The 60541-nt window shown below is 36.4% G+C and overlaps 2 protein-coding genes, 2 long non-coding RNA genes, 2 other non-coding genes and 1 pseudogene across 6 annotated transcripts; 4 read left to right on the top strand and 3 right to left on the bottom strand.

Moving 5' to 3' along the window:
- Positions 1-5010: 5010 nt before the first annotated feature.
- LOC146888270 (protein LATE ELONGATED HYPOCOTYL-like) lies at positions 5011-5499 on the top strand. The gene has a single exon (XM_085670027.1). It carries the CDS (start codon positions 5011-5013, stop codon positions 5497-5499), a length of 489 nt encoding a protein of 162 aa, XP_085526153.1.
- Positions 5500-7775: 2276 nt separating this feature from the next.
- Positions 7776-9151, top strand: LOC114174398 (putative clathrin assembly protein At1g25240 pseudogene; annotated as a pseudogene).
- A 5399-nt stretch (positions 9152-14550) lies between these two features.
- TRNAR-UCU (transfer RNA arginine (anticodon UCU)) lies at positions 14551-14623 on the bottom strand. Its single transcript has one exon. It is a non-coding gene; the product is annotated as a tRNA-Arg (tRNA).
- Positions 14624-17887: 3264 nt separating this feature from the next.
- TRNAR-UCU (transfer RNA arginine (anticodon UCU)) lies at positions 17888-17960 on the bottom strand. The gene has a single exon. It is a non-coding gene; the product is annotated as a tRNA-Arg (tRNA).
- Positions 17961-22185: 4225 nt separating this feature from the next.
- Positions 22186-24125, bottom strand: LOC146888269 (uncharacterized). Its single transcript, XR_014986625.1, has 2 exons — positions 23026-24125; positions 22186-22843 (listed from the first exon to the last, which is right to left on the bottom strand). It is a non-coding gene; the product is annotated as an uncharacterized LOC146888269 (long non-coding RNA).
- LOC146888268 (uncharacterized) lies at positions 22825-27408 on the top strand. The gene is made up of 2 exons (XR_014986627.1): positions 22825-23017; positions 27104-27408. It is a non-coding gene; the product is annotated as an uncharacterized LOC146888268 (long non-coding RNA).
- Positions 27409-34109: 6701 nt separating this feature from the next.
- Positions 34110-35270, top strand: LOC114171182 (uncharacterized). The gene has a single exon (XM_028056385.2). It carries the CDS (start codon positions 34209-34211, stop codon positions 35145-35147), a length of 939 nt encoding a protein of 312 aa, XP_027912186.1. The 5' UTR covers positions 34110-34208; the 3' UTR covers positions 35148-35270.
- Positions 35271-60541: the final 25271 nt, after the last annotated feature.

Below are 60541 nucleotides of genomic sequence, written 5' to 3'. Positions count from 1 at the left end.
ATGACAGTGAGATTAACCAAGACTGCTTTGCTACCTTGGAGAGATTAGGGAAAATGTGGGATAATCTGAAAGAGAGGTGAAATCATTGACTGGTACTGTACTGTCACAGCGCCTGGCGGCTGTACTGGGTGCGCCAGGCGGTAGAAGACCCAGAAAGGGGGTCTGTAGTGATTGGTGCCAGGCGGTGAGGTGGGATCCGCTAGGCGGACGCGATGCAGCGAGCTTCTGTTCGAGAACCTAGCGCCTGGCGGTGGGACGTAAACCGCCAGGCGATCTGGACCTGTATCGCTTAGCGATGCTGGGGGTTGCGCCAGGCGATTGAGTAGTAGGTTATGAGTTGTGTGTGTTACGTTTAACTGACAATGACACTATGCTTGGGTCGGGAGATGTTGTGCCATGAGCGGGTAGGTTTATGGATGGTGGTTAACACGTGATGATATGAGCGGGGAGGTTCATATCTAGTTACTCTCATGTGGGGATACGAGCGAGGTAGGTTCGTATGCTCTGTGCTCACATTCGAGAGATGCTGCGTACGGGGAGGTACGTAGCTGGTGGATCATGTGTGTCGGACGGGCGGGTCCATAGAGTAAGACTACGAACAAGGAGGTTTGTAAAGGCAGGACCACGAGCGGGCAGGTTCGTGTGAGCATCATAAAACCTGAGTCCATGGCTAACTATGTGATGTGATGTGAAGGTTGAAAAGCCTTGGAGTATTAAGGACTTGGCCAATGTGTAATTTTAATAATATAACTGGTAGTAAATATATTATTGAACTGATGTCTTTTTTTTATTTATTAAGCTCACCCTTTCTGTTTGTGCTTGGCGATGATCGTGTAATTCTTTACACGAGAGCAATTGATGACACAGGTGATGCTCTTGATGTTTGAGACGGAGAGAGGGGCTAGCTTGGGGACGGAGCTAGGAATTTTATTATGTTTTTATTATTTTATCAGAAGTTTGGAAATTGTAATAAGACTATTACTTAGCTTTAATTAAATTTTGACACATTAAACGATGTTTTAAATTCCCCGCGGTTGGGAATAATGAAACTATGAGGTTATTTTATAAATTATTTATTCATTTATTTTAATTAAGTAATTTCCAGTAGGGATGTTACATTGGGCGATTTAGTTTGCTATTGGATTCAGAGCTAAGGGTGGAGTTGAGGATACCGATATCGAAGAAGCTAATTCTGACATATAGGTCGTTTCTTGCGATGTTCCAGAGCCACGTGGAGAGTGGGAGGTATCTAGAGAATTACATCAAGTGCTTTATTGAGGACGTGAAAAATGTTGTTTCAGAGTTTGTTTTAATGGGTTTTTGTTTCCCAACACTTGAGAATGACATATGAATGATGGAATGGATGAATGGTGAAATGGAGTTTTGCAACATACAAGATAGGATAGATTCTTTTAATTTTTTTCCTATAGTTTTCAGGTAATTGAGTGAAGGCCAATTTGAGGTTGCTCAAGCTCTCGGGTGGGTCGTCCAACAAGATTTGCAATCATGATCCACTCTTATCAGGAAAGAGAGATTAATATTCCTTAATCTTATGTTGAAGATTAGTGTGGCTTGTGAAAAACCATGTAGCTACCTCAACTTGGATGTTGCTACCTGTAACGACGCTATGTGATTTCTCACCACATTCTAGATTTTGTTTCATTTGTTTATATTGGAATTTTTTGTACGTGTGTTTTTTATTTATTTTCTTTAATATAAAAAATTGGTGGTTTTGGACTATATGCTCTGTCTTAAATTTTAGTCCTATATACATTTTGTCTCTGGCACTATCTTTTATTTTTTATTATATCTAAGTGATTCATATGGAAAACATAAGAGTATTAACAAATAACACACAATAATATGAGAATTGTTTGTATGTTGTTAGTATGATGAAAGACCTTGGTAAAAAACCTCTTCCATGTATAAGTTGTATGATATGATCACAATAAACTTAAATTCATTGTTTTTTTTTATGTAGAAATCTATGTGGATTTAAGTCTATTGGTCAACAGATAAATGATTTTAAAGATTTTATCAACAAAAAAGATAAAGTTCACATCCATTCAAGTTCTATATGAAGAGACTTAGGGGAAGCACATAAAGAAATTAGCAACTCTGGTTTTGGCAACTACCATCCACCACATCTTTCATTTTATTCTTTCCATCCTTTGTACTTTTTCTTTCATTCATCATTTGTCATGTATTATATCCAATCCATGGAGGGCTAAGCTTCTAAGGTTGGTTCCACTATAATTTCATTATGGATTCTGAGGTTAAATTAAAATAACATCTTTGTTCTTTTGATTATTGTTTTGATTTTCATTCATATATGTATTTTATCTCTGAGTCACATAAAAAGTAGTGTTTTTTATGTAATAGCTAATTAGTGAGATGTTTTAATCTATATGCATGTTGATCATATGAGTCTAAGGGTTTTTAATTTTAATTGAGAATGTACTTTGATTAAATTTAGGAACTTTCATATGATTGAATGTGTTTTGCCAATAATTGAGAACATATTTTGATTAAATTTAGGAAATTTCATGTGATTAAATGAGCTTTTGCTAATAATTGAGAATGTACTTTGATTAAAGGTGAAAACTTTAACAAGAATTAACCAAGAATATACTTCGGTTAATTAGCTTTTTACTTTATATAAGAGGTAAAAGAATAAACATGATTTGGCATAATAATGTTAATTGAAAATGTACTTTTGTTAAATTTATTATGATTAATCTAAAAAACTACATATAGACTTAAAAGGAAGAGAAAAATGCCACCTCACACTTTTTAAGTTTGTTCCTTTATGAACAGACTTAAATTAACAAGCTTAAAAGCCTGTTTTTGTGTTAGTGCAAGGAGTTAACACACCTTCAAACCCAAGCATATAGTTTTTCTGTAGCAGATATGAATCAAAAAACAGTCAATGCAATCAAAATTCCCTTGGAGAAAATCCTCAATAAAAATGAGGAAAGTATCTAACAAGTAGACGCAACTATGTAAGAGATGAAGTAGTAGTGCAGACAAGAGTTGGAAACTTAATTGGAACATATGCACGCCTAACACCAATAGGAGCTACAAGCCCATCAACAACAATTGCAAGTTTTAAATAAAAAACTAGATAACTTGGGTCAAGAACGCTTTGTCACACTAATTTGTTGGCGTTCTCACTATTGAGCAAAGTAGATTCTCAATCAAAAGTAATAATTTTTTAGATTAATCATAATAAATTTAACAAAAGTACATTTTCAATTAACATTACTATGCCAAATCATGTTTATTCTTTTACCTCTTATATCAAGTAAAAAGCTAATTAACCAAAGTATATTCTTGGTTAGTTGTAGCAGATATGAATCAAAAAATAGTCAATGCAATCAAAATTCCCTTGGAGAAAATCCTCAATAAAAATGGGGAAAGTATCTAACAAGTAGACGCAACGATGCAGGAGATGAAGTAGTAGTGCAGACAAGACTTGGAAATTTAATTGGAACATATGCACGCCTAACACCAACAAGAGCTACAAGCCCATCAACAACAATTGCAAGTTTTAAATAAAAAACTAGATAACTTGGGTCAAGAACGCTTTGTCACACTAATTTGTCACACCTTTTTCTCCACCTCTAGTGATTTGCGAGCCTCTTCTCCCCACCTGTCAGTGACATCAACTTTCTATGGTGGACTAGCGGCCACTATAGCGATCCTTCTTTGGTTTGATTACATTATCTTCTGTAGGTACCAAAGTCTCTTCCTTTTCTCCTTCTACATTCAGTTTTGATCTTTCTTTATGATATATTCGTTTTTTAATCTATTTTCCACTTTCAATTTTGTGACTTTCCTTCCGTTTTAAGGCTTTTAATCCTATGTTTGAGGAGATTCATAAAACTAAGGCAGTTTTTTTTATATTGGATTTGCAACTAAGGGATGCGTTTAGTATATTGATATCAGAGAAGATTAAGACGTGGAAGATGTTGCTTTGGAGTTTTTTTTTTTTGAACAAGTTCTTGTTTCCCAACACTTGAGGAGGAGATCTGAATGGTGGAATGAAGTAATGGAGTGTAGTGAAGTGAAGAAGTTTTGCAACATAGAAGCTAGGACTTATTCTTTTAACTTTTTTCCCTAGAGTGTTCAGGTAATTGAGTGCTAACCAATCTGAGGTTTCTTAATCTTGTGCTGAAGATTGGTGTGGCTTGTGAAAAGCCATATAGCTACCTCACCCTTCATGTTGTTGTTGGTAAGCACATTATGTGATTTTTCACCATATTCTAGATCTTGTTTCATTTGTTTATATTGGAATTTGTTGTACTTTTGTTTTGTTTTTGTTTATTTCCGTTAAGGTCGAAAATTGACGACTTCTTTTGTAGCACTTCTATACAATGTGATAGTTTGCACTATATGCTTTGTCTTAAATCTTAGTCCTAGATATATTTTGTCTTTGGGCACCTGTATCTTCTGTTTTTTCAAATATCTAAGTGATTCATTTGGAAAACAGAAGAGTATTAAACATATAACACACACCATAATATAGGAATGGCTAATATGTTGTGAGTATGCTAAAAGACATTGCTGAAAAACCTCATCCATGTATAAGTTGTATGATAATGGTCACAAGAGACTTAAATGCACTATTTATTTTTTATTATTTTGTAGAAATCTATATCGATTTAGGCTTGTTGGTTTACAAAAGACTTCAATTTTAAGTCTGTTAGCCAACAACATACTTATAATTTAAGTTTGTTAGTCAACAACAAACCTAAAATTTACGTCTATCGTACCTAAGTCTGTTCAAAAATAGACTTACACTAGTGCACTAAGGGTTTTTTGTCCCGGTTATTTTCCTCATTTTACCTCGAGTCTGGAATCGAGAAATATTGGGGTGAGGCCAAAAGGTATCCCTTTTTAGGCTCGGTTATTACCCAAGACCATAGAGTCCCTTTTATGCTTCGGTTCTAAATGAACTGGAGCCATAGGGTTCCTTTTCTGCCTCGGGTCCACGAGAACCGAAGCCATATGGTAAATGCAGAAACTTCCGCAGATTCTCCCGTGTGCACTCCTCCGAGTGTGACAGCTATTACAATAGCCACCATTGCCGCCGCAACTATATGGTGGGCTGCCCATGGACTGCTTTCTCTGTGTACTCCACTTCACACACCTTTTGCGTGTCCTCCTGCACCACCCAGTGCACCTCCATCCATGGCTCCCACTGAAACACAACACAAAATCCAACAAGGAGAGGTTAAGCCAAAAAACCCTCTTCTACAAGATCAGATACTGGATCTAGAACAATTAGAAGTTCTGCAAGCTCAACACTCGGTTTCAAATTCACCAGGTGTTTCTTCATCGGAATCTGAGGAGAAGGGTGATACCAATGTAAATACCGCATTAAAGGCTACTAATGATGAGATGAACCAAGTAGTTTCGAACTCACCCGCGGCGGGAGGTGATTTGCAATCGGTGAACTTGGACAGCACGACGGAGGCAACGACGCATGACTATTGACGGAGGATATTGGTCGGTGACGGAGGCAGAGCATGGTGGTGGTGACAAAGCGGAGAAATTCGCGCAGAGAGAAGAGTTTTGGGGGAGACGATGAATAGTAGCTAAGGCTCGCGAATTGGGAATTTTAACCGCCCTTATGGCCTAGTTCAATTAATAACCGAGGCCAAAAGCCCATTTATTGCCTCAGTCCTTAAAGACCCGAGGCCAAAACCCTGATGCTGATGGCATTTTTGAAAATTTGAAAACTAACGCTGCCTTATATGCTTCGGTTCTGTTGCAACCGAGGCCAAAAGTCCCATTTATTGCTTCGGTCCTTAAAGACCCGAGGCCAAAAGCCTAATGTTGATGGCATTTTTGAAAATTTGAATACTGACGCTACCTTATATGCTTCGGTTCTGTTGCAACCGGGGCCAAAAGTTGGACGAAAATTGCAAAAATGCCACCGCCTTCTTATAGGCTTTGGTTCAGCGGCAATTGAGGCCTATAAGGCGAAGTAAAATGTCAAATTTGCACTAGTGTTAAAAAACATATTTTGCATTAGTGAGAAAGGGGTATTTAAACTGCCCTCGGTCTTAACTCCTAAACGATATGAGACTATTTAGTGTGTATCAGAACATGCCCCTCAATTGATGGCTAAGGAAGTTTTCATCCCCACAAATGGTGAATGTTTAAAACCCAAGTCCATTGATGGGCTTCTAGCTTTGTTGGTGTTGGGTGCACAACTACTCAAAGTGAGCTTTCAACTCTTGTCTAAAGAGCTACTTCATATCCTACATCTCTTCGACTACTTGTTGGATACTTTCCTTATTTTTACTGAGGATTGTCTCCATGTGAGTTTTTATTGTATTAATTGCTTGTTGATCAATATTTGGTACATAAAAACTAGATGTCTGGTTTTAGCGAGGCATCAACATAATACACTTGTGTGTTGTGGAGAAGTATTTCTACTCGACCTACGATGGACACCAAATGTTCTTATCGAATTTGGCCATGCAGTTTATGTCCAAATTATTAACGTGTATCTAGGCTCCGAATCACTAGTGGAAGTTCGCCTACAAGGACTAACGCTTAAGTGAGTATGATATTTAAGTGAGTATATGAGTAAAAATTGATTATGAGATGATATGTACTCCTTGTAATATTATGTATTTATAGCCTTTTTAGGGTCAGGAATAACGTTTATGGGTTCTATTAGTGTTAATGGATTCATTTATAATAAATGAGTTATGTTTATATCATATAATATTAAATATCTACTCAAATATTATCTTTTCCTTATTTTAAGAAAGTTGATATTTCATATGGATCTCATAATGGGATCTAATGTTTATCGAGAGTTTTAGGTCTAATAATAATATAATTTGGACCAAATAGTTACAATATTGAAAAAAAAAATCTCTAATTTTTTCAAGTCTCAAAGATATTTTTGTTTTTGTATGTTTATTTCTTATTAAAAAAATTCAGTGTCATATTAATTGTGTTAAACAGAAAAAAAAAATGGATAAAATAGAAAACTACACAACTATTTATCAGAATAAAAAAAATATTATATATATATATATATATATATATTTTTTTTTCCGAAATAGCCTTAAAGGAGATATAAAAGGGATGTAGGAAATTCTCTTTTACTTTAAAAACCATGTTTTATTTCATTTTTAAACATTCATCGAAAAAAAAAAAAACCGTGTTCCTTTTATATAAAAAATTTAAAAATAAAATACCGTAATTTTTAATTACAAAATGAAAATCCGAATATGGAAACAAAATATAACTTCTGAAAGAGTATAAAAATATGAAAATAACGAGTTCATATTGATAACAAATAGAATTCCATGCATTATTCTCGAAATTATTATTATTATTATTATTATTATTATTATTATTATTATTATTATTAATTTAAAATCGAGACTTGGATCCTTTTGAAGAGAAAACGTGGCAAGTGGTGAGAGCTGGAATGTGACAATTTGTGGATAAGCTGAAGACGATTCACAAGATTCCATTTTTGACAGTTGACAACAGTGCTGGACGGTAACAATAGCAACAACATTATTAATCGTTAATAATTTAATGAATAAATGAAGAAAAGGGAAATTACATATGCATGGTATAAAGAAACTTGGAAATTAAGGTGGATTTAAGGATAAGCCACCTTTGTAGTAGGCGGCATAACAAGCGTTGACGAATTCCACCACATGAATGCCCCAAAATACAAGGCGAGACAAACAATATAAGCAATTATGTGAAGTTTACAGCACAACATGGTGGTTGGACAAATGGGTTGTGAAGACCTTCAACATGCTTCCAAAACTATAACCAATCTTCACACATTCCAAACGAGGTGAAGAACACAAGGAAAAGCAACAGACTCTCCAACATTCTCTCCACAACACATTCTTGTTCTTCTTCTTCTTGTTGTTGTTCTTGCATATTGCGTTGCAAGATCACAACACAGAGAGGATGACGCTGTGGATCAAAGCCACGGGAGCGTTGAAGGATAGGTACAGCATTTGGGTGGCGAGGCTCTTACCCAGTGGACCATGCAGGAACCCTGATCTTGAAATGGTAGTCATAAAGGCCACAAGCCACGACGAACAATGCATGGATTACAAGAACGTTCAGCGGGTTTTCAAATGGCTACGCACCTCACCCTTCTACCTTCAACCTCTTCTCTACACTCTTTCAATAAGGATGGAAAAGACTCGTTCGTGGGTGGTGGCACTCAAGGGCTTGATGCTCATTCATGGGGTCTTCTGTTTTGATCTTCCCGGAGTGCAGAAGATGGGAAGGTTGCCGTTTGATTTGTCGCTCTTCAGCGACGCACACATAAACCCTAACAGGGCCTGGGTTTACAACGCCTTTGTTAGGGCTTATTTCTTGTATTTGGACCAAAAATCAGCGTTTGTGAGGATGGAAGTAATGAGAGAGGCCAAACGTGGAGGCAAGGAGAAGGAAGAGAGCGTGATGGAGGAGCTGCAGAGCTTGGAGAAGCTCCTTGGTTTGATCGACTTGCTTCTGCAGGTGAAGCCCAGGAGCCCCCACATGAACGTCGTGCTTGTTCTTGAGGCCATGGATTGTGTCATGGACGAGGTTTTGGAAGTGTACCAGAAGTTCTGCGCTGGGGTTCATCGAGTTGTGGAGAGAATACTCGACATGGGTGGGGAAGAGGAAGCTAGGGTTGGTCTGGAAGTTGCGAGAAAAGCTGAATTGCAAGGGAACAAGATGACTACGTACTTCAACTTCTGTAAGGACATTGGTATCCTTAATGTTTCTGACTGCCCTGAAATTGTGAGGGTGGATGAGAAAGACATTGAAGAACTGGTAAGAATCAGAGACGGAAAAACTATGGAGAGTGATGAAAGTGATGAGGAAAATGGTGTTGTGGCGCATGAGGATAATAATTGCAGAGCTATTGTGAGCTTCTTGGAGACGAAGCAAACGGATTTGAAGACCGTCATCACTAACCAATGGGAAGTGTTCGAGGATGATTTAGTAGTTGATGTTTTGAATGGTGCAAGTGTCACAACAAATAACCCTTTTTTGGACTATTCTTTGAGCCTCGTACCCTATGTTCCTGTTTCCAACAATTGTGTTCTTCCCGATTTAATTGTTTTGTAGCAAGTATACATAAATGCAGGTTTTATTTTCAGCTTCTCATAAGGTTGACATGCATTGAATGTATTCTTTGAGAAGAAAAATAAAATCAAATGATGAGGATAGAGTCTTTCTTTGTCGTGACTGCAAAATTGTATTCAAGTAAGTTGAGAAATATGAAAATTAAATTTCATCGGAAGTTAGGATAATGTGAAATGAGGTTATTGCGACCAGTGATTTACGTCCAATTAGTAGATATCAGACATAAAAAAAATTCAAAATTTATGTGTGACCATAGGGTTTAAACATAAATTTATCTCTGACCATAGGGATTAGATGTAAAATCCTTCGTATGTAACCGTGACGCCACTTTCATTTTCACTTTCTTCTTCACAGAAACGTGAACGAATAATGCGAACAACCCCATACGAGCAGCGCGAACTCCATTGGTGAATTTTCTTTGATTTTCTTCCTTTAATATAAAACTCTCCCCCACTCCTCTCTGTTTGGATGGAACATTTCAACAATGTTCTGAAATTAAAATGCATTTTATTTGAATTTCTTACGATTAAATTTCCTTCACTTTCTAAATAACTTGTTTGGATAAAGAAATTAAAATACCTTACATTTCAATTTCTTATTTGGATAACATAATTGAATTTCTTGTGAGATAAAATTTTATTTTAATCATATTTATTTTAAGCTTAATTATGTTTTGAGTTCAAGATAAATTTGGAAACAAACTCGACAACCCAAATGGGTCGGTCCGACTCGACGACTCAGTCGGGCCGGGAAACCCAAACGGGCTAGGTAGTAGAGACAACCATAAGTGCAAACACCTCCAAGAATCATACGTCAATGACTATATCCAAATAATTGAGTCTAGCTAGTCTTTATGTGTGATGAGTTACTTGATAATGCCTGGTTTGTTGTATTAAGGCAACTTGATTTGAAATTCTATTGAGTGATAAATGTATATGTGTGTATGTGTGTGTGTGTGTATATATATATGTGTGTGTGTGTGTGTTTGTGTCTATGTGTATGTGTGTCTGTGTGTCTATGTATGTGTGTGTCTGTTTGTCCGTGTGTCTGTGTGTGTTTGTGTGTATGTGTGTCTTTTTATGAAATTAGGTTACCCTTTTATGTGTTTGTATGCTTGGATTATTTTTCTTCTTTGCTACGATCACCATAATTAGGTGTGAGCAGATGAAGAAGTAGGTATTGGTTTAATAAGAGATGGTGCTGATGAAGCAACTATTTAAATCTTAGTTTAGCATTTCACTAGTTATCTTTTGGAAAACTTTGTAGTTGTTGTTTCTTTTTATTTTGTCCTTAGGGTTGTTTATAATTATATTTTTGGTTACAGTATTACATTTATGGATGACTGTAAATGAAGCAATTTATATACTTTTGGTATGCATGTTGGGTAACAAATTATCTATAACAACTTCAGTATTATTTAGAAAGTAGTCAACAAATTAGAAAGGGTAAAGTAACCCAAAGTCGTCTCCCAACAAACACGAAATTGATTTCTAACAAATTAGTTCTTATACAAAAGAGTTAGTCAAATAAAATAATAAAAATATAAGGGACTGAGATAAACAAAGAAAGAAATAGAATTGAAAAGATAAAAAGAGATAAAAACAATATAGTAAAGAGAATAGGTTGATTCCACTGCTTTTAAAAAATATGATTCATCATTAGTTTCCCAAAGATTATTGTTATTGATTTCTTGTTTAAGATTTCAAATTAATCAATGTAACTTCTCAATTGATTTGTTGGCATCCTCATTTTTAATCAAAGTAACTTCTCAATCAAAAGCAGGAACTTTATAGATTAATTATAGTAAATTTTACCAAATTAACTTCTCAATTAAATTTTACTAATCATAATCATGTTTATTCTTTTACCTCTTATATTTAGTAAAAAGCTAATTAACCAAAGTAAGTTCTTGATTAATTCTAATCAAAGTTTTCACCTTTAATCAAAGTAACTTCTCAATTATTAGCAAAAAACTCATTCAATCATATGAAAGTTTATAAATTTAACCAAAGTAATTTCTCAATTAAAATTTAAAAACCTTGGACTCATATGATTGTTATGTTTTGTATATTTACCATTGTGCTAACTTGCTACAATGTAAAGATCATTACTTTCACTAGAGTAAGAACCAAAAGACATAGATCAAAATAAATCACAACAAGAATCAAAAGAACAAACCAATTGATTCATCTAACCTCATAATCCAATTAAGAAATTATAGTGAAACTAACCCTTGAAGCTTAGCCCTCCATAGAATGCAAGATAAAAAAAAAGGGAGAGAGAGGACGAAATTAGGCCCCCCTAAGGGTTCCTAAACTCTGAAGTTTCGAGCTTCCATTTTCTACTTTCCTTTGATCTCTTTATATAGGACTTGGACTGGGTTTTTTGTTGCTAAAATCTCTCAAAAATCTTTTAAAATAAAGATAAATATAAACATTATTTATCTTTATAGTGATTATGAATATTTAAAAATATTTGGAGAGATATAGACTATTTAACAAATATAGTTGGTTAAAAATTTATTATATAATTAAATAAATAAACTATTTAAAGATATCTAATAAATTATTACCAAATAATATTTGCATTAATTTTCTAAATCAGTCCTTTGCAATCCAATAGTCCAAATTTGTAGATAAATCCCAATATATCAATATTTGCACTTAAAACCCTCTTGTTTGACCAAACTTTGTCCATATTTGAATATTTGACCATGCTTTAACATTATTTGACCATTTGAGTGTCCATTGAAAGGCTGCCATGTGGCAATGCGCTCTTTCTCTCTTCCTACTAGGGTTTCTATCGCAAGGGTGTCTAACAATGGAGGTGCTTGTGTTTGACAGTAGTGTTCATGGTTGCTTCATTTTTACACTCTTCCGGCAAGAAGATGGTTCACGTGTTATAGTTCATTGGTTGCACGAAGTCTGCTGACGTTTAGGGTTTTCTATTGCACGAGAAGCTGCTGCAATTTGCGTCTTAGTTCGTTTATGGTGGCTTCGCGTGGTGAACTGTCGAAGAGGTGATGGAGTTACTAGTTCGTGTTTCTTCTCCGATCTGCATCTTGTGGTGAAGATGGTGGAACTCATGGAATTGATGAAGCGACGCAGCAATGGTGGCTCACGTTTTCATCTCCGTTGAATGCGTGGTGGTTGTGATGATGAACTTGGGTGACTGGTCTAGCGTTTTTGCATGTGAATGATGTCTTACGATTCTGCTGCATTTTCGCTATGTGGAGTGCGTTAATGGTGGTGGTTGATGATGATGTGTCACACAGTGATTGGTCAGCTAGTGCATACAAGTATTATGCCATGTGTCATATTTTAGTTGGTTAGTTTTAAAAGTTAAGGATTGCCACATGGCAATTTATGAGTGGACCTGAATTTTGAATGGAAGGAGGGGTGTAACTTAGTAAAAAATAGTGGTGCATAATAGGTTTTTTGGGTGGTCCACTTGAAAAAGGAGTGCCTAAAATAGAAATTTGGGGTGCATTTAGCTCCTAAGTTATTTCTTTTCATAATTTACTAATTTTGGCCTTATTTGGTAACTTGAAACAATTCAATTTCCCACTTTTAATGAACCAAATTTAACTTCAGTTATATCAACAACTGTCAGAATATCCAAACATAATTTATGCAACTAAAATTGTTTTTAAAGCCAAATTTATCTCATAAATTCAATAAGCCAAATTATCACAAATCTTAATTAAATCATTCTTTAAGCACAAAGATTAAATTAAATACCCAAAATTAAACATTAAATGAGGGCAAAAATACGAATTCATCTTGAACCTTTATTTTTCTTTTCTTTTCTTTTTTGCCAACCTATTATAACCTAAGTTTCAATATGACTAGGAAAATTTGTAAACCAACTTTTGAGATTATGCATATTTATACTTACTCTTTGTTAGTTTTTATATTAATGTGGCTAGATTGTAGCCTCATTCCATTTTACTTTTGCTTAGGCTTTTGTATAAAAAGGATTAAGATGAATGATGTTTTCATGTTCTCTTCAACAATGAGTATAGTTAGATAACAAATAAGTTATATGATTTTCATCTTGTTGGGAAGTGTGTTGAAATCTAACTTATCAGCACAACATCAGCTTGCAAGTTAGGATACTACTCTAAATAGGTCTTATCTCTAGTCAATGTTGAATCTTCACCCTTTTATGTTATGACAAGAATATCTCATGCATATGACTAGATATTTGTGAGTTATCCGACAACCGATCAATAGCAAGTGACGTAATAGGTCAAACAAAATTCACTAGAATAACACTAACACAAAAATACCTTTAAGTTTGTTACTTTAGGCATTTTACGACTAGTATAGGTTAGATTGCGGGAGATGTAAATTTATGTTTGTTTATATTCTCTACGTAAATTTATGTCTGTTGGTGGAACAACGAACGTAAATATTTGAGTTTTTTTTTTCTTAAAACTATACCAAATATATGTTTATTACTCTACTAATAGACATAAGTATATGTATGATAATGTAGTAACAGACATAAATTTAGATTTGTTAGTGTACTATTAATAGGCGTAAATTTACAATTATTAGTGTAAGAGGCATAAATTTACATTTGTTAGTGTACTAAAAGACATAAAATTTTAATCAACATATAATTGTTGGGGTTAGTATTCATGGATTCATACAAAGGTACAAATGTATTTTTAATCACATCAACCATTGTCATTTGGATGTTGGGGATTTGGAATTTTCAATATATCAATGTTCTTTTATACAGTTGCACATGCATCATTCATTCAGGTGAATGTATCTTGTGATTGTATGGTCCATTAGTAACTTATAAATATGTGTAAATTATTAACACCAAAGGAATCTATAGCTATATTAGTCACTGGTTAATTAGAACTAATTTAAATATTAGTTTCTTTGGTAGCCAAAATTTTAGTAGCTAATATTAGAGACCAATTTAAAGTATAATTCAAAAACCAATTATAATTTTTTATTCATAGTAGAAACTATTTTACATACCAATAATCTTTAGTTTATAAATTCATATCTAAGCTAGTCATTATAATGACTAATTACTTTTTTCTCTAAAATTTGTTGCTATTTAAAAAATTTCTTGTAGTATGTGGATGTGACACGAATGAGATTTTCGAAGTATGGGATAAGAGTACTCTCCCAAAAGTATCTTTTGTAATGTGAAAGTGTTCAAAAATAGATTACCAATTATATAGATTTATGAGAGCAATACCATTAAATCATCTATTGTTATCATGTTGTAGTCTTGCTTTATTTGGAAATTGTTGTAGTTGGGTTGGTATGACAAAAGACATCCTAGGCACTTGTGGAATACCTTTATGTGTGGGTTATAAAGGTAGAGAAATTTATGTATTTAAAAACAAATCAATACCCGAAAAGGATGAATAAAAAATAATAACACGCCCAGTGGGACTCGAACCCACAATCGCTTGATTAGAAGTCAAACGCCTTATCCATTAGGCCATGGGCGCCTTAATAAAGGATTTTACTCATGATTTGGAATTGGTAATGTTTGCTTTAAAGATATGGAGGCATTATCTCTATGGTGCACCATTTCAAGTATTCAGCGACCATAAGAGTTTGAAGTATTTGTTTAGTCATAAAGAGTTAAATATAAGGCAAAGATGGTGTATAAAATTCCTAAGGATTATGACTTCAAATTACTATACTACCTAGGAAAGGAAAATTTCATGGCAGATGTTTTAAGTAGGAAAATCGTGCATGTCTCTCATATGATGATCAGAGAGTTTGAGTTAGTACAAAAGTTCAGAGATATGAAGTTGTAGATGGTTTTGGGGGCAGATTTCAATAGATGTAGTAGTTTGACTATATCTAGTGAAATTCTAATCTTGATCAAAGAGAAGCATTTAACGGATCCTAGTCTCCAAAGGACAGTAGGGTTGCTTGGCTCCGAGTAAGCTAAGGATTTTGTGTTGGGATCCGATGGTGTGTTGAGGTTTAGAGGCGTAGTTTGTGTGTCATAGGATACAGAGTTGAAGTGGTTAATCCATGAGGAAGGACACAAGATTCGTTTTAGCATGCCTCCTAGCATGAATAACATATACCAAAAGCTTAAGGAATCTTTCTGGTGGTCAGGCATGAAGCATGATGTAGCACAAGTTGTTATAGCTTGTTTGACCTGTCAAAAGGCAAAAGTGGAGCATTAGAGGCCAGGAGGAATGTTGGACTAGTCAGAGATACCAAAGTGGAAACAGGATAGCATCACTATGGATTTTGTTACCCATTTGCCACGGTCTATAAAAGGGCATGATGCAATCTGGATGGGATGAAGTTTTACCTTTGGGTGGAGTTCACCTACAATAACAACGACCATGCAAGTTTTGGAATAGTCTCGTACGATGCTTTGTATGGCAGAAGCTGCAAAACCCCTCTGTTGGTATCAGGATAAAGAGGCAGTGTTAGTAGGACACGAGTTGTTGAAGCTAACCATAGAAAAGGTGAAGAAGATCCAAAAGAGGATCAAGGCTTTGTAGAATCGACAAAAGTCTTATGTTGATCAAAGAAAGAGACCTTTAGAGTTTGCAGTTGGGGATCATGTTTTCTTGATGGTGACCCCAACCACTGGTGTGGGAAGGGCTATCCAGTCAAGAAAGTTTTCTTTTAAGTTCATTTACTCGTATCAGATCTTGAGAAGAATTGGATCTTTATTTGGTGTGAGCAGATGAAGAAATATGTATTGGTCCAGTAGGAGATGGTGGTGATGATACAACCGTTTAAATATTAGTTTAGCATTTCACTTCTTGTTATCTTTTGAAAAAATTTATAGTTATTATTTCTTTTTATTTTGTCCTTAGGGTTGTATATGATTATATTTTTAGTTATAGTATTACCTTTATGGCTGACTATAAATGAAGCAATTTATATACTTTTGGTATACATGTTGAGTAACAAATATTATAATATCTTATCTAGTAGTTTTACATTGTTGTTTTTAGGATGTTACAAGATAAATATTTTTAAAGTATAAATACAATACTTAATTATGGGTAATAATCTTTATAATGAACGTTGTAGGGTCTAACACTTTTCTATATGTAATTGAACCCGAGTTCAAATATCTAGTTCTATAAACCCATATCTAAATAGATTTTTGCTAATACATATTCATAAATATCAGTAGTGAGTCTTTGTTTTTCTTTTCTTTTCTTTTTTGCCAACCCATTTGGTCCAAGTTTCAATATAGCCTAGGAAAATTTGTAAACCAATATTTGAGATTATGCATATTTATACTTACTCTTTTGTTAGTTTTATATTAATGTGGTTAGATTGTAGCTTCATTCCATTTTACTTTTGCTTAGGCTTTTGTATAAAAAGGATTAAGATGAATGATGTTTTCATGTTCTCTTCAACAATGAGTATAGTTAGATAACAAATAAGTTATACAATTTTCATTTTATTGGGAAATGAGTTTAAGTCTAACTTATTATCACAAAATTGGCTAGCAAGGAGAGGATATTATTCTAAATATGTCTTATATATAATTGATGTTGAATCTTCAACACCCCCTTTACGTTGCGGTAAGAATATCTCGTGCATAGGACTAGATATTTGTGATTGATTTGACTATATATCAATACCAAGTGACATAATAGGCTAAAAAAATTTCACTACAATAACACTAACACAAAAAAGACTTTTTATGTTTGTTACTTTAGGTATTTTACAACTGGTATAGGTTAGATGTAAATTTATGTTTGTTTATATTCTCAACGTAAATTTACGTTTGTTTATATTCTTGACGTAAATTTATGTCTGTTGGTGGAACAACAAACGTAAATGTTTGAGTTTTTTTTCTTAAAACTATACCAAATTTATGTCTATTACTCTACTAATATATGTTAATTTACGTTCGGTAATGTAGTAATAGACATAAATTTACATTTGTTAGTGTACTAATAGGCATAAATTTACAATTGTTAATGTAGTAACAAACATAAATTTATATTTGTTAGTGCACTAAAAGACATACAATTTTAATCAACATATAGTTGTTGAGATGAGCATTTATGGATTTGTAGAAAGGTACAAATGTCTTTTTAATCATATCAACCATTGTCATTTGGATGTGGGGGAGGGAAATTTTCAATATATCAACGTCCATTTTTAAACATACATATGCATCATTCATTTATGTGAGTGTATCTTGTGATTGTATGGTCCCTTAGTAACTTATAAATATGTGTAAATTATTAACATCAAAGGAATTTGTGTCTAAATTGATCACTAGTTAATTAGAGACCAATTTAAACAATAATTTCTTTAGTAACAAAAGTCTTAATAGCTCATGTTAAAGATTAATTTTAAGTATAATTAACAAACTAACTATAATTTTTTATTTATAATGAAAATTATTTTAAATAACAATAGTTTTTAGTTTATAAATGTAGTATATTGATGTGATACGAATGAGATTTTTGAAGTAAAGGATAAGAGTATTCTACCAAAAAGTCTTTTCTAATATAAAAGTAATATAAAAGTGTTCAAAAATAGATTACAATTATAGATATTTAATTACACTTTTGCTATCCCAGAACAAAAACATGATGTTATCATGATAGATTTTAGCCCAACTTAATTTTGAAATTGTTATAGTTGGGTTGGCGTGGCAAAATCTTTTGGCACCATAGGTATTGTACAGCAAGCATGTATACACATTAGCAAAATATGGATTATGAAGGGTGAGAAAAAGTTGCACTTTAAAAAAATAAAATTTGCACGCCCAGTGGGACTCGAACCCACAATCGCTTGATTAGAAGTCAAGCGCCTTATCCATTAGGCCATGGGCGCCTTGATAAAATTTCAATGATATTGTTCTACTTAATAACAACTTTTATAAACATAGCTTAAACTTCAATTTATTTGCTTATATTTCTATTTTACCCATTAGACCATCATATATTTTCTGTGTTATTAATAAAAAAAATTATTCATTTGATTTAATATAAAACAATACGCATAGAATTATTTCGTTTTCAGAAATACAAACTTGAAGTTATTGTAACAACATGAAGAAATTTAAAATTTAAAATTTCAAAACACTTAAGGATAAAAAAAAAAGGAAAAAGATAAAGAATTAAATTAAACTATACATATACCATCATAAACGAATTAGAAGAACACAAATTATGTTGACTCAGTTATAGTCATCATCCACTAATTTGTTCTTTAATTTTAAGTCAAAAAGTCCGAGAAAAGGGTGAATTCCATGTCAATTTGTAAATATATATTAAATGATGCAACTAACAAAGCAACCATAACCATGAACATGTGAAAGTTAGAACTCATAATTTCCTCTGATTTTAGAAACTGACTTTATTGGTCTAACAACTCTAATGAAAAAGTGAAAGTTTGTAGAACAACTAAGTAAATCATAAAATACTTATTTAGATTAAGCACCTTGCTTTAACTTATCTTTAATTCTTCCTTTTAGGTACCACTTCACTAACTTTTTGGGCGATTAAGTTTTTCTTTCTTTTTTCTTAATTTCATGAATCAGTGATTAGTATGTATTATTTGTAAGGCCCCATTTTTATATTCTGCCCTAAAGTTGATGGGTTGCCTTTGTGAGTGGGCCTAAGGCCGGCCCAATGTATAAAATTCTTAGGTCTGCCCTAAACCTAGAGTTCCTTGCCATTTTCAGAAAAAGCTTTGTCCTTGCCTTGAGCCACAACCGCCTTTACCTCTGCTAGGGTTTGGAGAAGTCGCAGTCTAGCAAGTTCAGCCGCATTTGTTCCGTTCCGCGTAAGTCTCCCCAACTCAAGCTCTATGTTCGTTCCGTCTCTTCTTTACGTTTTCAGTTTGAGCCTTCTAGTGAGCTCGTTTTAAACCTTGTCATGCTAGTTTCAGTTCGCTAAGCCGTTCCTTGGGCTACTGTCCTTCGCCGCTCGAGTATCGGAAGCTCTAGCTCGCATCTCCCAGGTACGGGAAGTTAGGGTTCTAGTTTCGAGTCTTTTTGGAACTGTTTATGCGTTGTTTGTTGATTGTATGGTTGGATCTGTCGTTTGAGGTGTGAAAGTACGTTGCATGTGTTGTTTGGTCGGAAAACATGGCTGTTGCAGTGGGGAACAGTGGCGAGACCTGTTAATCTCGCCCAAGCGAGTCAATCTCGCCTAGGCGAGATGAAACAGGGAGCTAGCCTAGGGCCTCTGCACGAAAAGTCGCCCAGGCGACTCGCTCAACTTTTGAGCCAGCAAGCAACTCGCCCAGGTGAGAGGGATCTCGCTTAAGCGAGATCCCGCGTTGCTCATGCTCCTGCTTTTGTGCTCTCGCCTAGGCGAGGGGGAGGCTCGCCTGAGCGAGCATGTCTCGCCTGAGCGAGACCCCTCAGCCTGAGCGAGATGCTGGGCGAGACAGTGCTGTGATTTGGATGTTTGATGTTTCCCGAGTGATCTATTTTGGTTGAGTATGATTGTGTAATGATGGACATGTATATAATAGAATATTTTGCATGTTTGACATGAGTTATGAACGACGTATGATGGGTTGGGTATGATATTGACATGTGAAATGAATGAATGGGTTGGAACTAAAGGGATACGTGATTAATATGAGATGAGACCCTAGATTCATGGGGTGGTGATGATCAGAGGTATGGATTCAAAATCTGACGCGTATGAGGGATTATCTTAGGGGTTGGTATGGAAATGTAAATATGATTTTAATATTCTCTTATTGCTGAATTATGAATGTTGGTTCGTGTCAGCGTATAAATTCCTTGGGGTCTCTAGGTGAGACCTCCGGGGTTGCGCTTCAGTGGTCGGGACGTAATCCCATGGCCCCTGTTAGTGGGTGTCCATGGTGGTGCCCCATCTGTATAACTAAGTAAGGATTCAAGGTAAGGACTGTATCCTGACACTCTAAGGGGCCAGTTAGTCTCACTTAGAGCGGACTGACTCCTGTGGTGAGAGTAACAGGAGGCCTGAAATTCATTAAGGGCTAACCTTGTGGTGAGGGAGAATTGATTCATCGTAACATTTGTAACACATAGCTCGAGGATGAGCAGCTCAGGTTCGAGCAGAGGTATCCACCACAAGTGCAAGCATCTGCTGAATCCAACTAAGTTATACGTATCCGGATGAGTCGAGTCGAGTCGTAGTGTATTGAATGAAGAGTCATGACATGTTTGGTTGTTATATGGATGTGAGATGATGAAAATATATTTGACTGTATGATGAGTATGTGTTGGCTCTAGCTTACCCGTTTTGTTGCATGGTTGTGTTGTATGTGGCTGTTCTTCCTTGTGATGATCATCAACTTGGTTGATGGGAGCAGATGGGCGAGGTTCTCGTGGTCAGCAAGGGAGTGGTGATTCAGTAGCTTAGCCATCTGGACTGGAGTCATTTTATTTACGATTTCTTTAGGGCTACGGCCCCTATATCGTCTTATGATTTCTTACTCTACACACCTTATTAGTATTGTATCTGTTTTATGTTCGCATCGTGGTGTGCCAGGTTGTAGGGGTTGCGTTAAGGACCCCAAGACTACGCTGCTATACTTTATCGCGTGACGTTTCCTTTAATTTCATTTAATAATTAAATGGGACGTTACATCATTTTTGGCAAGACTATTAACTAACTTTTGTTTCTTGACGTACTTTTCTTTTGGAACGGAAATATTAAGCTAAACATATATTTAAACTTAATTTTCAAAATAATTGTGTTTTAAAATAAAGAAATATAAATATATTCCATAAATATAACCTAAAACAACTATCATGAAAAGTACCAGCTCCTTTCTTTTCTTTCTCTTCCCTTCATAAACCAGCTTCTTTTCATATCTTTTGATGTTTAGCTTTTTTCTTTTATCCCCAAATAATTAATGTTCTTATATCTTTTCAATATTTCTTATTTTTTTTCTCTTATATCTTTTGTCGCTATTACTTATTTTATTCTTATAAATACAATTTTATCGTTGGTGTTATATGTCAATACACTATAAGAAAACTTTTAAATAAGGGTTAAATATATTTTTGTCTCTTAAATTTCAGTAAATTTTGTAATTAGTTCATTTCGAAATTTTAGACCAATTTAGCCTTTCATTTTTTGAAATATGTGAATTTATTTTTTTTAATCAAATTTTGTTAAGTTTATTTGACATTTCAAGTGTGTTTCATAATAGTATTTGACTTAACATTAAAATAAAAATGTGTCAAACAGTATAAACTGTAAGGCCCATTAATTTTGGCTTGCTAATTTTCTGCCCTAGAGCAAAGGGCTGCCCCTTGTGCTTGGGCCTAGAGTTGGCCCAACTGATAAAACCTGTTCCAGTTGCCCTAACGCTCCACTTCTCCTTGCATTCACAGAAACCATAGCCGTTTTCTCTAACTGGTACGCTAGAGCTCTGCTAGGGTTTGTCCTTGTCTCGAACCAGTCCGTCCCAATAACTCAACTAGCGATTTCTACTCCACGTAAGTGTCAACACTCAATTTTGTCCGATTAATAAAAATAATTAACTAAGAATTTTTATTTTTTTATTTTTTATTTTTTAAAAAAAAAAAGAGAAGAAAAAGACATATCACAAAAAATCAACATTAATTTGAATGTACATATATACTCCTTTTCTTTTATTTAATTATTTGTTTTTGTTTTTAATTTTAATTTTAATTTTGTCTTGCTTTTTATTTATCTATTTTATTTATTTATCTTGTTTTATTTTATTTTATGTTATTTTATTTTAATTTTTACTTCACTTTATCTTATTTTATTTTATCTTTTTTAATTTCAATTTTCATTTTATTTTTATTTTCACACCATTTTGTTTTTCTGCTCTTAAAAATATATATAAAATATAAAAAAATAATAATAATAATAAAAAAAGTCATGTGACTTGACTCTGCCATGCCAAAATATGGCAAGAGTTGTTGGGGGGGGGGGGGGGGGGGGGGGGGGTTTGGACAGCAGAGGAAGAAAGGTTGGGGATTGGTGGTCACTGTGGCAGCAACCAGGGGAGGCAGTCTGAGCATAACAGTGCAGCCATGACTAAAGGGCAACTCCACACATAAGCAAGGGAGGAATAGAAAAAAATAATACAGTTTCACAATGGATATCAATTCCAATTCAGAGCAACAAAGTGAAAGAAAAAGGGAGGGGAGAGGTAAGCTTTATACGTTAATGACATGGTAGGTTGGATTTGTGGTGTCTTATTCTGTTCTTAGATGTGGTATGAGTGGGATATGTATTGCTCTGCTCTATTGCTTTCCTAATGACCCAATCTCTATTGCTTGCTCGGTTGCTCTGCTCATGACCCAATCTATATTGCTTGCTGTTTGAGTGACGAAGAGGGAACATGTTTAAACATCAACTCATCCCACACGATTCCTGTTCTTTTCTCTTCCCCTTCCCGGTCTCCTTCACCTGTGCTCGCAAGACCAAACCTGTGTATGCATAACCCAAACCAGTTCGACCCAAAGCCCCAACCATTATCTCATTTCATTCTCCTTTAACATCAAGACTCCGTTTCAACCTGCATCTAGAGGTCCACATACACACACATCACCATTATTTTCTTTGCTTCACCATTGTTCACAGACTCATCACCCATCCATAGCCATAAATCATGAGCTTCACATTCAACTTTGATCTCTCCCATTCGTAAAACCACCGTCCCTCCAAAATCACCGCCATCACCATTAGGCTTCCATCTCCACTCCTTCTAAAAACATTGGTCACCACCTACACACAAGAAAAGGGGGCATCAGAAAAGAACAGAAAAATACAGTTTCACAATTGATATCAATGCCAATTCAGAGCAACAAAGAAAAAAAAAGGGAGACGAATGGAAGAAAAAAAAATTTTCACAAGTTTACACAGAGAAGAAAGCAAAATTGGGATAAGCAGCTGCAAGAGGTAAGCACCCAATCTGGAACAAATGACGTTTGTGTGAGCATAATGTGTTCGTGTGTTGGACTTGATATATTGGTATGTTTCGTCCTCAATGTTTCTATGTGAATATGCATGATCTGAGTATGTTGGGTTTTATCTCTATGAGTCAAATATGTTGTGCTCTTTGTTGTTGTTTGAGTCTGGAAAACGAAATATGCTTCATCATAGCCATCATAATCTTCCTTATCTTCTATTCATCCAACCTGTGCACCAAATAATTAAAACAGAGAACCACCACCATTAGGCTTCCATCCCCACCCGTTTCTCCTTTCATTCGGAACCTCCATCGTACTCACATTTCCGCAGGGAAACCTTCACGCAAAAAAAAGTCATATACTCTTCGTATCCTATACGCCTTTGGGTGCAAAAATCGTCATCTCCGACACGCAATCTTCCACCATCTGTTATTTTTTTTTTCACATCCTCATCTCGCCGCACTCAACACAAACAACAATCCTTCCCAAAATCACCATCACCGTCACGCACTCTTCCACCCCGCACTCTTCCATTTGTTATCATCTTTATCATTCAATCAAAGAACAAAAAAGGTCTCCATTCAAACCATTCCAGAACCCCCATTCCAGTGCCAAATATTCCTGGAGAGGAGAGAAACCCGCGCCGGCGGCCTCGCCGCCGGCGAGTCGAACTTCGAACGGACTAAGCAGCGGCGGTTTCAGTCGCGGTTGGGGGGTACGACAGCGAGGCTCGCGGTGTGGGTTCCAGACTTGGCGTGGTTCATGCGAGAAGAAGAACGAGAGACGTTTAGGATGCAGCGGAGGCCGGCGACGCTTCTGGTAGCGATTGGCGCCGTCGCCGGTGGCTCCGACGGACCGGAAGCTTGCGAGGTCGAGACGTTGGAGCTGGAAGAAGTGGTCTGTCTCGCGAGAAGAAACAGCGAGTTCGTCGTCCGCGTCGGTGGCGGTCTCGGTCAAGAGCATCGCAGTGGCGCCGGCAATGGCCTCTGGTTGAGCGGCGGCGAGCTCCAGAGGTGCGGCTAGGCGGAGGTTCGACGGGTGCGGCGGCTGCTCGCGAGAAGGGGAGGAGGGGCCCTGGGTGTCGAGAGAGAGAGAGAGGAGGCTTGCCTCTTGTTTCAGGAGCTACTAGGTTTAGGTTAATCACATTCGTCTCACGTGTCCCAGCCCCACTTTTGCTCCGTGCACCTCCCACCTTAATATCTGCACCCCCTCTTTGTGTTGTTTTACCGTTTGTACCCTTTCAGCATCTTTACTCTATTTCAGTTTTTACTCTGCACACCTCCATCCGTATTCTTCGCACCCCCTCCATTACCATATGCACTCCCTTTTTTTATCTCATACACCTCCACGTTCTTTTTTATTATTCTTCGTGCACCCCCCTTTTTTGCGACCTTGCACTCCCGCCTTTTTTTTTTGCTTATTGGGCCTCGCTGCATATTCACTTTCTCGCGCACCTCCACAATTACTAATCCCACACCCCTGCATACACTTTTTACTCTTATTTTGGGCTTGTTTTATTTTTTACTCGCCGCACCACCACCCTTAATAAACACACCTCACTTACTTCATGTACCTCTCCCTAATTACTCATGCACTCTCATAATTTGGCTTTCCACTTTCATCCTTCTTAATTAAATTGTTTCTTTTTTATTATTTTATTTTGTTGTACTATTTTTTTATTTTGTTTATTATTATTATTATTATCTTTTATTTATTTTTTTTTATTCTTCTTCTTTTTTTTATTTTGTAAAAAAATATATTTGAAAAATTACGAAAATTGCAAAAAATAGAAAAAAAATAAAAATAAAAAATAAAAATAAAATAAAAATAAAATAAAAATGTTCTCTTTCACTTCAATGTGTCTGTCCGGTCGCTCGCACCGCGTGACACTTATTTTCCAAAAATAGTTTTTCTTTCTCTTTTCGTGTCTGTCCGACCGCTCGCGTCGTGTGACACATACTTTCAAGCAATTCAAAAAAATACCAAAAAATACAATTTTCAAAATATAAAAAACATCAACATTTTCAAACAAAAGTCTTTTTAAGAACTACGTGATCCTTGATTCTCCACCGTGAGATACGTAGGAGCAAGGTCAGTCCTTGTCAGGTTCACCTCTAAAAAAATCAAATCATTTTCTCAATTGTTTTTTTGAATATCTTTAAAGAACTACGTAACCCTGATTTCTCATTTTGAATGAGAATACGTAGGACCAAGGTCAATCCTTGTCGGGCCCAAAAAATTAAAAAAATATTTTTGTTTCTTTTTAACATCTTTGTCTTGTTATTTTCGGGGAATATTAATATTTTGAAAATCACATCAACTTTGCGTTTTTAATTAAAGGTACCGCCCTTGGGCTGGCGCTGTAGGGTGTTAACACCTTCCTTACGCGTAACCGACTCCCGGATCCAAAATCAGGTTTTTCGCAGACTTGTCTTATTCTTTATGGTTTTCCATAGTTTTCCAGAATAACTATGGTGGCGACTCCTAAATCTTTTTTAAACCCATTTTTTTCTTTTTTCGGTTCGTCGTCCCGTCGCGATTTCGGTTGCGACAGTAAGTAACTCTAAACCTACTGTACTTACCTTATAAAGCTTTACATTCGTTTTCCACCGATTAAAGTCCGAAAATAATCGTGTCCTCCGCTGTTTCGCCAGTTGTGCAAGTCCGTCTTTCAAGTTGTTGTGCTCCGAGGTCCCGTGTCGAAGTTCTGTTAACCTTTTTTCCAGGTACGGGAAGTTAGGGTTTCGAGTTTGAGTTGTTCTTAATCTGTTTTTGGGTTGCCTTTGATCTGTTTGAGCATACTGGATGTTTGTATGGATAAATCGTTGTTTGTGGTGCGTGGGGTATCTTGTATGATGAAAAGGGGTTGGAAATCGTATCTGTTGCAGGTGAATCCAGGGCGAGACCTGGTAATTTCGCTCAGGCGAGTCGAACTCGCCTAAGCGAGTCTGGCGGAGGCTCACCCAAGCCTTTATCGCCCAAGGTCGCCCAGGCGACCAGCTCTTTTATTTTTGAGCGAGCAGATAACTCGCCCAAACGAGAGGGGTCTCACCTAAGCGAGATCCCACGTTGTTCATGCTCCTGTTTGGTGCCCTCGCCTAGGCGGAGGGGGAACTCGCCTGAGCGAGACCCTCCAGCCTAAGCGAGGTACTGGGCGAGACAGTGTAATGTGGGATGTTTTTCTTGGTTTTGTATGGATAATGCTGGCTTGGTTTTGAGTATTTGTACTAAAGGCTTGGTATGTGTGAGTATGATATAGTAATGCAAGTTGTGAATTATGTATAAAGGGTTGACATGAGTTTTGCATGAGATTGTAATGAAAGGGTTGGTATGAAAGAGGCATGATAACGATATGAATTGGAAGTCCTTGGTACATGAATGGTACATGACGAGATGAAATGTGTTGGGCCTGGAACATGAAAGGCGTTGCCTTAAAGGGTGGTACAATTAACATATACATGCGTAGTGAATATCATTTTGGTTGTGCGGTTGTGTTCTGTATGCGTCAGTGCATAATTCCTTGGGGTCTCTAGGTGAGACTTTCGGGGTTGCGCTTCAGTGGTCGGGACATAATTCCATGGCCCCTGTTAGTAGGTGTCCATGGTGGTGCTCCATCTGTATAACCAGGTAAGGATTCAAGGTAAGGACTGCATCCTGACACTCTAAGGGGCTAGTTAGTCTCACTTAGAGCGGACTGACTCCTGTGGTGAGAGTAGCAGGAGGCCTGAAATTCATTAAGGGCTAACCTTGTGGTGAGGGAGATTTGATTCATCGTAACACTTGTAACACATAGCTCGGAGATGAGCAGCTCAGGGTCGAGCAGGGGTATCCACCACAAGTGCAAGCATCCGCTGAATCCGACTAAGTTATACGTATCCGGATGAGTCGAGTCGAGTCGTAGTGTATTGAATGAGGAGTCATAACATGCTTGGTTGTATATGGATATGGAATGATGTTAATGTATTTGACTGTATGATGAATATGTGTTGGCTCTAGCTTACCCGTTTTGTTGCATGGTTGTATTGTATGTGGTTGTTCTTCTTGCGATGATCATCAATTTGATTGATGGGAGCAGATGGGCGAAGTTCTCGTGGTCAACAAGGGAATGGTGATTTCGTTGCTTAGCCATCTGGGCTGGAGTTTTCTTCATGTTTTCTTTAGGGCCATGGCCCTTGTATAGTTTTATGCTTTCTTACTCTACACTCCTTGTTAGAATTGTATATGGTTTATGTTGGCATCGTGGTGTGCCCAAGTTGTAGGGGTTGTGTTGAGGACCCCAAGACTACGCTACTATACTTTTATCGCGTGACGTTTCCTTTAATTTCGCTTAATAATTAAATGGAACGTTACAGTATAAACAACTCAAATACAATCTTGAAATTTGTACGAAACATCAAATAAACCGAACAAAATTTGATTAAAAGGACTAAATCCATGTATTTCGAAAGATAAAAGGACTAAATTGGTCCAAAGTTTCAAAATGGACTAATTCTAAACTTCACTGAGAGTAAAGGAGCCAAAAACATATTTAACCATTTAAATAATGATCATGACCAATAATGATTTGTGATTATAGTAATTAACTTAAATGCTAATATATAAAAATAAAAATTTGGATATTAAAATAGTCATTATTACGAATAAAAAATTATAATTGGTTACTAAATTAGTCTTTGAAATTAACTACCCTGGTTTTGACTACCAAAATGGCTTAGTTTCTGAATTGGTTTCTAATTAATTAGTGCCCAATTTAGTGACCAATTATAATTTTTTATTTATAATAGTGACTATTTTAGTAATCAATAATTTTTAATTTTATAAATTAAAATCTAAATTGGTCACTATAGTAACTAACTATTTTTTGCTTCTAAAATTAATTTCTAACTAAAGATTTTCTTGTAGTGGTAGTTTCTTTTATAATTATAAACGGCAAGAATTGAAATAATATTGAGAAAAAAAATACAAAAATTATGTTTAGAAACAACTAGTTTTTAAAAACTAAATTTAGAAAGCCCGAACAAAAAAATTGTAATAATATCTACAATACGTGTTAATTTGTTATTTAAAATATGTCCTTGTGTAGTATTCAATGCTACTGATATATGGAGCATAAATTAAGGTGTAAAATCAACACATTTTAGTTCAAATATAACAATATTTTATTTTTATTACTTAAAATTTTCTAATTTAGACTTAAATTAATTTGGGTTTGATAAAATTCCATTTAACCCCAATTTTCACTTGAGGCATACTCAAACCATCTTTGCATGACTTGGACCAAACCAATTTGATATTACCTCATTAGGATTCCATCTGACCTTGATCAAACTTGACTTGATCTAACCTGGGTCCATGCCACCTTGGCTTAATCTTGGTCTGGCTAAACTTTTCTTGAACTAGGCTTAACCCAAACCAACCTATGTCTAGCCTTACTTGACCATACTTGAGCCTTATCCAACATTTCTTGACTTGTGTCAAAGTCTTATCAGCATAATCTTACATGGCTTGATCTAAATTTGGCCAGACCCAAACATGACTGAACTTAACCTGATATGGGCTTGACTTAACTCAAGATGATGTGAGCTCGATCTAACTTACATGACCTAAATCAAGCCCAACTCAGCTTGATACAAAGCCAACCCAATTTGTTCAAACACATTCAACCCAATTTGAGTAGAGCTTGTCTCAACTCAATCTAACTTGGCCCTACCTACCTCGACTTAACTTGGCCTGAGTTAAACTTAAGTTGTCTCAAATCTGACAGGTCCAACCTACCTCTACCAACCCAACTTGACATGGTCCTGACCTGACCTTACTTGACTTGTACCTAACTCAATCCTACCTATAATGACTTGTGTTTGGTTCAACATAAACTAGACCTGACACAATTCAACTTAACATATGTCTTGACTGACTTGAATCAAGCTCATATCAACTTGACCTAAATTGGCCCAAATTAGATTTCGTTTGGCTCAACTCTATCGACTTAATACAAATTCGACTCAACCTAACTCGGTATGACCTAAACCTAACTTGTCTTAGACTTACGAAGTCAATGAGAATCAATCTAATCTTGACTCAACCTAACTTGGAACCATCTTAACATGGTTTCAACCTCTCCTAACTTGACATGAGCCTAGTTGGGTACTAGGTTGGACTCAACTTGACCTAACTTTGCCCAAGTTAAGTCTAGCTCAACTTGGCCAATGTCGGTCTAACTAGGCTTAAGTTGGGCCCTTCTTAACTTGACCTAACTTGGTACAAATTAAACTTGATTTAACTTGATTTGACACAACTCCAATATTATTCAAACGTGTCTGACTTGTACCTTATCCATGTTATCCTAGTATGGATCCAACTGGACTCACTCTTATTTGACAGCCTTGGTTCAACTTGACTTAAACCTAACTTGACATGGTCTTGGTCTTGTCTGACTTAATCTAATCCTAACCCAACTTTGCACATACTGACCTAGGTTTGGATTTGGATTGGGTAAAATTTTTCATGCGTATAAATAAAATTTAAATGATATTTTTTCTTTCATTTTCGTTTTCAAAGAATATATTTTACTTTAAAAACTGGTTCCCAAATTGCTCTTAAACTAACCCATGAGAGGAATTTTGGTTATATGAACTTCCGTTTATGAGTCTCTTGGTGTTATGAACTCTTTATATTGTAACCCGCTAGTTAAAACCAAAAACGCATCATCTATATATCAAGTTATTTTTGTTATCTTATAGTTATACATCTTCATATGATAAAACAATGTATCAATTATTGTAATGGAAAAATTAAGTTGAGAGACCATAAATTAAAAATAAAAATCAATTAAAAACAACCGTACTATTAAAAAGAAAATATATATAAATATTTTTTAAGAAATCTAAAACTTATTTAATTCAAATAAATATAAGAATGCTCGTTCAAATAATTTTTTTTACAAGATGAATGTAATGTTAAGGGTTCAGTTAAGCGTCCTTATATATTTTACGAATAAAAAACTAAGATGAACATGATTAAGCATTAGAGTTTGCACAGTACACTGTAAGTACGTAATGGTTGAACAGAATTAATCCTGCAATCATGAGCGACATGGTTAAACAGCAGAAGTACTTTTATGTCTGTAGAAAGAACACATATAAACAGACATCATCATCTTCCAGCTTTTCCCACAATCTAGAATTCTGTCCTGTGGGTTGGTGAATCATCATGGAAAATGGTCAACATCTTATGAACCTGTTTAATTATGTTTTTGTTTTCTAGTGCTTTGACTGTGATTAATCATACTATTTCAACAACATCAATGGCTTCCAAACACAATACCATAATTAGGATACAAAATGCTTGATGAAGTTTAATTATTAAATTAAAATACGCATTGCTCCCATTATTAAAAATTGATAAAATAAATATTATTGAAAAATATATATATCTAATGATGAAACGTAAAATTAAAGCATACTTACAATGGGAAAATAATTTATCCACAAATAAATGGAAATTAAACTTAAGGAAAAGTATATTGGAGTATTAGTATATATATATATAATACAATTGACCAAATAACTTATTATCATTGATTTTGAAATGAATATTTTACGTGATGTTTACTATGGAAAAATTATAAAGTAAAATATTTAAATTTCAGTTGTAAATGAAACTGAAGTTATTCCGTCTAGTATCGGTCCCTTTTATATTTAAATTGAGTTAATTTGATCAATGATAATCTTCAATTTTGGAACATACTTTCAAACATATTGTATTGATTCGTTACCTAAAATTTGGGTCATTATTAACCTCTATATAAAAATTATGGAGATGAATTGATGTTGAAAGGACTACACTGAAAATTTGTGAGTCTAACGAACAACTGGAAAAAAGAAATCAATTTTTTTTAATTTTTCATAATATTGATTTAATGTAAAATACCAAAGAGAATATATTGTGTAGTAATAGAAGTTTTGCTATTATATATACCAGTATGCGCACATGTGGTCTTTTAAGAAAAATTAAACTATAAAATATTTTTTATTAAAAATAATTATAAAAATAAATAATTTGTTTAATTTTTATTGTTAAATATTTTTTAATATAAATAATTATTTAATTTTAAAATGTAGTTATTAAAAGGATAAAATGGTAAAATAAAAAATTTATTTTATAAAATAATTAAATTTATATTAATGGTAATAAAAGTGAAAATATAATTATTTTAGTTTGAAATAATGATTAAAGGATAAGATTGGAAAAATTTGTGTACGAACAAATAAATTTTTTGTATAAATAATATAGACTATAAAATTGAATATAAATAATTTTTATAATTTTACCGTAAATAGCTTTTAATATAAATTCAACTTCAAGGTCTTACTTAATAAATAATTTGAAAAGCAAATGATAAATATCATGACATTTCTGCACCGTCTTCAAGATCCGATACGCTTCTCTCTACAGTGAATGTACAGTAAAAGCTTTTACAAATCTTTTTTTCTACGTAGAGACGGTTTTAATGGTTACTATATTAATAAGTTTATTTCAATAATAGTGAAAATTTTAGATGTAATATTTTATTATACTTTTTATAATATTTTTATAAATAAATATATATATTTTTATTTTATATAAAAATATTTATTACATAAAAATAAAATATTCAAATACATAATATTTTTTAATATATTAAAAATTTATAAATTTTAAATACTTAAAGTTGTATTTTATTTAAAAATATGAACACTTGTTTCTTTTTTTTTGTAAATATATGAACAATGTTTTTACTCTTTTTGTAGTTTCTTTTCATTTTGGGTTTTTACTATATATTCATACCAATACTTCAATTTAGGTCACGTATACATATCTAACATGTATTTGTGTTTAACACGTATCTGTATTCAACATGTATCCATGTCTGATACTTTAGAATAATCTATTAATACTTATCACTTATCATTACAATATTTGATTTATAAAGTCGTAATATATTCCAAGAAAATCCCTACGTTAACTTATTTATTCTCTTTAAATTAATACTCTCTCTTGTGAATTTATATTACAATTTAAAAATTAATTTATATATATTATATGGGTCATTATATATTACTATAGATAATAGTAGTTAAAAAATCATCATGTTATAGTTGTCCAGATAAGTTGTGGAATTAAAGAGGTTGTTATTCATATGATTATTTCCGAATTTCTTTTTTATATAGAAAAGGTCAAGGTAATAAAAATTTAAAATTTAATTAATAATTTGATCGTATATTTAAGTTGATGATTATTTTTGTTTTTAGTTTTCTTTTACCAAATTGAACCATATATATTTTAAATAAAAATAAATTAGTTTTTTTGCTAATAATGTTAGATCGGGTAATGATAGAGTTAATTTCTTATCTCAAATATGAGATTGATAGAGAAAGAAGTCCATGTCATGTCCCATATAAAATCGGCATCGTAAGAGATCACGTTCCAAATTTCTAATCTCAATTCTGCACACCTCGAATGAAAAGCCAAACCAAAAGGGTATTCGTTAATTTCGTGTTCATTGATTATATCCCACCCTTCCCGGAATTTATCATATTAATTAGTTGTAAAATGTTAGTCACCACTAATAATTTCCTTAACATGATAAAAGAAAATAGCTTGGATACTAAATGCATGTTAAAAAAAATAATTTGATACAAATGATATTACGAGGATTAACACGTGTATTAGGAGATGATGAGATAAAGAAAGCTATTCCAGAAGAGGACTTAGTTTTGCATCTATAATATTACTAAGACATATCAAGATTTGAAAAAATATTTCTGGTGACCTAAAATGAAAGGAAATGTGATTAATTTTGTAGAAACTTGTTGGACTTATCCAAAAGATAAGATTGAATATTTTATAATAGAAATATACAGTTCTACTAATAAATATGAGAATATTTAAGTCACATTATTGATTCCGGTGATGAGCTTTCTTTCGTAGTGACGTTCAAAACGGTAACCTCAGTGTTATAAATCGATGAAAGAAACAATCAAAAGCGTTTTCTTTTGTCTTTCTCTTGCGTCTTTATTTTCTTCCTTCTTCACCAGGTGCTCTTTACTTTCAACGCAATTTTCTTAAAACTTTAATCACCACATTTATTTTATATCTTAAAATAAAACCATTCTCAATGCACTTTGCGAATCTCTTACATCTTTACGTTTTCAGTTCTTTTGGGAGCATTCTCTTTAATTTCAACGGTATAAATTTTCTTCAAATTTGAACCACCCCATTATCTCAACTTTCAATTACACCTGTTGAATTTTAATTTTATTTTTCTGAATAAAGAAGGAAAATTAAATTACAAGTGTCTTTCTCTGTCTCTTCAAATTGTCTCCTCTTCTAGATCCACTGTCACTATTTTTCATGAATTAAACCAAGCAAAGTCATACAATAATATATTTCACACATGCCAAATTGATTATATCCTTTTAATAAAATAATTAACTACTGCTTCTGGAATACCGTTTGCCATTTATTGACCAAAACAATTTACATATCAAGCCTATTGCTGAAGTAATGGCCATGTTTGTTCACGCCACTCACAATTTTTTTCTTCGCCGGAATAAGAAAACAAAGTGGTTTACAATTCTCTTCTGCTTCGCCTATTCCCAAATAAAAAAAAAAAATCACTACTTTTTTTTCAGTCTTAATTCCATTAAGATAGTATTGTTATATAGTCAATAAAAATATTTATAGTACTGTAATTGTTAAAATCTGATATACGATTTTATCCTTAAACTACACATAGAAAGATTAAAAGATAACAATATATTTAAGTTATTACTAACCTCGACTTTTAGACGTAAAAATTAACTTGATGTTTAATCACTGTTTTATTTTGGATAATTTCATTAGTTTTCTTTTGTAAGAACACACCATTTAAGACCCACACAATTTGTTACTAACTAACATGTCATTGACAAATCTCAAAATTAGAAAAGATAGAAACATAAAAATATAACAAAAATCCAACAAAAAGGTGGCTACTATTTTGTAATGACCAAAATCATTCACAAGAGTCAAATTTCCACCCTTCATTCATCTTCCTCTCTCCTTCCTTACCCTGCCTCTGTCTCCATATATTTATACCCTCATTCCACACCCTCCACCCATTTCTCCAAACTCAATCCCAATTACAAAACAACACCATCATGGAAGTGGTGGTGGCAGTTCCTCCTCCTCCTCCTCCTCCTCTTCCACCACCACCACCTTCTTCTTCCATGGATTTCAACTTCGATAGCAGCTGCTCCTCCCCTTACATCACCGCACCTTCTAGCCCTCAACGCTTTGCCAACTTCTTCTTCAGTGCCCCCACCAGCCCCACCAGAAGACACTCCTCTGCTTCCGCTCTCACAACAACTGAAGATGAATTTGAATTCGACTTCGGTAGTCATGTTCAAAGGCCTTCTCTTTCTGCAGACGAACTCTTTCTCGGCGGAAAGATCAGACCTTTGAAACCCTCTTTACCTTCCTCCGTTACAACCTCAGACAAAAGCAAAATCCCATCCCAAAGAACAGATAACATGTCATCATCACTGTCACCGCTCTCGTCGCCGTCTTTATCAGAACGTAGAAGAATCAGAGAAAGGTCGTTGTCGTTTTCCACTTCTTCTGCCATATCAGTACGCAGAGAACCTGAAACCAACAGTGATGACATCGACGTTAATTCGGTATCTTCAACTGAAAAAAGTATCAACAAGGCCTCGGAGACCGTTTCCCATTCCTCGTTTTTGTCGTCGATTTCTTTCGGGAAAGGGTACCGAAAGTGGCGGCTCAAGGATTTTCTGCTGTTCCGAAGCGCTTCGGAGGGAAGGGCTTCCGACAAGGATCCTCTTCGGAAGTACGCGGTTCTGTCGAAAACGACAGCGCAGGAGGATGTGCGGAACCTGAGCTTCCGGTCCGCGGAGAGTTCCGGTTCGGTTTCGAGACGGAGAGGACCGGTTTCGGCTCACGAGTTGCATTACACGGTGAACCGGGCCGCTTCTGTGGAGATGAAGAAGAAAACATTGTTGCCTTACAAACAGGGTTTGTTGGGGTGCTTGGGCTTCAACCCTGGGATGCATCACTTCAGTGCAAGAATTGGATCCTAATAATCGGTTAATTAAGCCAGATCACTAGTTTTAATCTTGGTTAATGTGTTGATTAAATTGTGATTTCGGTGACCATGTTTTGAAAAATTGCAACCGAATGGTAATTTCAATTTTCTTTTTGTACATTCTCGATTTGTTTTGGTTGGTTCTTTTCTGGGTTATATGTTATACGTGTTTCGTTTCATATTTTATTCCCGATCCTACTAAAACTATAAAATTTAATATTTTCTTATGAAAGATACTAATATTTTCATATTCAATAAACTCTTACATTCATCTTATATTCACTAAATTACTTTTTATCTTTTTCTAAGTATTAAAATTTATTCTGATTTTCCAATTTGGATGTGAAATTAAATATTATGATTTGGTGTATGTTTTGTCTGTACATTGTATTTGGTGGAGGTAAAAATCGGTTTGTGATGTCATGTCACCTCCAACCAAATCCTGCGTTTGTCTATACACTAACGATTTTCTGCTGGTTTTGCACGTTGCAAGAAGAAAAATGATATTCTTTGCGTGTATTTATGACTCTGCTTTGGGGAGAAAAAGTGTAGTAGTCAAACTATGTACCCAAATGAGGATTTTAAAACTAAATCTTAGGTTGTCTTTCATAATTGCTTTTGTTTTTCTTTCACCTTCAACAACCTGTTTCCCACCAATGTGTTTCCATTTGCAACTTCTCTTCTTATTGCTCACGGATTTTGTCCAGGTTAAAAGTATATGAGAATGGTCTGAACATAGATATACCAAGAAAATGACCAAGAAATTTCAATCATAATATATGGACAAATTTAAGCATGAGCTTAGAAAAGAAAAAAAAAGCATTTATGTCATATCATTAGCATGTTTAATGATGATTGTAATGTTGCTGTAATCCACAGTCATTTTTTTGTTTTCTTCTTTAAAATATAGTTTAAGAAGAGTGTGTGAAAGTTTCATTATTATTATTCCATTACTAAATGTTATGACCACAGACATGTTAATTCTACTTTATCTTTCTATGATGTATAAAATGAATTGAGGAATTTGATTTTTTTTAAATATATTAATGTATACTAGTTCTAATGTTTTAGAATATATTAAAAAAATTAATATGTTAACACCAATTAAAGTTTAACGGAATGACAATATAAAAAAAAAGATTATATCAGAAAATCTATACCAGATAAAAGAGAGAAAAATGTGGAATAAGTAAGATAAATGATGTAATTAAAAAAATATTACAATGACACTTATTAATATTACATTATCAAGGATATGAGTGAAAAATCCTTAATAAAATTTATTCTCTCTTTATAAGATTCAATTACTAGATTTTTCGTATCAATGGTGAAAAATTATTAATTCAAAAATAATTAATATATTATTTGTTGTTATAAAGTAAATTTTAAATCTAATTTAATTTTTAAAATTAATTTATAAGGTAAGAGGTTTGGATTAAAAGAAATAATTTAAATTTATAAAAAAATTTAATTTTATTTCAATTTTTATCGTTAATTTCATTTTCTCAATATAGGAACGTTCTAATTACGTAGATGTATATGTTAACATCAAAATGGAGTCAATGAAATTAAATAAACTTGCCTCCTTATGTGTTGCTTTCGTCTGCGTTAGTTTAAGAAAATTCGTAAGAATTATGAATAATTAAATGTCAAATTGGTTTAAGAGTTAGATATGTCAAAATCACCACAAAATTTTCACTATTCCTGAATTGGAGTCAAGTGAAACATAATGATATGTATTATAAAAGAATATCAATATTGTCTTAAAGTTTAAAAATTACAATTAAATAAAGTAAAGATTATAAAAATATGACAGTTAAAAATGATCGGATAGAATATTGTTTAACAACCGAAACCAAGATTATTAATAAAAGAAAAGCATACAAAAAAAATGTTAAAAGAATTGTTTAAATACCAAACGTACAGAAACTTTAGAGAGAGAGAGAGAAAAAAACATAGTTAAACACGTGAAAATTAGATTTAGTTTTGGATGCTTTAAAGGGCTACTCACGTAGGTCTTCTGGAAAGGAGCAGGTAGAACCCCTCACGCAGAGATTCACTCTCAAATACATTATTGATTCATTCAACTTTCTTTTACCAGGTATTAAGTGTTCTGACCTGCCAAAGAATGGCAGAACCATAACTTTGAACTTATCTTAGAAGGTTCAAATTTTCAAAAGGTTGTGAATATGAAATTTACGGGTTATTAAATTGTGCTTTTCATTCTTAAAATACTTTTAAAAGAGTTGTTTCGTTGCTTAATTAAATTATACTTTTTTTTATGTAGTTTATAAAAATAATATAATATACTTTTATTAAATAATATGTGAAGTATTATATATATATATATATATATATATATATATATATATATATATATATATATATATATATATAAGGAATTATGTTCCTGCAGAACAAATAAGATAAGTTAGGCACAAACGTCACCTTACCAAGTAGTCCGCTATCTCTTCGGTTGGTCTCTCTCTGATCGACACATGTCAGCTTGAACCCAGGAGGGGTTACCTGCAGAAAAATCTCTGAAGCTCAAGTAAGTCAAAGTTCTCAGAGAGTCAAATCAGTGATTAATGAATGCGTCCCTTTAAATGATGGGGTCCACGTGTATTTATAGAGCATTAATGACGTTTGACCATTCCATGGGCTGAGCCTTGACTTAGGCTCTAGGTAGGGCTTGTGAGTGGGTCAGGGCCCTAACCCAGGCCCTTAAGGTTTATTGGACGCGGACGCTTCCATTATGTTGAGTTCATTAGAGTGGTCGACCTAGGTTCTAAACTTAGTGGATATGCTGGAGTAGTCGGTCTAGGTCGGCTATTTGTCTTGATGGCTTATGTTGGTGTAGGTTGTCCCTTTAGATGTTTAGTTTAGGTCAAGACTGGTATAAGTTAGGCTAAGTCGGCCTAGGCTGGATACTTGGCTGCCTTGATGTGCACATTGTTTACTTATTTGGTCGAGTTTGGCTAGGTGTGGTACACTAGTCCTCCAGCCTTGTCCGATATGAGTTGTCGGTCAAGGGTGATATGTGTTAATATGCTAGCGGAACCGGCTAGGTGTGATACACCAGTCCCCCAGCCTTTAAGTATGGTGAACAGTGTTAAGGCTAAGAAGTTGTAACCGTCAGAAGGTAGGTGAAGGGGTGTCAGTTGGTCAAATCGAAAAAGTTTTGGCGCCGTCGTTTTGAAGTGTCATATCCTTCGTGATGATAGTGTCGATTGGTCTGGGGTATTATTTTGGCGGGAAGATTTTCGTCGTTTGGGATCGTGGACTATAAATGTGGGTTTGAAAACAGATGGGGGGTTACTTGTTTCATTTGCGAGAATTCTGAATCCAGAGATCTTGTGCACGTAATATTGTCCGACTAGTCCTCACTTTCGACCGACATCTTCTCGTAAAAAACAAAACCAGGTATGTCTAGTAGTGATAGCATGTCTACGTTTAGTAGTAGCGAGAGTACTGAGTCGGAGAGGAGTAAAGATAGGCGGCTTGGTGACGAGGGTACGAGTTCTGTGGTTGGTACCAGTGGGATGTCAATGGAGGTTATGAGGGAGGTTTGGGAGGATCCCCCCGAAGAGTTGGAGGAGAGCAACTGGCCGGCGAAAGGCGGCTACGGGTGGGTAGCTGGTGATGTTCGTGATCAGTCGTCTCTGTTCAGGTGGTCCCGCTTACTGAACTCTTGGTTGAATTGCACACCTGTTATCTCCAAGGGTGTCAGTAGGGGCATTGTTTCTTTGGAGAGGGTCAACGCTATCGACCGGGTATGCCACGGGCAGGAGGGGGCTACCAAAAAGTTTTTCTACATGTACATGTGCCACTTCTCTCAACTTCATGTACGATTGCCGCTAGACGATTTTACTATGGGTGTGTTGCGGGCGCTGAATGTGGCACCCACACAGCTGCATCCGAACAGTTGGGCTTATTTGCAGGCCTTCCACATCCTGTGCCAATCTTTATATTTGGAGCCTACTCCTTACGCTTTCTTGTATTTTTACGATACTAGACCTCAGCGGCCGGCTACTTCTATCCTTGATAAGTTGCCCTAGCATCAGCAGACTGGATGCCTTCTCCCAGTCTTTCAAGCATTTCAAGGATGGGTACTTCAAAGTCGTCGTCAAGGAAGGGGGTAAATATCACTTTTTGAATGCGGATGGGAGTACCAAGTTTCCCTTTAGCTGGATCCTTCTCGATATAAAGACATGGGAATGAAGGAGTTGTCGGCTAGTGATAAGGAGGTGGTGGGGATGTTGTTGAAGTTTGTCGATAAGTTGCCCACTAAGGGTCTAGTTAGGGTTTATAATTCGGTGCACCCGATAATAGATATTGAAGGTATCTGTTTATTACTTAAGCTGTGTTAATGATGCTAAGTTGTTTTGATCCGAGTCGTGACGTGTTATTGCAGGGCATATGGCGCAATCTGGCAAGAAGAATCTAGCGCTCTTTCAATCATTGAGGAAGGAAATGGCCGTTAAGGCCAAGGCGGCTAGGAAAGCTGATGTTCCCAACCTACAGGAATCGGTGGTGGAGGTACACGTACATGGCGGAACGAAAAGGAAGGCTGAGCTTCCGCCTCGCCCTGGGAAGGGCAAAGATGTGAAGAAGATAAGGGCGACTCTTCTTGGAACGGCTAGCGGGGCGGGGTCGGCTAGTGGGGAGAAGGGGCCTGAAGCCGGGTTGATCGAATTGTCGGAGATATCCGTTAGGAAGGATATTTCGATCACCCTCCCGGATACCGTTGTTAATTCTATTGACAACATGGACGTGGAGCATATTGTGAGAACAATGGTCGAGTTTGGGAGCAAGGCCTTAGTTCTGAGCCGGCGTGTGGGGTCTCTTTATAGGAGGGAAGTAAAGGAGGTGGGGGAGTTGCAGGGTAAGGTACATTTCTTCGCGTTTATGCTTAATGCGATTAATTTCTGTATGTTATTGTGTGTATCGGATTTTGATGATTTGTGGTGTATGTTATGTATGGCGTAAGCGATTGTACGTTAAGGGTGTTCGACCCAGGCCGCTTACTTGTGATAAGGGTGGGGAACTTAAACGAATTAAGCACGAGTTAAGGGTGTTCGACCCAGGCCGCTTACTTGTGGTAAGGGTGGGGAACTTAAACGAATTAAGCACGAGTTAAGGGTGTTCGACCCAGGCCGCTTACTTGTGGTAAGGGTGGGGAACTTAAACGAATTAAGCACGAGTTAAGGGTGTTCGACCCAGGCCGCTTACTTGTGGTAAGGGCGGGGAACTTAAACGAATTAAGCACGAGTTAAGGGTGTTCGACCCAGGCCGCTTACTTGTGGTAAGGATGGGGAACTTAAACGAATTAAGCACGAGTTAAGGGTGTTCGACCCAGGTCGCTTACTTGTGGTAAGGATGGGGAACTTAAACGAATTAAGCACGAGTTAAGGGTGTTCGACCCAGGCCGCTTACTTATGGTAAGGGTGGGGAACTTAAACGAATTAAGCACGAGTTAAGGGTGTTCGACCCAGGCCATTCTCCATATTTAGCTGAAGTAGAACTTGAGGTGGGATATGTTCCATGTGTTGGGAATCTCTTCCCCAGACAATTATTCTAGACGATAAGCTCCCCCTCCAACATTTTCTCGTATGCGGTATGGACCGTCCCAATTGGCGGAGAACTTGCCATCCTTCTTTCTAGCACTGCTGGCCATTCTCCATACTAAGTCCCCGACGACAAATGATCGTGGGTGTAGGTTCGCATTGTACTTCCTGGCAGCTCGTTGTTTGGCAGTTAGGTTGCATATTTGGGCTTTTTCTCTGAGTTCGGGTAGGAGGTCGAGATGTAAGGCCATGTTTTGGTGGTTGCGGGCTGGGTCGTATAGTTCCCGGCGCAGGGATGGTTCGCCAATTTCTACCGGTATCATGGCGTCTGCGTCGTAGACTAAGCTGAATGGAGATTCGTTTGTTGATGATTGGGGGGTGCATATGTAGGCCCATAGTACTTCTATTATTTCTTCAGGCCATCGGCCTTTGGCGGTATCCAACTTTTTGCGCAGCTCTATAAGGATGACTTTATTTGCTGCCTCTGCTTGCCCGTTGGTTTGTGGGTGTTCTACAGAGCTTGTGATGTGTTTGATGCCTAGGCCGGTGTAGAATTTGGCTAACTCCTTGTCGATGAATTGTCGGCCATTGTCTGTTATAATGGTATGTGGTACACCATATCTGCATATAATGTCCTTCCACACGAACTGCTGGACTTGCTGGGCCGTGATGGTAGTTAGCGGCTTGGCTTCGATCCATTTGGTAAAATAATCAACGGCTACGATTAGGAATTTTACTTGCCCCTTGCCGGGTGAGAAGGGGCCGAGGATGTCCATTCCCCATTTAGCGAATGGCCATGGGGATAGTATGTGGTGTAGTTGTTCCTGTTTCTGATGAATAAGGTTGCCGTGCTTCTGACATGGCTTGCACTTCCTAACATGATCCTGGCAGTCTGCTTCTATAGTGGGCCAGAAGTATCCGGCTCTGAGAACTCTTGTAGCCATGGTGCGTGCACCGGAAATGATAACCACAAATTCCTTCGTGTAGCTCTTTGATGATATATTGGGCTTGCTCTGCCGTGACACATTTAAGTAGGGGTTGGCCGTATCCGCGTTTATAGAGGTCATCGCCTATCATAGTATACTTGGCGGCCTTAGCCAGCCAAGTTTTGTCCGCGTCGAGGGGGGGATTGTCGGTTTTGAGGTATTGAATGTAGGGGGTGGTCCAGTTTTGGGTTTGGGAAGGGGTGACGTTGTCAGCTGGGGTGTGGGTTAATATTTGGCAAGTGTGTGTGATGGAAGGTGTGGATAGTGTTTGCTGTAGTAGGGATCGATTACGGTTTTTGAGCTTGGTGCTGGCCAATTTGGAAAGGATGTCGGCTCTGACGTTGTCGGTTCTCGGGATGTGTTCGACACGGACTTGTTCGAAAGCGGATTGAATAACCGCACGGACCATATGGTAATACTGTAGGAGGATGGGGTCTTTGATTTGGAATTCATCATTTAGGTGACCTACAGTGAGTTTGGAGTCAGTTTTGCATGTTAACTTCTTGACGCCGACTTCACGGGCTAGGGAAAGGCCGACGAGGATGGCTTCGTATTCGGCTTGGTTATTTGACGTTTTGAAAGCAAAGTGAAGGGCTTTTTCGATGAGGATGTCGTTGAGGCCTTCTGAGACGATGCCGGCACCGGCACCTCTTGGGTTTGAGGAGCCATCTACATGAAGCGTCCATTGGTCCCCAATGGGTGTTTGTTGTAGGTTGTTGACAAAGTCTAAAAGCCACTAGGCATTGATGGGGCCGTGGGGTTCATAGCGGATGTTGAATTTTGACAGTTCCACGGCCCATGATGACATGCGTCCGGCTAGATCCGGCTTTTGTAATATTTTTTGGATTGGGTAGTCGGTCTTAACGGTTATGGTATGGTTTTGGAAATATGGGCGAAGGCGGCGTGCTGCGTGGACCAGGGATAGGGCTAGTTTTTCTACCATCTGATACCTGGTTTCAGGATCTTGCAGTGTTCTGCTCACAAAATACACAGGATTTTGTGTGCCTTCTACTTCTTGAACAAGCGTTGCGCTGACGGTATAGTCGATGGCCGTGATGTATACCAGCAGGGGTTGGCTGGTGTCTGGTTTGTGGAGGATAGGCGATGAGGTTAAGGTTGTTTTGAGTTTTTGGAAGATCTGTTCACAATCATCAGTCCACGTGAACCGGGTGGATTTCTTTAGGAGTTGGATTATGGGTTGAGTTTGTTCAGCTAGTTTGGGTAGGAAGCGAGAGATGGCTGTGAGACGGCCAATGAGACGTTGGACTTCTTTGACGGTAGTGGGGCTGCGCATTTCGATGATAGCCTTGCATTTTTCAGGGTTAGCCTCTATGCCGCGTTGGGTTAACATGAAACCAAGGAATTTACCCCGGTCGACGCCGAATACGCATTTGTCGGGATTTAGCCGGAGGTTATATTGGCACAGCGCGGAGAACACTGCCGCCAGGTCTTCAGCATGTTGATGATGACTTAGGGACTTGACAACCATGTCATCGACGTATACTTCGACACAATGTCCTGTTAGGTGGCTGAAGACTTTGTCCATTAGTCGTTGGTAAGTTGCCCCGGCGTTTTTGAGGCCAAAGGGCATGACCCTATAGAAGTAGTTGGCATCGTCCATGATGAAGGCGGTCTTATGCATATCTGTTGTGGCCATGGGGATTTGGTTATAACCTGAATATGCATCCAAAAAGCTAAGCACCTTGTTTCCTGCCGCGCCGTCTACGAGTCGATCAATGTTGGGTAAGGGGTAGGCGTCGCGAGGGCAAGCCTTATTCAAGTCCGTGTAGTCTACGCACATCTGCCATTTGCCATTGGCTTTCTTCACTAAGACAACGTTAGAAAGCTAAGTGGTGTATTGAGCTTCTTCTATAAATCCTGCGCTCAGTAACTTGTCGGCCTCCACCTTGGCTGCTTGTCGGTGTTCTTCCCCAAGCTTGCGCTTTTTCTGGGATACGTAGCGGGCTTCTTTATATATAGACAGCTTGTGGGATGCCACCTGGGGGTCTACTCCAAGGAGGTCGGCGGCTGACCAGGCGAAAAGATCTGTGTTATTGATGAGGATGGGTGTGATTGTGGCACGCTTGTCAAAGTTTAAACCGGTGCCTAAGTTAATGGAGTGGCCATTGGGGAGCTCCAGAGGAGTGGTGTCCTCGACTGGTTCGAGGTGAACATCCCGGCCTATTCTGGGGTCAAGGTCCTCGCCGGATAGGGCTATGCTGGAACCAGGGGGTCGTTCGATATGGTTGGTTTGTTGGATTGGGAGTTGTGGTCGTAACCTTGCCATGTAGCACTCGCGTGCCAAGCGCTGGTCACAGTGTATGGTTAGGATGTCGCCGGATGGGGCAGGGAACTTCATGGCCAAGTGAGGGGTGGAGACGACTGCGCCAAGTGTTTTGAGGGACGGACGACCCAGGAGTATGTTGTAAGATGTTGGCGCATCGACAATAAGGAAACGGATTGGGATGGTTTTGGTTTGGGTTCCGTCCCGAAAGACGGCGTGGAGGTCTATGTAGCCCCGGGTGGATACTTGTTCGCCGGAAAAGCCATATATGGGCTCATCATATGGGATCATGGCGGTGTCAGGAAGTTGTAATTTTTGGTAGGTGGCCCAGTAGAGGATGTCAACTGAGCTGCCTTGATCCACAAGGACTTTCTTAACAGCATAATTTTCGATTTCGACAGTGATGACCATGGGGTCATCTTGTTGGTGGTCGAGGCCGTGGAAGTCATCATCTGTGAATACGATGGGGGGCATACGGCGTCTGTGGTGGGAATGGGTGATATGGTTGATGGATTGTATATGGCGGAGGTGTCTCTTTCTGGCAGACGAGGTGGAGCCTCCACTTGCGAAGCCACTAGAGATGGTGTTAATGGTGCCTCGTAAGTGGGGGTCGGCAGGGGTGATGTCGGTGTGGGCGGGCTTTGGTTGTTGATTGTTGGGTTAGGTGGGGTGGCTATTGTGATGGGAGTCATTTGGTTGACGTCTGTGGTCAGGTCGCGGGGGGTGGCGGGATCGAGAGGAGGAGGAATGGTCATCCCTACGGATGAAGCAGCGAAAGTGGCCAGCACGGATCAGTTCTTCTATTTTATCCTGGAGTGCTTTGCATTCTTCCGTAGTGTGACCATGGTTGCGGTGGTAGCGGCAATATTTGGTCATGTCGGCGTTGGGAGGTGTGGTTGTCTTGCGTGGTGGAGGGATTAGATCGGCTTGGAGGGCTTCGTCTAGAATGCGGGAGCGGGCTATTGTGAGGGGGGCGTATTTGGTGAAGCGAGGTTGGCGGGGTTCACGTGGGCAGGTATCAGGGCGTGGGTTAGGTTGTGGGGTGGGGTTGGAGGTGGTGGCGGCGTAGTCGTTGCAGAATTTGGTGTGAAGTGTTTGCATTTCCTCCATGCGGACGTAGTCGGCTGCACGCAGCTTGAGTTCGTGCATGGAGGCAGGTGGGTGGAGGTAGACGTTGTTGGCGAAGGGTCCGGGTTGTAGGGTAAGAGTCATGCACTGGAGAATCATTTTCTGGTTGAGGTGCGGTGTACGAAGGGCAGCTTTACTAAAGCGATCGATGAACGCTCTGAGTGGTTCGTTAGGTTCCTGTTTGATACCGAGTAGGGATATGGTGGTGGTTTGATGGGGACGGCTTCCGGCGAAATGGGTGGAAAACACGTGGGAGAGGATGTCGAAACTATCGATTGAGTAGGGCGGGAGAGTTGTGAACCATTCTAGGACAGAGCCTTTGAGGGTGGTGGGGAAAGCTTTGCAAAAGACTGCGTCTTGGGATGTGTACAAGGCACACTAGTTACGAGTGCAAGTCTGTCTAAAAACAAGACTTTTCGTGTGGTAATGGAAGTAGTCAAGCATAAGTATTTTGCTATGCTAAGGAATGAGTCAGAATGACTATGACACCTACGGTTTGTGCATTTAAACTTCAGAGACTTATCCAGGCTGAGTTAGTGTACAATGGTTAAAGACTTGCCACAAATTACACTACAAGAAAAACTTAAATTATCTATGAAAAATTAGCCACAAAATAAAATTTGTATGCAACTATTAATTATCTACAAAATTTACTCACCGATAAAAGCTTGAACCAAAATGAAATGAGTAAAACACTTATTCCACGGGAAAATAAAATCCATGGATACCATTCTTTATTCCACGGATAAACTAAAGGTAATAAAATTAAATTAAAAGTTTAATTAGTGTTGTCTTCTCCCCAGCTGACACATCAAATCCCACTCTCCAAAAATGAAAGAGACCAAAGCCCTCAAAAGATAAAGACATGAAGTTCTCCTAGGAAGAACCCTAAACTCTCGCAATCTAGGAGGAACCCCAAAACCGACAATAACTCTAAAAAAAATCCCTAAAAACTCGAAAAAATCTTGCAATAGAACCTTAATACTGGCAGTAACTTTCCAAAAAACCACAAAATCCCGGAAGTTATCCAAGGAACTTGAATCAACTTCGTGATAATTGTCTTGGAATTCACAAAACCTTTAAATGAAGTCTCAAAGACTCCTCCGCAACAGTTGTCCTGGATTTAAAAGTGCAAACATGTAAATGCTCAGCGAGACCAATCTCATCCTCATTTCATGTTATTATTGTTAGTTTTAAAATGGTGATTTAAGCCAAGAAGGGGGGGGGGGTGAATTGGCTTTATAAATTTTTTAAAAAGCTTAAACCTATTTACAATTCAATCAAATAGACTGGAAAATTACGATGTAAAAGCAGCAGACCAGTACACTTTCAATCGATTAAAACATAAAACAGCAAACTAATTTGTTCTTGAACTATAAAACAACAGATTAAAAAGACAAATCAGTCGGCTAAAATACTAGAGATTTATGCAAAATGTAGAATTCGCAGATTTAACTCAAACAACAATCTTTTACATACAAGACTTGTTCCAATCATTATTTTTAACAAGTATACAACCTCATATTACATAAGAATGCATTAAATCACACCAAAGAATGAATTGCTTGGTTTTCTTGAGTTTTTAAAGTGATTCAAAGTGAGTGAAATGAGGGAGAGAGAATTGCACAATTGTTTTTATACTGGTTCACTCAATCATAGAGCTACATCTAGTTTACCAAGACAACCTAAGCCTGGTTTCCACTATATTCAAAAGTTTTACAAATCACACACCAAGATTACACTTTTGAACAAATAAACACACAAGATTTTTGACTCACACAAAAATCTAGACACACACCTTGCAAGAATCACACTTACAGACCTGAAACCACATCAAGCAAACCAACCAGAGGCACAAGAACGTCCAAACCATATGGTGGCTATCCCTAGCCAACCATACATGTGTTCTTCAAGCTACTCACAAGCCAAAAATGCCTCCAAGATCAACCAAGATCTTCAAACCACGAGTTGCAGCTATGTATTGTAGAGAGAGTTTTCCAAAGAAGAATAACAAAGTTTCGTGCTAAAAAACTCATATTTTGCCTCTGCTCTTGAAAACACAACATATATAGTCTAGTTTAAGTGAAAACAATCGATTGAATTTTCCGTTCAGTTAGTTGATTTCACTTTACTTAAGTGAAATCAGTCGATTGAAAAATAATTCAACTGACTGAATGCATTCATACCAGAAACTATATACTGCAAGCCTTTTAACCTGTTAAAACCCATTTTAACAGATTAAAAGAGACACACTAAGGCACACAAGACACCTAATCTATGTCATATAGCCTACCAAAATGATATAACAACAAAACTTAATCTAAAAGAGACACACTAAGGCACACAATATGTAAGACTCGTAGAATTTAATTAATTAAATAAATAATTAATTAATAAATACGGGAGGGGAAATAATTATGACATTAAATTATGGTTGGTATGATGTGGAAAAGTGCTAGCTCATGTGGCTGAGAGCACTTTGATTGTGCGAGAGGACTTGGGTTCGACTCTTATGTATGCTAACTTTTGATGTTATGGTTTTATTATTTAAATCTATGAAAACATGTTCTTGTATATTATGATAATTGAATTGTGATTCCTAGCAAGAAATATGAATTGGTTAAATGGTTTGATATAGACTTGGTGATTACATGGTTGTGGGTTCAAGTCTTGGAGAGCTTACATTAATTTTATATTTTTTGGCATTTTGGATTTGACTTGAATATGGAAAGGTGGAAAGGAAACCTAAGGGAGTGGGCAGCCAAAGGGGGCTGGAAAGGCAGCCGTAAGGGGGGAGTTGAATGGCAAAATATGCCTTATTCAATGCCATTTTCGTTTTGGGTAATTAAACACTTAGTTTAGGCACACTTTAAAAAGGAAAATTAGGTTAAGGGCTAAGGTTTGATAAGTTGGGAAGCATACCAGAGAGAGCACGAAAATCTGAGTGTTAGGAGATTTTCTGGTTCTATGCTTTTTGGAAGATTTCTGATCGGTGAGAAAGATGGGGAAAGGTAGTTATAAGATTATGGGAGTGGTATTTGTTGATTTTCGGCTTGAATAATCTGTATAAGTAATGAAACAGTGTAGCTAGGTACCAAGATGGAAAAAAATTGGGAAATCTGATAATATAAAGTACAATTGTGTGAAGATTCTGAAAGGAAAACCTATGGAATAGGTAAAGTCATTTAAGGGACGTTCGGATTGTGAAATTGCGAGAAGTGGACGAGATTTGGAGTCTGGTTGGTGCAGTGCAGGAATCTGGGAAGTTCCAGAACTGATGCACCGCCTGGCGGCGCGAAGCTGGCCGCCAGGCGACGTTGGTGACAATGCAGAGGGAGTGCTTTTCGTGATTGAGCGGGTGTTGAGGGTCAGTGGGAGCTTGGTGTAAAAATGAGTGCATTCGGTTGAAGTTCGGAGTCATAGGGATGGGAGTTGATGGAATGAAATTACATAGATGGTGGATAGGGTATGCGAGGATGAGTATATTAGAGTAACGAGGGATAATTGTAATTGAGGTTTTGGTATGAGTCATAGAACTGTGTGAGTGCAATATTGGACCTTGAGAGGTCTGGTTGGACGGTGGTACTGTAATCTGAGGATAGTGGAAATAAGTATAAAATATAGTGAGATAAACCTGTATAATTAAATAGGCTATAAAAGGGGAAGGAAATGAGGACAAGTATTGTAGGAGCATGGGTAATGTTTAGAGAAAAGGGTGAGTTATACTAAATTATAACAAGAGTACGTGAATCTAGACTAGGAAATGGTTTCAAGTAAGGTACCCCCAGTGATGCAGGGGCATTGTGACTAGTCAAGTCTAAGAGACTTGTTATGATTCAGTTAGGGAGAAAAGCATTGGGAGCTAGAAGCTGTGAACCATGAAAACTCGTGACAGGGAACTCAATTGGAGTGCTGTTGTACTGATACAACGCCTGGCGGCATGATTGGGTCCGCCAGGCGATAGTTTGGTAACAGAGGGCAACTGAGTGGCCGGCGCCTAGCGGTGAGCGTAATACCGCCAGGCGATACTTACTGCGAGATGAATTTTGAGGCGTTGTGCGCCTGGCGGTACGCGACACCCGCTAGGCGGTCTGGGAGCTGACAGCGCCTGGTGGCACGTGTCCCCGCTAGGCGATTTATACTGCTGCAGCTTTGAGTTTTATTTATGAATTTGTGATCTACAGTGCATCTAGTGATGCTTTAAGGGTGAGATTGTTGGTGTTCCTTGAGTTGTGGCTCGGAACGTATCCCTTGAGTTGTGGCTCGGGATAGGGGTTAAGCACGTGGTATTCCTTGAGTTGTGGCTCGGAATAACATCTCTTGAGTTGTGGCTCGGGATGGCAGATGGACACGAGGAACCCTTGAGTTGTGGCTCGGGTTGGCGAGTGTTGCCGGTGTGAGTGTGCTGGTTGTGGCCAGTACGGATGGGTCCAGATGGATTGCCCTCCTCAGTTTTTGGCTGACGAGTTTGGTAGTCTTGGGACGATACGAATTATGTTCGTATATGGGAACTCTACCTGGCGTTGCAGTGTATGATCCGTAGCATGTTTTCCCGCACGTGCTCTATCAATTGTGGCCGATAGGTATGACAGCAAGTCACCTTGAACCTTAGACGTTGTAGAACACGAATAATCTGATTGGGGGTCAGATGGTAGGAATTCAAGAATAGGGCAATGTGAGATGTTTATGTTATGTACGATCTCTTGTGTTTATATGCTTATGTTTCTGTAACTTTATATATGTGATTTAATTGTTAAGCTCACCTTATCTACGTGTGTGTGGCGATGATCGTGTACGCGGTACACGGGAGCAGATGTTGGTGATGCAGGTGGCTCTGGTGTAGCCTAGTCGCGGAGAGGGGATTGACTTGGGGAAACTCTTACGTTTATCTACTTGTTTTTGAAAACATTTGTAAACCCTGATGGGTGACTTGATAATATTGTGGTTTTGGTTTTGTAATGGACGTTGTAAACTTTATCCGCTCATTTAATAAAGTTTTAAATTTTCCCGCGTTTTGGGAAAATGAGGTACTATTAAACGCACTGTTTTATTTATTTCATTTATTTATTTATAAATCAGTAATATCCTGACGGGATGTTACACAATACACCTAATCTATTATCTTGAGATTTAACACACTAAAACTTAATCTTCAAGTGGATCTTCATCAATCTTCATCAAACACCTCTAATCTTCATGCACATGGCTTTATCAATTCTTTGCTTCAAGCTTGCTTGTGCCAACAATTGTTATAGGGGAAACGACGTTGATGGGGTTTGCGGGTTTGCCATTTTGATTTACAGGTTAAACGGCGTTATTTTTTATCACATACATTGGTATACTTTGTCAAAAATGCATTCTTGGTGAGAAATGTTCATTTTAAATAAATGCATTTTCTTAGGAGATCTTGTTGATTTAACTTGCATCGCATATCCTATCTTTAAATAGTTGTGTTATGGGTGCATATTAAAATGACTTGTCACAAGAGGTAGGGTTGATACACTGCATATGCTACCTTTGTCAAAGTACTGAAACAAGGTAAATGCCTCATTTTCTTTTTCTGTTCTCTTTGTGCTCTTTAGTTTATGTTTTTGTTTACTGTCTTTGCCTTCTATCATTTCTAAGCATTCAATTAAGTGATAAATAAATGCAATAATTGATTATATCAGAATACTCAGGGTCGTAGTTAGGAGACCTCCATATCAGCTCAAAAAGTTTTTTTATTTGGTTTTCGGTTAGGTTGTTGATTAAAATTGGGAAGATGTGTTTGGTTAAAGTTTACATTGATTAAGTTTACTAATAACACATTTTAGTGTACCAAGTAAAGGATTAGAAAAATTATGTTTAGACAACTATAATCATTAGAAAAAATAAACTTATGTTATAGTGGGAAAAAAGAGAGTAAAATATAACTTGAAAATTGTGTGAGAGCTTGTGATGTTGTTTATATATACCAATTAAACCAAACATGAATTTACGTGAAAGGATATTGTAATAAGACTTAATCTTTATAAATAAAATCATCTAGTATTATGTCTTATACATTTATTTGCTTTCTTGGAGGTGTTGTTTCTCTCTTGATAGTTGGTCACAAATCGGAAGATCATGCAAAGGAAAGGGAGCATCAAGAGGCATTTCAAGCTTTGAATCAATTGTTGAAGAACTTTGTGGTTACTTTTGCTAGAGTGATGTTTAATACTCAAGGTAAACAATTCATGTTTTCTATATAGTGATTTGTATGTTTACTTTATTAACATTACTTTTTAATTAATGTTTAACTTTTAGTACTCTTATTGTGATTCAATATATTTTGAAATTTGGATTGTTTTAATTTCATTTGAATTTTGGATTAAATTGTAAATGGATTTGATTTAGATAGGTGTGAAAAAATACAATGAAAGGCACCAACATGAAAAATTAAAAAAATTAAATTAAATAAAATTAACATATTACCCACAAATGGTGGTTTGTATGTATTATTCATATGAGTTGAGCAGTAGAAAATTACCCACGAATGATGATCCGTATGTATTACCCACGAGTGGTGGTCCGTATGTATTACCCACAAATTGATCTTTCCCACGGACCAAATGTTCGTAGATAATTTACCTACAAGCTTATTACCTACGAATCTTGCGTTGTTGGTAGTCCATGGGTAATTTCTGATTTCCCACGAATTTTTGTCATTATCTACAAATTTTAGTTATAGATAAATACAAGTTTTTTTGTAGTGTTAGAGTATTTGAAATTGTTTGTAAAGAGTGTGTGGAGTGCAAACAAACAAGAAACAACTTCCAAGAAGTGCTACCTTAAAAGTATGCAGAAAAGCTAGATGTCATCCACTCGGATGTATGTGGGCCCATGCAAGTCGATACACTAAGAGGTAGTAGATATTTTGTTTTGTTTATTGATGACTAGACTAGGAAGGCATGGATTTACTTACTTAAACGCAAGGGTGAGGTATTGGATGTGTTCAAAAGATTCAAGAACATGGTGGAAAGGTAGTATGGCCAGAAAATAAAGAAGCTAAGGTCTGATGATGGTGAAGAATGCACCTCTAGTGAGTTCAGAAGATACTGTGAGGATACAAGCATAGTGAAGGAGATCACACCACCTTACACACCAAAGCATAATGGCACAACAAAGAGGAAAAATCGCATGATACTAAATATGGTGAGATGTATGATGAAAAGTAAGAGTTTGCCAAAGTATTTGTAAGGAGAGACAGTTGTAACAACCAGATATATTATGAACAGACAACCTACGAAGAGGTTAAAGGCCATCACACCTGAGGAAGTGTAGTCAGATGAGAAACCATTGTTAGCCATTTGAAAGTGTTTGGTTCAATTTTCTATAACATGTTCCAGACCAACAGAGAAGGAAACTTGATGACAAAGGAGTGCCATTAATTCTAGTTGGATATCACACAACTAATGGATATAAACTATTTGAACCCAAAACAGGTCAAGTAGTGGTGAGTAGAGATGTTGTAGTGGATGAGATAACTAACTGGAATTGGGAGAAAAAGGAGCCAGAAGAACTGATGAGTGCGTATTTTTGCCCTCATTTAATGTTTAACTCTGGGTATTTAATTGAATTTGTGTGCTTAAAGAGTGATTTAATTGATAATTCTGATAATTAGGTTGTTTGAGCTTGTGTGATAAAAATGTCTTAAAAAGTGATTTTTAGCTGCATAAATTATTTTTGGATATTTTAACGTTTGTTGATGCAGCTGAAGTTAAGTTTTAAGCTCATTTAGAGGTGTGGAAATAAATTGATTAAAGCTTCATGACACCTTAAAGATAAATCAAAGAATAAGAAATTATCAAAAGCACAAAAATTCAGGCCAAGCATTGCATGAAGACGATAAGAAAAACTTGGAAAAGTGAAGAAGTTTGGCTAAACCAAGAAGAAAGGGACAAAAAAATTGGACCTTGCGGTTTTCTTTATCTTTATGATAGAAGATAATTTGGGAAAATATATCTTTAGATATTTTATTTGATATTTTTAAATAATTATCTTATTTAATTATATCATAAAATATTAAAAGATAATAACTACCAAATCTGTTTAAATATGACAAGATCTTCTTGAATCTTTTTAGTTACACAACAAACAAATATATCTTGAAGATATTGGATTATTTAGAAGATAATTTAAGGAGATTGCAAAGGGTTGATTTGGAAAATTAATACAAATATTAATTGGTGATAATTTATCATATATCTTTAAGTAATTAATTAATTTAATTATATTAGATATTGATATTATCAACCAATTATATTTGTCAAATAGTCTATATCTCTCCAAGTATTTTTAAATATTTATATTTATCTTTATTTCAAAAGATATTTGAGAGATTTTAGCAACAGAAAAGCCCAGTCCAATTCCTATATAAAGAGACCAAGGGAGAAGTAGAAAACAAGCTCGGGACTTCGGAGTTTTGGAACCCTTAGGGGTGCCTAATTTCGTTTCCTTTCTCTCTCTTTTCTTCTCTCTATTCTTCTTTTTATTTTGTATTCCATGGATTGCTAAACTTCTTGGGTTGATTCCATTGTAATTTCATTATGGATTCTGAGGTTAGAATGAATTAATTTCTTTGTTCTTTTTATTATTGTTGAGGTTTTAATTTATCTATGTCTTTTATCTTTGAATCGCGTAAAAAGTAATGATTTTAAATCTATATGCATGTTGATCATATGAGTTCAAGGGTTTTTAAATTTAATTGAGACTTTACTTTGATTTTATTTAGAAACTTTCATGTGATTAAATGAGTTTTTACCAATAATTGAGACTTTACTTTGGTTAAAGGTATTTACTCTAATGAAAATTAATCGAGACTTTACTTTGATTAATTAAGCTTTTTATTTGGTGAGGAGATAAAAGAATAGACATGATTAGGCATAGTAAAATTTGATTGAGACTGTACTTTGATTGAATTTACTATGGATAATCTAAAAGTTCTCACTTTTAATTGAGACTGTACTTTGGTTAAAAGTGAGAACGCCAACAAATTAATTGAACTTTACATTGATTAATTTGCAAATCTACAACAATAATTAATTGAGCAATAATCTTTAGATAACCGATGATGAATCTATTTTGAAAAAGCAATGGAATCAATCTATTTTCTTTTCTATTGTTTTTATTTCTTTTTATCTTTTAAATTTTATTTCTATCTTTGTTTATCTGAATCCCCTATATTTTTTATTTTGTTTGACTAACCGCTTTGTATAGTTTTATAAGAACTAATTTGTTAAAAATCAATTCTGTGTTCGTTGGGAGACGACTTTGGGTTACTTTACCCTTACTATTTTGTTGACTACTTTCTTAACAATACTGAAGTTGTTATAGATAAGTAGTATTAATTTGAACGCGTCAACGACAGCATTATCAAGAACCAAGAATTGTGTTGGAAGAGGATGTTACAGAAGCAAAAGTAAACATTGTTGACCCAAGTGTAGGGTTGCGAATATCATCTAGAATTTCACAATAGCCTCCTCATCTGAAAGATTATGAGCTATCCTATAATACTACAGTTACTACTGAAGGTAACTTTGTTCACTATGCTTTAATAGTTGAGTCTGAGCCTATTGAATTTGCACAGGCAATACTTGATGAAAAATGGTTAAAAGTAATGCAAGAAGAGATTGAGTCTGTAAGTCCATGGAAAATAAAATAAATAAATAAATATTTATTTAATAAATGTGAAGGCAGGAATCCTTAAGTTAATTAATGTGGAGAGAGAAGATAAGAAATAGTATTAGCTTAAGTAGTTAAGAGTACTTGGTTATGTTGAGAGGACTTGGGTTCGAGTCATGTGTATGCTAAATATTTGTTAACTATTTTTAATAAAATACTGGACTGTGATGAGTGATAATATAATCCTAGATGTATAGGGATTATCATGAAATGCGAGTTGGTTGAATTGGTTGTGCACTTGTTTTGAAATTGTATGGTTGTGGGTTCGAATCTTAGGGGATGTGACATAGGTTATTTTTGCCAAATCTTATTTTTGGCATGAGGGAGAATGGTCAGAAAACCCTAGCCGCCATAGAGACCCTAGCTATCATAGAGAGAAGCTAGAAGGGTTGAGAAACCCTGAAAAATGAAATTTAGAAGGAGAGTTAGTGGGAATTGGAAGGGTTTTTGGTACAACTGGTACAACTGCGAGCGGGAAGGTTCGTAGCTGGTGGATCACGTGTGTTGGACTATGGGTGGGGAGGTCCGTAGAGTTAGACCATGAGCGGGCAGGTTCATGGAAGCATTGGAATCCCTAAGACCAGCTTGAGTATGTACCTGGTGTAGCGTAGTGTTCTTTTCTTATTTTCGTTATCATGTTGTGATGTGAGACTTGGATCAGGAGATGTTGTGCCATGAGCGGGTAGGTTCATGGATGGTGGTGAACACGTGATGATATGAGCGGGGAGGTTCACATCCTGATACTCTCGTGTGGGGATACGAGTGGGGAGGTTCGTATGTTCCGTGCTCACACTTGAAAGATGATGCGAGCAAGGAGGGTCGTAGTTGGTGGATCACATGTGTTGGACTACGAGCAGGGAGGTCTGTAGAGTTGGACTACGAACGGGAAGGTTCGTAGAGGCAAGACCACGAGCGGGTAGGTTCGTGGGAGCATCATATATCCTGAGTCGATGTTCAATTATTTGTGTGACTTGCAGGTTGAAAAGCCTTGGAGAATTAAGGTCTTGGTCAAGAATTAACTAGGATAAAATAGTTGGGTGTATCTTGATGCTATTAACTTATATGTTAATTGTTATGAGCTCACCCTTTTTGTGTGTGTTTGGCGATGATCGTGTGACTTGTCACTCGAGAGTAGAAGACGTTCCAAGTGATGCTGGTAAGGCATATAGCTAGAAAGGGGCTAGTGTGGGGAAGCTTTTTATGGAAGTTTACTATCATTTTATTTTCATATTTTTTTTGTAAACTGTATTTTTATTGGAATATGAACTATTATGGAATATTGGAAAATTGTGGTTTAATTAGATGAGTTTAATAAATGTTTTTAATTTCCCGCGTTTTAGGAAAGACATTTAAATAAATATGACTTTAGTATTTCTTTTATTTTATATTATTTAAAATTAGTTATATTATTTTATATTATTTAAAATTGGTGAAGCTGCTTGATAATAAGAAACTGATCGCATTGAAGTGGGTGTATAATGTAACATCATAGTCGGATATTACTAATTTAAATAATTAAGATAAGAAATAAGTATAAAATTGCATTTATGATAATTCCTTTTTCCCAAAATGCGGAAAAAATTTTATTTCATTTATATACCGCAATAATCCAAAATCCATAGCTATAATTGTCGATTACAAAATTCGAGTTTAGTAAAATAAATGTTTACAAAATATTTAAAATCCATAAAATAAGAAAACATCATAAGGAACATCATATGCTCTCGTGTAATGAATTACACGATCATCTCCAAACACAAGCAGATAGGGTGAGCTAATAGATAAACATATAGATAATTCAAATATATACATATAAACCCATCAAAGGAACTATATCCTTTGATTCCATACCACATGGCCACCACCATGTTATCCATGATCTACATCTTTAGATGATAACCTCAAGATACCCTTTGCTGCCTCCACCTACAAGCCACAACTTATAGAGCACGTGCGGGAAATCTATTACAGACCACACTCTGTAACGCTAGGTGGAGTTCCCAATACGAACCATAGTTCATAATTGTCCCAAGACTACCAAACTCGCTGGCTAACGCCGAAGAGGGCAATTTCTTGGACCCATCCATACGAGTCACAACTCGCACACTCACACCACCACCACTCGTCAATCTGAGCCACAACTCAAGGACTGATCGTGTCTATCCACCATCCCGAGCCACAACTCAAGGGATGTCATTCTAAGCTACAACTCAAGAACGTGCTTACCCTATATTCCGAGCCACAACTTAAGGGATACAATTCTGAGCCATTACTCAAGGAATGCTACAACAAATTTCATCCTTAAGGTATCACCCAAAGCCTCATAGACCACGTACATCCAAATCACACAAGCAATTACTTGACCATGGACCCAGGATATGCATGCTTCCACGAACCTGCCCGCTCATGGTCCTACCTCTATGAACCTTCCCGCTCGTAGTCACACTCTACGGACCTCCCCGCCCGTAGTCCAACATACATGATCCAACAAGTACGAACCTCTTCGCTTACAGCAGCCTTCAAGTGTAAACACGGAACATACGAACCTCCCAACTCGTATCCTCACACGAGAGCAACATAATATGAACCTCCTCACTTATATTATCACGTGTTCACCACCAACCATGAACCTACTCGCTCATGACACAGTCAAGCATTTCCTGGTCCAAGCTCAACATCACAAACATGCAAAACGCAATCCAAAAGAGCACACTGCCCTTTGCACTATCACCTGACGTTGCATAAGTGTCGCCAAGCGACAAGCCAGCGCACAGCCTAGTGGAACCTCTCGTCGCCAGGCACCAAACGGATTCTAGAGCCATTGTTTAAAGGCTATCGCCTGGCGGGTTGCTCCTCACCACCAAACGTTACGCGTTTCAGGGATGTCCCTGATTGAACTATCGCCTGACGGCCCCCAAGTGCCGTTAGACATTATACCAGTAGCGAAACTTTATTGGTTTTAGCACCTAAAATAGAGTAAAATCAATCCTAATCTTATAATTATGCATATCCCCAATCAAGAATATAGGCTTCCAGAAATCAACATGACTCACATGCATAATATCAATTTAGATGGCTTTAGCATAAGTGTACACAAATATCACCATATATCATATGCATCAATTCCTACATATTCATATATATACTCCACCATTTAAATCCATGCTAGCATTCAATTCCAACTTATGAATAATGCATGCTCAAATCAAATATAAAATAGCAACACTCTAACAACTTAAGCACATGATTATATGCATTAATGTGAGTTAATATTGCACTTCACACCTCCTATGCAACAATTTAATTTATATTGATACACATGCATTAACCAATAAACCAATTCTCAACATGTGACTAACCAAAAGACACATTCAAATTCATAGATACTTACAACATAACCCAATATTGCTTCCAACTCATGCCACATTAGTAGTTACTTGAAATTATCAAGAGATTATTCATGCACTTTAAAGACTTTCAAACTAGCAATCATTTGTAACGTATATCTCTGGCTACAAACTTCAAATCAAATCTCCACCGTTCAAAGTAAAGAACAACATGTTATGAATCGCCTGTCAAAATTTCTTCTAAATTGAACGGTTAACGAATTGGGAAATGCAATTTCATGAAAACTGTGCAGACTAGAAAAATTTGTGGCGCCTAGCACCCAAATGTCAGGAACATGGCGCCTGGTGATACCTGCTTCGTGAAAACACGAAAAAAAAAAGCATTTTTCATGAATAAAACACCAAAACGCGGCGCCTGGCAGCAGCTCTTCACCGCTAGACAGTTCTTAACAAAAACCCAGAAACTGAGTTATTTTAACATGAGTCGCCAGGCGGTTTCTCAAAAATTTTCAAAAACTTATGACAGTCCAGAAAATCACGCGCACAATATATTCATGCTTATCATACAATTCAAAATTATGAATTTAAAATCAAGAAACGCGATGAACAACTCCCCTAACCTGAATAATCTTTGCTCAAATTGTTATAGTTCTTCTTGCACCACAATTGATCCAGCCCTTCTCTCCTTTCCAAATTTGCTCTAAGCTCTTGATAGTCTCTCTAATTAGTGTCTAGAACTCACTCTCCACAGTCCTCACAATATGGTAGTCTCAAAACCTACTCTCATTCCACAAAAATTAATCTTAACTACACTTTGATTAGGCTTAATGGCTAGAAAACGGGATTGCATTTAAAAATGGTTTCATTTGTCATTCAAAACCATTACTAGATGGTTTTTCCAGTCCTTCCATTTGCCCCTTAAGACGGCTAGGGTTTGTACTCCTTCACAATCAGGCCAAAAAGAAACTTATTTTGTGAGAGCTAAGGTTTAAACACATATCTACACAATTATCAAGTCAATGCACAACCAACCAACTAGTTCATGTTTAGTGATAATTCCTATAAATCTAGGATTATATTATCACTCATCATGATTACAGATATTATTAAAAATAATAAAGGTTAAAATACCTTTTTGCTCCCAATTTTCGTCAAGTTTTTTCAAATAAGTCCTAATTTTGGTTTTGTGTTCAAATAGGTCCAAATTTTCGTCAATTTTGTTTAATTGGGTCCTTTTTTGCTAACACCATTTAAATCATTAACGGTCATGAATAGTGACTGTCACGTGTCATTTTGTAGTTTTTTTGAATTTTTTTATTTTTATTTTTATTTTTATTTTTTTAATTTTTTAAATGTACATGTGTCAACCCAGTAGCGTGCCACGTGTCACTTTGTGGTTTTTTTTATTTTTTTGATTTTTTTTTTAATTTTATTTGACTTTTTTTTAAAATTTTTTTAAAATTTTTTAAAATGTCCACATGTCAACCTAGTAGCGTGCCACGTGTCAAAGTCAATGTTCTATATTCAATTTGGTCCCTATATTTGTTATTTTTATTCAATTCAGTCCCAATTTTTTTTAACATTAACCAACATGGTCCCTCTCCAAATTGAAACCAAATTTAATTTTTATATTAAAATTCACATTTCTTTATTAAATATTTTTATATAATATATTAAAATTCGCATCATTATAACTTTGATATAAAAATTAAATTTGATCACATCTTCGATAGGTACCAAATTGGTTAATGTTAACAAAAATTGGGACTAGATTGAACAAAAATAACAAATATAGGACCAAATTGAATATAGAACATTGACTTTGACACGTGGTACGCTACTAGGTTGGCACGTGGACATTTAAAAATTCAAAAAAAATTCAAAAAAATTCAAAAAAAACCACGAAGTGACACGTGGTACATTACTGGGTTGACACGCGTACATTTAAATTTTTTTAAAAAAAACTTTAAAAAATTCAAAAAAATTCAAAAAAAAATAAAAAAAACCATGAAGTGACACGTGGCAATCACTGTTCATGACCGTTAATGATTTAAATCGTGTTAGCAAAAAAGGACCTAATTGAACAAAATTGACGAAAATTAGGACCAAAAAGATATTTTAACCAATAATAAACAATTAAATTAACACATAATTGACATAGACAAGACTTGAACCCAAGTCCTCTTAACACGCCTAAGTACTCTCAACCACTTAAACTAATACTTTCCCACATCATTAAAGCTAGCATTAATTGTCATAAAGGCTCCCACTACCCGCATTTATTAATTAATTATTTATTTAATTAATTAAATTTCTTGGGTCTTACATATAAAGCCAAAATAAATTCACAGGGAGATATAGTGAGGTATAAGGTA

This window comes from Vigna unguiculata, chromosome 2, assembly GCF_037176805.1.
Source record: "Vigna unguiculata cultivar grain cowpea cultivar isolate G323 ecotype 2 chromosome 2, ASM3717680v1, whole genome shotgun sequence".
Taxonomy (NCBI): Eukaryota; Viridiplantae; Streptophyta; class Magnoliopsida; order Fabales; family Fabaceae; genus Vigna; species Vigna unguiculata.
The sequence above is the reverse complement of the archived record's forward strand: the minus strand, read 5'-3'. Positions and strand labels throughout refer to the sequence as shown.

Excerpts from the sequence above, each read along its gene's own strand:
- LOC146888270 (XM_085670027.1), top strand. The coding sequence starts at position 5,011 with ATGGTAAATGCAGAAACTTCCGCAGATTCTCCCGTGTGCACTCCTCCG.
- LOC114171182 (XM_028056385.2), top strand. The coding sequence starts at position 34,209 with ATGGAAGTGGTGGTGGCAGTTCCTCCTCCTCCTCCTCCTCCTCTTCCA.